Genomic DNA, 71,688 nt, shown 5'->3' on the forward strand with positions numbered 1-71,688 from the left:
TAAATGGGTCTAGCAGTTCTCAAAAGGAGAAAAGCAAACTGTCAACAACCATACAGAAAAATGTTCCCAATCATTAATAATAAAAAAATGCAAATTAAGGCAACTCTGAGATTCTGCCTCACACCCCTCAGATTGGCAAAAAAAAAAAAAGAGAGAAAAAAGGAAAAGGACAATTGTTGGAAGGGAAGAAGGAGGATGGGCACATTAATGCCCTGTTGTTAGAGCTGTAAATTGATCCAGTCTTTCTGGAAAGTAATTTGGAACTCCACCCAAAAAGTCAGTAGACTGTGCCTACACTAAAGTCTAACCAGGTGCAACCAACATTAAGCATATACCCTAAAGAGATCGAAGAAAGAGGAAAAGGCCCCATATGCAGCAAAGTATTTCTAGCAATACTTTTTTATGAATATAATGGAGTATTCCTGAGCTGTAAGAAATGCTATAAGGGTCTTATTCAGAGAAATCTGGGAAGACTTGTCAGAAAGAAGAATAAAGCAAGGAGAACCAGGAGGATTTCTATGACTACAAAATTAGGAAGGAAAACAACTGTGACTTAAGAACTTTGATCATTTCCATGCTCCATCATGACTCCATTTAGATTAATGTGGAAGCATTTCCTAACCTTTGGCGGAGACGTATGAACCAGAAGGGTAGAAAGAGACGCAACTTCACACAGGACCGATGAATACACTCTTGCTTGACTTGTATGGATTTGTAAAAAGGGAGAACTTTTATATATTGTTTTAGGGTTGGGGGAGCACTGAGAGAGAAAGAAAGAAAGAAAAAGAAAGAAAGAAAGAAAGAAAGAGAAAGAAAAAGAGGAAGGAAGAAAAGAGAGAGAAAAGAACATAACTGAAATATTTTTAAAATACATAAAAAGAATGTTCCAAAAGGACGCAGGGAAGAGGGCAATGTGGGCACTACCAATTTGTCTATATATACTTTTAAAAAACCCAATCTGTACTTAAGAGATTCCTATATAGTCTTATTTTCCTGTTCTTTGTATATGGAAATGGTCATGTTTGTTGATGCATAAATGGATAACCAAAAAGAATTTTTTTTTTCAAAAGTAAGTTTGGTCCAAAAGTAGGATTTGCCTACTTTCTGAGGTTACTGAGAGGTTTCTGGAGAGGGGACAGCTGGGCTCCAATGAGTGCCTAAGGGCCCCTCTTATGGGCATGTATGCCTCCCTCCTCTCCCAGTGACACCTGCATCCCGCCTTCTGCTGCAGTGGAGGAGGACGGAGCTGGGAGGGGGGGGTGCATCTTCCTTATATGTCCTGAATACTGAATCCCATACCCATTAAAAGACCCTGACCTCACCCAGCCTAGGACTGATGGCACAAGCTGGAGTGGGGGTGGGGTGGGGCCGTGGGGGGCAGCTGGGATCAGGGCCAGAGCCCCAGGAAACAGCCAGCAGGCAGAAAGGCAATGATAATAATGACTGAGCTGTCCAGAGATTCATTTCACCTTTTTTAGCTGAGTGAGAGCTGTGAGAAAGAACACTAAATGTGCTTGGCATGGCTCAAAATGCCTCCCGCCTTGTTTTCCTTGGGGGTAGCCCAGAGTGAAAGCCAGCAGTGGAGGGGAGCTTAGGGCCTCATGGGGGAGTCCCAGCAGGGCCTCACACCCACATGGAGGAGGCTTACTTTTTGATTCATCATCATAAGCTTCTAGATCTAGAGCTAGAACAGACCTTGGAGGCCAGCCAACCCCACCCTCTCATTTTACCGTGGGGGGAAACAGAGTCCCAGGGTGGTGAAGCCACCCGCTCAAGGTCACACACACAAGATCACACAGTCAGAGCTGAAAGGGGCCTCAGAGGCCGTCCAAACCAACCCCCTATTTTCCCAATGATTATGGTTTATGGCTTAATAAATACACACACAAAACAATCACTCACCTGTTTCGAGAATTCCAATACAATGTAAGCTCTTTGAGGGCAGGGCTTGTCTTTTGGTTTTCTCTCTGTATCCCTAGTGCCTGGTGCACAGCAGGCCGCAGGGTGTACCCTGACTTCTCTAGGTGTCCTGGGAATTGGATGGGGCTTATCTAGCCCCTGGCAGGAGAGCCTCCAGCCAATGGTATGGACCTTTCCCATGCCATCTCATTGCGCATGTGGCGCTCTCCTGCCAATTGTATGGAATTTACACTTGCTATCCCCCCCCACCCCCACCCCCTGTGCATGGGAGACTCCCTATTCTCCTATATGGCAAAGAATAATACCGTGCTGTGGTCAAAAACATAGTAGAGAATCATGGAAGTTGGCATTTCAGGAGTGCTTTTCGGAATGGATTGGATCATGTCCTGGCTCTGCTATTTACCTGGGTGTGAGCAAGTCACTATCCTTGTCTGGACCTCAGTTTCCTCCTCTGTAAAATGAGGGGGTTGGATGAGATGATCTCCAACGTCCCTGCCAGCTCTAAATCCTATGATACCATGACTGTTAGGTTTTCCTACAGTGAATGTCAGAGCTGAAAGGAACCTTAGAGACCATATAGTACAAAGGAAGAGATTGTCTCTTTCTCCGTTCTTCCTGCCAATTTGGGCGGATCAGTTGGTTCAGGGCTCCCAGCATTCCAGGGAACATCTCACCAGCCCATCCAATTGTCGGCAGTCCTCCCCCCCTTTTTTTTCCCCCTTAGCAGGCCCTCAGAGGTAACTTAGCGGGTACAGTCCATATACGGAAATCGCAGAGAGGAATGGGTCAGTTGGTCCTGCCCGAGTTAAAAAAAATCATCCAGCTGTCAGGATACTTTGGCAGAGATCTGTTAATGATGCAAATGGGCAGTCACCTGCTGGTAGAGGCCAGTGATAAGCACGATTAAACAAACAATGATAATGATTGCTTGGAAGAAATTCAGGCTGAAAGAACTGATTTGGATAATTTAGAAATGTGGAGAAAAATAATAGAAGCAGATCCCTCTTGGCCAAGAGTATTTGGAGCAACTGGTTTTGGTCCCCCCATGACTTCTTTCTAGCCGTGTGATTATTGGCAAGTGACTTCACCTCTCTTAGCCTCAGTTTCCCCTTCTATAGAAGGAAGATAACAACGGCTTGTTGTGAAGCTCAAATGGGAGAATACATTTTATTAAAAGCACTATGTAACTGTGAGTTACAATGTTACCAACCATAAATAACCCCAGGGACATCAAAGACAGAGGGAGAGGAGGTCTCAAATATACAAAAATATTTCAGGTGGCAAAACCTGGAGACAAAGGGGGTCCCCATCAACTAGTTGAATAAATCATGAGATATGAAGGTAATCGAATATAATTGAACCAGCTAAAATTAAAATTCCAAGAAACTTCGGAACTGATATATAATGAGGTAAGCAGAGCCCAGAGGTCAACTTACACAGTGACCACAAAAATGTAAAGGAAATCTGATCAGTGCAGTGACCGATCTGGATTGCAAAAGACATACAGACAAATATGCACGCATGCATGCACACACGCACGCGCACACACACACATACATACACACACATGGAAACATTTTGTAAACCTTACATAGCTATGGAAACTGAGCTGCTGAAACAGGCCACTTGTTCAGGGCCATCAAGCCATACGCTAACAAATTGCTACTCAGATTTCGATAGCATCTTAAAGTTTATAAGGCCCTTTCTCCATAGTAGCCCTGAAAGGCAGGTATTGCATGTATTATTATTATTATTCTCATTTTGTAGCTGAGGAAGCTAAAACTCAGAGAGATAGGCACAGGAGCTCTGGCAATGAATGGCAGCAGCTCCCAGAACACTGGTGTTGCTTCCAGCCTGGCCCTCCCAGCCATCAGCCAGAGAATGAGCACCTCCATTTCCCATCTCCACCTACTGACAACCAACCACCACCCACAGGGCAGGCAAGCCAGCCTTTCTGAAGCATCAAGGTCCCCTTAGTTGGAGACAGGAGGTAGCATGTGCTGGGCAAGTCAAACGATTGCCATCATCAGTCACCATTCTGACCACCATTTCCCTCCCCTCAGACCCCAGTGGAGACAGCACAGGTCCCTGAACCCAAGAGCCTTGGGATAGCCATGCTTCCAGCCCAGTGTCCTCAGCCAGTATCCTGGGAAGCGGCCGCGGTAGACGTGCGGCCTGGCTACGGGTCCTTTGGGTGTGGCAGTTGAAACGACCGTGTGAGAAAAGAGAGTTCTTACTCCCAAAGGCCTTGATATTGTCAAATAGTTCAACAACAGAAACTGACATGAAGACGGTACCATTGGCTTTGCCACACACCCTAAGGGCCATGAGACTTTTCTATCTGGCTTGCAGCTGAAGCCTTCCATAGGTGCTGTCTCCCCTATTAGAATACGTGTTCCCAGGGGCACAGTGGATAGAGCACCAGCCCTGAAGTCAGGAGGACCTGAGTTCAAATATGACCTCAGATCAAACACTTGACACTTACTAGCTGTGTGACCCTGGGCAAGTCATTTAACCCCAATTGCCTAAGGAAAAAAAAAAGAATATGTATTCCTGGAGTGCAGGGACTGTGCTTTTCTATTCATATCCCCTTTGCATATAGTAAAGGGGAAATGCTTTGCATATAGTAAGCACTTAATCAATGCCTTTTAATTCATTCATTCATTGAGAGGTAAAGACTGTTGGCCATGGTCATACAGCTAGTAAGTGCAATGCTTGCGATTTGAATCCTGGACTCCTGACCCCAAGTAGAATATTGGTCGCAGCACTAGCCTGCCCTTGTAGGCTACCTAACTGTAAACATGGGCCAGAAAAATAGCTCTGGGAAACAGGAGCTTGAAGGAGTGGCTTCCCAGGGCCAAGAGTCTCATTTCCAACCTTGGCTCCAATTCCATCTTTCTGGACTTTCTGGCCTGTAGGGCAACTTGAATTTGTATCAGGCAACCAGAAGCCTGGTATGGTTCTGGTGGTGTGATGGAAAGAGCCCCAGGGCTCTGGAATACAGAAAGACCTGGGTTCAAATCCTGGCTATGTGACCTTGGGCAAGTCACTTTCTTGTTCTGGGCCTCTCATTACCTGGCAATGCCCAAGCTCTTTTTGTGACCCCTGAAGATCTTGTTCAGCTTTGGAGTGCCCGAGCTCTTGGACAGAGAACCTGCTCCGAGTCACACCCACCAGCCCTTATAACCTGTTTGCATTTCTTCTCTTTCCACTTTGTTCTGTGTCAATGCCCTTCATAAAGTGTAAATAATTAGCTAAGCTTAATACCAGGCTCTGGAATGAATGACTCCCATATTACCTGTGCATGGGTTACCTAGGGGCCTCAGAACACGTGCTGTCTGGGAGTATTCTTGAACTTCTTACTTTAATGTACTCTCCCCCTACCACGCCATAAATTCCCTGAGGCCAGGGACCAGTGGGGCCTCAGTACCTGGCATAGGACCCCTGCTCATCCAAGAACTTAATGGACATTCGCTGCTAATGGGGATGATTAATGGGGGGTGGAATAGAAGGAGCCTTGGCATGGAATCCTGGCTCTAGAAGGTCTTTCCAAGTTTTGTGACCTGAGGCAAGACACATCTGTAAAACAAGGATCATAAGATCATGGATCAGAGATTAGAGCTGGAAGGGGCCTCTTTTTACAGAAAAGGAAGTAGAGTCTAGAGAGATTAAGTAACTTGGCCAAGGGCACCCAGGTAATAGGTGGCAGAAGAGACAACAATACCTATGTCAGAGACCTCACAGGACTCTCGTTTTCTTTACAACAGCCCTTAGCAGATGCTTAAATGTGATACAAATGTATTCTTTATCATTCTATAAAATTATTTGTCTATTTACAAATCTATTGTAAATAATTTCATAATTTCATTTGATAATTAATAACATTTAATTATATATAACATTGTAATTAATGACATTTTTTCAGAAGTAATTTTGAAAGAGACCCATCTTTGAAACATAAATGTTCTCCCGCTGATTCCATGTACTTATGATTCTTTGATCATCACAGTCCCCAAAGAATCCAAGTTGCACGTCATAGACTCAGAGAACTATAGATGAGGGGAGGGGAATGAGAGATATTGCAAAGGTAGAAACAACTGGCCTTGGCAGAGGATTAGATGGAAGGTCAAGGATCACTCCTAGGTTGTGAGCCTCAAAGACTGAGAATGAAAAAGTTTTGGGGTGCTGGGCCCAGAACGCCAAGGCTGGGTTACCTAGAATGAATTTATACACTCAAGCCTTCTCTTAGTCAAGTGGCCAAAAGTTTATTGTAATGCTCCAGCAAAAGTGGGCATGGGTTCTTAAGGGAACCTGGGAGAGACTGAATATGGTGCTAGGGTTTATATGGAAAAGGGGAAAGGGAAAGGAATGCCAGGGATACTAATTAGGTAATCTAAGGGGTTCAGGTGTCTTTGGGATTTATGGATGGGAAAATATAGGGAGCATACCAGACATTAAGGGAGTTGTCAGAGGCAGGAACCTTGGGGATCTGGCACCAAGAGGGAGATAGAGTCCTTGGGCCAGGCACTCCTGTGTCTGCTCTGATAAGACAGTGTAGTCTGCAACAATAGCATATTTTCTCACAGGAAGTGGGCCTACCGAGAAATTGGGAGGCATTCAGAGACATGAACTTAGGGCTGGGGCCCGAGTACCTCCTCAAGAGGATGGTGGCATCTTTGACAGTAAGAAGGGATCATGGGAAAAGGAGGTGGGCTAAGCATGGTGGGGACATTGAGGGATGATGACAGATGGTGTGCACAGGTACCCACAAAATGCCAAGAGACCCAAAGGAAGGCCTTTCATTTGTTGGAGAAATCTTCTGCAGTATCTATGGGAGAACAGAGGCAAGAAGTGCATTGGATGAGATGTGGGTGTGTTAACACTTAGCACCAAAGGGAGTGGTCACATGGATGAAATCGTGGCCCCATAAAGCATTAAAGTAGTAATGTAAGAATTGCTAGCTTATTATTACCAATAATGATAGTAATAATATTATGTCTCTGTTCTGGAAGTCAAGGACTGGAAGGAAATGACAAGCCAAGCTGAAATGATGGAAGCGTTCACCATGTTTGAGACCCACTGGGCTAGAGGAATAAGAGCTCTTCACTTGGGCATTCCTGGTTATTGTTGTTGTTGTTTTGGGGGGTGGGGAGGGAGTCACTCTTCTTCCAGGATGTTTGAGCGTTTTCTAACCCGTTCCTACTTTGGAACATCCCTGTATACAGCATGGAACCCAGAATTATCGAATCACTCAGTGTCAGAATGGGAAGAGATCACAGGGTCACAGGGTCCTAGCTGTAGACCTGGAAGGCATCTTGAAAGCCAACTAGTCAAACTTCCTCATTTTACAGGGAAGGAAAGTGAGGCCCAGAGAGGGGAAGCCACTTGCCTAAGTGGTCCACAGCAAGCAGCAGGACTTCAAAGGAGTTTGGAGCTAGCCCTAGCCATCACCCAGGGTCTGAAATGTGAGGCCAACCTGGATCCCTGCTGGGGTCTTGTGACTGAGCCAGCTAGCTTCTCCAGCAATGACCTCAGAGTCTCTGTTCCCACCTCCCCTACCTCTCCTCATCACTGCCCTTCTCCCTACTGCCCACTGTATTTGTCCCAAGGCCTTTATTCTCAGTCATGCTTCCAACAACCCAGGTACCAGAAGGGGCTGGTTCTAAGGAACTTTTCCCTATAGAGTGTTCGCTCTTCCTGGGCCCCTCCCACTCAGAAAAAGGATTGAGCTCAGGCTCAAGACTTTATGTGGGGCAAGGAAGGATAATTTCCCTATTAGGGGATATTAACATGGTGGGATAGACAGCTTCTAATTGCTCAGTGCCTACTTCTACTTCATATCAAGCTAATCTATGAATAACTAACTCTCTTTATGCCCCCCTCCATGATAGTTTTAAACGTAATAGTTCAATTCACCAACCACTTAAATGTCAGGTGCCTATGCCATCTTAGAATTCTAGTTTGTGAAAGGGACTTTGGAAGCAACCTTAGAGGTCATTCATCTACTCCAGTGGTGTCAAACAAGGGTCACTAAACCATACGTGAGGATCTCTGCATGCACAGAAAATCACATATTAATATTATCTATGTTTAATCTAGTTCAGTCTCCACTTGGGAGTGTTGTGGGCTGGGATGTGGCCAACAGTCTGCATGTTTGATGCTCCTGACCTAGTCCAACCCCGTCATCTTACAGATGAGGAAACTGAGGCCCAGAGAGGTTAAATGAGTTAAATGGAAGAGACAGGATTCGAACCCAAAACTTTTGACTCCAAATTCAGCACTCTTTCCACTGTACCATGATATGACATGAACGTAACAAGTATCTTTGTGTTTGCCAGACTTGTGATTTTACCAGTGCAGAGAATTTCCTGGTGAGGAAACTCCCTCCACCAATTCAAGTCAGCACCTTCTCTGCAACTTAGAGTCTTAGAGCATTAAATGGTTAAATGACTTTTCCAAGGTCACACAGCCAGGGTGTGTCAGAGATGGATCTTGAACCCAGGTCTTCCCAATTTTGAAACTCATTCTCTAGCCATTACCCCTAGATGGGAAGAAGTGGGGTGGGGGCGGGGGTGGGGATGGGGAGAGAGGTACAACAAATAATTATAGTACAAGGAAAATTGAGAAGGAAGAAAGCACCAAGAGGGCTGGAGATTAAGGAAAGATTGATGGGGGGGCAACCTTTGCTGACCCCCATCTAAACTTCTTATTTTATAAAGGAAATAACAAAAGATCAGAATTAACATCAGAACAGGAACTGGAGCCCAGATCTCTTGCCTGCTCCCGTCCAACTCTTAAATTTGATGGTTTGATGACACCCAGTCCAGCATTCTTTCACACAAGTTATTGAAATACGGCCTTCTGTGATATGGTCAAGGCTCATTGTGAGGCTGCTGGCCTCTGTGAGCACCAGCCCAGCTCTTATGGCACACTTTGTGCAGCTGAATAGGAATGGAGCCTTTTGGTCTTTCCCAGACATACCGGCCCCAAGATCACTCCTATCAGGTGGGAGGCCCCAGAGACTTCTTTAGGAAGAGCAGAAGCCTGGGACTAGTCAAATATGAGGCAGGATAGAATAGAGTGGGGCTGTAGGCTTCAGACACAGGCACTACCCCCGCCTTTCTTCTCTGTCCTGTGGGTTGCTCAGGAAACTGCCATGGTTGGTTGTAAGGAAACAGACTTCATGGGTTTGCATTCGGAGTGGGGAATGAGCTGGTGTGGAGCAGTGGAAGGAGCTCTATATTTGTAATCTGAGGACCTGTGTTCAAATGCTGACTCTGCCACTTAATAGTCTATGACCTCGTGCAAGTCTCTGAGCCTCACTTTCCTCATGGATAAAAGGAGGGAGGTAGTCTTGGATGAGCTCTATGGTCTAACAAAATGCTCTAAGTCTTGGATACTATGATCCCTCGCACTTCCTAGGCTAAGCCCAAGCACAGAGCATGTCAGGTAAGGCCTTTGCCTTACCTTCCCCTCACTAACACCACCCCATGAGATGGAACCAGCTTTTACCATCTTGCCACCAGACTGCCCCACAGCAGCTCCAGCTGACCACTGGGCTACACCCTCATTTTCTTCTTTAGAGCATGAAAAACCCTCTGAATTTCCCACCTTGGGACATATATTCAGTCACCTGGCTCTAGTTATGGCTCTGTCTGCAAGTCAAGGCTCAAGCTGGAACCCAGAGCATCAACGCACATGGGCAAACTGATCTGGGTTGAATGTGTCACGTGTTAATGCTGCTTTTTTCCTAACCTTGGCCTTGATGAAGTACAAGTTTTCCTGCCCTCAACCAGGCTTGAAACCCTGAACACCAAGGCAGCCTGGATTCAGAGTCAAAGGACCTGGGTTCAAGTCCTGCCTTTGGTGATTACTGACTTGGAAGAAGTTATTTCACCTCCCTTGGCCTCAGTGCCCTCCTCTGTGAAGGAGGACAATAGTACTTGCACTGTCTCCTTCACAGGGTTGTGTTGGGCACTAGAGTTCTGTGGTTATTATTAAGAGAGAAATTAGGGCAGGTGTGTACTAATTCTGAGATGGGCTGGAGGAGCAGAAAGAGGGAGGAGCCTCCTAGAGAGAGAAGCCAAGGGTTTTTCTAGCTCCCACCTGAAACTCACCATTAATTTGTGGGAGTGGTTTGGTGAGGGACCCCCTTCACTGGCCAAATGGGGACTTGAGAATGGACTTGGGAATGTCCCTCACAGGAATCCCCCTGGGGAAGCCCATCCTTTCTCTTTCTCTAAATCATGGCAACCCTGGGGACCTTCCCCGTCTGCTTCTTCAGAACACACTTTGGCTTATGTGGGCACAGAACCTTCCTCGTCCAGGTTTGAAACTAATCCAGTGCCAACTGTTGCAAACCAAGGCCAATGAGCCAGTGGCCAGAAGAGGGGGAAGGTTTCTGAGCCTGTCCAAGCCTAGAAACCAGGGACTGGGAGGCTAACAGTTGCCCTCTTGGGCCCTGCTGGGGCCAAAATGCAAACTGAGATTCCAGTGTCCCAGAAACCACCAGAGCCATTGGTCCATTCAGTACAAAAACCAGGTCGCTCCCCACCCCCCTACCACCGGATTGACCACCAGCCTGGGCATCAACTCGCCAATCATCTGGCTGCTCATGATGAGTGGAGGCCAAGAGCAGAATGGGGCTTAGCAGGAGATGGGCTGGGATGCAAGGAGTGCTGAGAAGGGACTTAGCGGCCTGGGTAGCGGCAATACTTTAGTGCAAATGACATTATCCTAGCCAGAGAGCCCCTGGCCAGGGTCCCTATGAGAGGAAGAGAAGGGGGGGGGGTTAGAAATCGGGAAAGGACACAGGAAGAGGAGGCAGGGGCCAAAAAACACACATTTCCCCAACTTCCCAATTTGGCCCAGGGCCGGGCATCAGAGCCTCCCAAGCCAGGAAGCCAGGCTGTCTTTCCAGCCTCTTTTTGAGACAGGTTCCTCTCCAGCCATTCTCCCAGTGTCCCAGGAAGGGCACGTCGCCCACCTCCGTCCTACCACCAGGCAGGGGGGATTCAGCCGCTGCAGGAGATGGAAAGAATGAAGCGGATACCAACTAGAAAACAGAATATCATTCCATGTAATTAAATGGCTTTCTGGAAATGGGTCTTTTTTTCTTCCTGTCTGGCAGTTTTGCAGAGAGAGTCTCGACTCTCCCTAACAAGGCTGACTCGCTTTTCTGCCTCTGGGCTGTCTGTATACAAGAGCGGGCTGCCAAGTAGAGACCTCAGGAAGCCTCTGGAGCCAGGGGGTGGAGTGAACCGGCCTGCTCTCTGCTACAGAGCAGAGCAGGGCCAGGGCCTGGCCTCTGCCTCAGCACCCCTCAATTACCAGAGAAACTACTGGACTCTGCAAACACTTTGCAAGTCTTCGGGGAGGGCCTGGACCTGTGATTTTTGGTATAAAGGACTCTTGGGGGAGGAAATTCCCTTTACCAAGGCAGGTTGGCACATTCTCAGCAATTTGGAGGCTTAGGGTCTAGATATGAGTTCAGATAGGAGCTACCAGCTGGAGCCTTCCCCCTGGTGGCTCATCCCACCTGGCCCCACCACGTTCCCTCTCTCAGACAGTAGTCTCCCTCTCTTGCCATTCTGGGGTCTTCACTAGTGGGCTCTCAGGGCCCAGGGGCTGTGTGGTATCCTGAGCTCCTTTTCTGCATGAGGCCATATATCTTGAGGACCAAGCTCTCTTCTCTCCCTAAAAAATGAATTTGTTTAAAAAAAAAAACTGAAATGAGGGCACTGGTAGTCCCTGTGACTCAGAATTGCTAGGTATAGCTCTGCAGAGGAGGCAAATCAGAACAAACTCAGGCCATTTGGCCCAAGGACGAATGTGATCCAGAGCATGGTGGTGACCATTCTGGGAGGGGGCAGGGGAACAGAGGGGCCTTCTCTGTCAGGAAACAGGGTCTGTCTATTGGAAAAAGGGGAAGCCCAACCCTAGGGGGAAGGGTTTCTCAGTTTATGAAAGCATGAATCTGTGGACTCAAGACTTCTGGATGCCAAAACCGTATCAATGACTACTCTCATGGCACAAACCTAGAGCTGGAAGGAACCGAAGAGGCCCCTGAGTCCAAGCTCCTCATTTAATAGTTGAGGAAACTGAGGCCCAGAGAGGGGAAGTGATTTTCCCAGCGTCGCACCGGTAATAAGTAGCATAGCGAGTATCTTTGAGACAAAAATCCACTTTATAAATTATAGCAGTAAATTATGCTAAAATACATTTTCACAGTATTTTATGAAAAAAAACCAACAGGATTTAGAGCTATCTGGGATCTTAGAGGTCATCTCTTTTATTATACAGGGGAGGAAACTGAAGGTCATACAGGCAGCGAAATCTATTACTTTTGCCAGAAGGCCATGCCAGCTTCTAAGAACCAAAACTTTGACCTGCAAATTCACTTGGCCCCCCTCCTCCCAGGTTCCCTGAAATCCCACTCGGGCCAAGATTCCTTGGTTCTTGGGACAGGAGGTTCCATGTTAGAAACCCAGTGGTACTGAGCAGAATGAGTTGTCCCATTGACCCCCAAATGTGAAAAGTAAAATCTGTTGACATGTCTCATTTTGAAATTCTCTCACATTTGGGGGTCACAAACCAAAAATCAAGCAGCTTTCCCCTGTGACAAAAAGGTCTTTCTTCCTAAGCTAGAGATCATTACTATACATAAAGAGTTCTACTTATACCCCTTCCCCCTCAAGAAGCTCCCAGTGGGCCAAGAAAGAGAACTCCAAATAAATTGGAGATGAGATTAGAACTAATGATAGCTGGCAGGAAGAAAGCACTTCAGTGGTTAGAGACTATCTCCAATACATTACCTCACTTGATCCTCACAACACCCTGTGAGGTAGCTGCTATCATTCTTCTTCTTCTTCTTCCTATTTTGCAGATGAGGAAACTGAGGTTAATACTACTACTACTACTACTACTACTACTACTACTACTACTACTAATACTTAGCAGCGATGCGTTGCTATTTGTCCTTCGTTCTCAAAGAGGACCATGATGTCAGGGAGGTGATGCCCTGACATGTAAGTCAATTGGATTTAAGTGAGGGAGGGCTGTGCAAAGTCACCAGCCTCACTCTCTCCTCCAGAGCATAGGAGCATCAGTAGAATGCTGCCAGGCTTGCAAAGCGCTTTATAACCATTATCTCCTTTATTGTTGCTGCTGCTGTTATTCAGAGGGGAACTTGCCTATAGTTACATAGTTAGTGAGTATCAGAGGCACAAGTCCAAGGCTCTCCCAACTCCAGGCCAGTCCATTTCTTTAAGAGGAAATTGGGCCAGGTGGTAGAAGGCCTCAAGAGCCATGCTAAGTAAGGAGCAACAGAAGATTGCTATGCAGGGGAATAGTCTAAGTCGTGGGGACAATACATGAGAGTCAAGAGCCCTGGGTGCCTGCTAGCTCTGCCACCTGCTGAGTACACGATTATTTGCCATCTCTAGGGCCTCAGTTTCCTCATCTGTAAAAGCTCTAAACATTCTGTGGTTTCAGAATCCCATGGGGAAGGAGGTTCAAAGAGAAGGGGATAGCTATAGCAATACCTTCCTTTTTGTTGGGATCCCTCAGCTTAAAGTGCAACTCAGTGGCCAGCTCCTCCAAATAGCCTTTCCTTCTAGTGCTCCCCCAGCCCCTTCACTTGCTAACTACCCTCCCCCTCAGGCCCTCACACAGTACTTAGCACCTTTCCCATTTAATTATTATGCAATTGTGTGTATTAGCGTTATCTGCATTTGTGACTTATCTCCCCAAAAGACTACTTCAGAGCCAAATGAGTGAGGGCAGTGATTGTGTCTTAGCTAAACTTTGGCTCTTCCCCAGTGGTGAACATAGTGCTCTCAGCACCACAAATCATGGTACACAGTTACTGTTCCATAAGAAATAACAAAGATGAGGAATTCAGAGAAGCATCAAAAGACTTATATGAACTGATGCAGAGCAAAGTAAGCGGCCTTAAGCAAACAGTATACACAATGACTACAATCATGTAAATGGAGAGAATACAATAAAACTGAATGTTATATAAATGAAATGACAAAATTTGGTGCCAGAAAAGAGATGAGAAGATGTACCTCCCTCCTTTCATTCAGAAGTAGAGACTACATGTGTAGAATACTGTAGAAGCTATCAGACATCATCAATATGTTTGTTGGTTTTGCTAAACTGGGCTTGCTTGATAGGGGTGGTGATGAATGTGATATAAAAACAAAAGGTAGGCATAAAACTTTTTTTTAAAGAGAAGGTCTCATAAATACTTGGATTCCTTTCTATTTCACTTGATTTTTCAATTGATACTTAATAAGTTTAGATTCCTATGTCTCAAATAGTCCCCTGTGCTGCCAATAAAACCTAGCCCTCAGGTGCTTTACACAGTCTTTCTGGATGATGAGCATATTTACCATTACACACACACACACACACACACACACACACACACACACACACACACATGTCTTAATCCAGACTTGTGATTTCATTAGTATAAGGAAATCTTGGTATGGAATCGCCCTTCGTTGATGTAGATGGGGAACTCAGCTACAGTTACCTAGGGCCACTGAGAGGTTAAATCACTTGCCCAGAGTCACATAGCCAGGATGGGTCTGAGACAGATTTTGAACCCAGGTCTTCCTTACTCCAAGGAAGTAATTTTCTCCTATGTCATAAATATGCATTTCTTTTTTAAAAGGTGTGAAAAGTAGCATATCAGCTAGTAATAGCTAACACTCAGATAGAATTTAATGTTGCAAAGGATGCATCCTACATGCATCATCTCATTTGAGTCTCATATGGCAACCCTATGAGGCCAGTCCTATAAGTGTATTATCCCCCATTTAACAGATGAGGAAACTGAAGCTCAGAGAGGGACTGGCCTCAGAGAAGGACTCAGAGACATGTCCAGGGTCATACCTGGAGAAGTGTTAAGAGTGGGAATCAAACCTGAGTGTGGCCCTGCTCCTTACCCACATGCCTCTTGTGTTCTCAGATTGTACTTGCTTTTCACATGCCTACTACCTCACAGGGTTGTTACAATGATTTGTAAACTCTCAAGCTATAGAAATGGGAGCCATCATCTCATCATCACCATCATCATCATCATCATCATCTTCTTCTTCTTCTTCTTCTTCTTCTTCATTAAGATCTTGTAAGAGGCCCCAGGCTTCCCAGACAGATCTTCTGCACTCTTCTTCTTAGGGCCTGCTTTGTCTTTTCCAGGAGCTAGGGGTAAAGATGGAGAACACAGTTCCCCAAGGGGCACAGCTGGGGCAGGCTGTTCCAATGGGATCAATGATTTTTCCTGTGCTATGATGCCGAAACAGTGGCCAGGGTTCATGTTCCTAAAGTAGCAGAATGGAGCTTCTGACTTCATAGGTTAGGGGCAAATGCTTAGGGGCAAAACAAAGATCTCCAAGCATATGAGTTAATTATAGAATAAAAGGTTATAATTCATTTCCAGAATATAGCACAAATATCATGTGTATTGTTGAGAATCTGTGATTTCAATCAAAGATTAAGATCTGTCTATAACTTAGTAGGTTATTCTCAGAGAATAGCCCAGGGGTCCGAGAAGGCAAGTGACTTGCCCAGTGTCACAAAGTATCAGAGTTGGGATTTGAACCCAGGTCTTCCTATCTCCAAGGCCAGCACTTGGTCAACTTTGGTAAAGGCTGCCTTTCCCACCAATATAATACTATACTTAACCCGTGTTTGGTAGAGTAACTGAACAATTGTACTACATTTGAATACAAGCAGCCTCATGGCCTAATGTGGCAGAATTAAGCTTTTGAAACAATTCTGATGTAAAAGAAAACCATTCTGCTAATGGTACAACCACCCTCTGCTGACTCTTGAATGTTGACATGAATGTCAAGCCATTGAACAATGGCTATTGTCGGCACCAAGGTTACAGAGAGTTGACGGGCAATGTAATGAGTTGCCAAGCCAACTTTGATGATGGAAAGAGTACTGTGCCCTGAATGGAAGCCAACACTTGGCTCTACATACACCCATGTGGATGGGTTAGGACATAACCAGGAAGACCCCAGCACATGTGTGGATGCTGTAGGGGGTGCTGAAAAGTTGTCTTAATCTTTGAGCTTTCAGTCAGTGCAAGCATTCAGATTTCAACATAGGCCCGACCCCAGTGTTGAGGCATGGCTGCCTGCATAATTTTTGTTATGCAGTTGGATACTGTCTTGCAAATCTTGTCTGGACAGCCGCCTCCGAAACTCATTGGTGGTGAAGTAGTAGATGACCGGATCCAGGCAGGAATTCAGGCTCGCCAGGCACAAGGCCACCGAGTGGAATATCAGAATCACCTTCTGGGCCCTGCAGCTTTGGATTTTGTTGGCTTTGACCAGGAAATCTAAAGGAAAGCTGAAATGGTAGGGTGCAAAGCAAATCAAGAAAACCGCTGCACAGGTTAAGATCATCTTTAAAGCCTTCTTCTTCTCCCCGAGGTCCTGGGACACTGGATACTTCTCCTTCAGCGATAACACCGTCTTCCAGGAACAGTAGAGAACAATGATGAGAGGGGTGACGAAGCCCACCAGCTCCCCCACTGTCACCATGACGATGGACTGCGCCAAGTTCACGTTCCTGGTGGGCAGATCCACAAAGCACTTGGTCCGGTTGCTAGCCTTCTCATGGTTGGTCCGGAGAAAGGGGAAAAGGAGGCAGGCAAGGCAGATGCTGAGCCAGCCAGCTACGCTGATGTACAGATCACATTTCCTCTTGCAGTCAGTGAAGCGGAAGGGGTACATGAGGAACCAGAACCGCCGCACGCTAATGCACACCAAGAAGTAGATGCTGGCATACATGTTCACATACTTCAGGTAGAAGCAAAACATGCAGAGGCCTTCCCCAAAAGGCCAGTTGTGATTCAGGTAGTAAAAGATCCTCAAGGGTAGGGAGAGAACTTGCAATAAGTCTGCGATGGCCAGATTGATCATGAAGATCACAGCCCGCTTGGTCTCTTTCATGTAGCCATAGAAAACCCATAGAGCTAATATGTTTCCTATGAGACCAGGCACCAGGATGACTGTGTAAGTGACCGCATAAATAAAATAACGAAAATCTGTGTTGGCTATATCTGCTAGGGTACATGAATTGTTACTACTCATGTTTCTCTCCAGAGGCTCCCTCTGGTCAACGCCTAAGTCCACTGCCAACTGCAGAGCACGTTCAGTGACAGATAATGGATGGGTTGGGAAACCTAAAGGCATAGAATAATGTTCTCCTTTCATTGCTTCTGCTTGAGCCCCCGTACATGATTTGGGCGCTTTTCATAGAATTATGTGGACATTTGCCTTGGATTAGCATTCAGTATTCATGGATATGAAAGTGTAGTCTGTATGAGCCGCTGACAAACATCTATGGGCTTCCCTTTTTGCTGCTATGGTGGCAAGGCCTTCTGGGACATTATAACTTTTGGTTCCCTCTTTGTAGGATTCTGAATGTATCACTTAAGGACTCCTCCAAGCCCCACATGGTAACAGATATCTCTTGGCAGGTATTATCATGTGGTACGGTAGTGGAATGCTCTCTTAGGACTCTCTGGGAGACCCCCAAGTTTCTTAAAAGAACTGAGTTGTTTGGGATCATACTGGAGAAAAATACCATATTGGATACAGGTTTGGAGAAGTGGGAGAAGGGTCTGTCTATCACGCGTCAGAGCAAATTAACTTGTCCAGCTCATTTCTCTGGGGCTATCTCCATGGAACCTTTAAGGCTTGAAACCAGGATTGATGAACAACACTGCAAGGAAAAGAGAAAACAAAGTGAAACATGGAATCATTGTGAGGAAAAGGTTTAGAAGAGGAAAAGGTTTCTCCAAGGGAACACAGGTGAATTGTGGAATACTACAACTGGATACTACAACAATCCACTGATTCTATAAATGAGGGACCTGAAGTTTATAGAGGGCAAATGATTTTCCCAAGGTCACACAGTTAGCAAGCCACAGAGGTAGGACTAGAACCCAGCTCCCATAACTTCTAATCCAGTGTTCTTTCCATGTCTTCAATCTTCTTTGGTTCTTTGTTCAAAATGTCACCTTCTCGGACCTGTCCTCCCTGGTGGCCCAGGTCCTCCTCACTGCGTTGCCGAATTACTCTAATAGCCTTTAAGTCTTTCCCCTCCCAAAGGGCTTGGCCTCCTCAAAAGCCACTTCCATCTTGATATTCTCACCAAAAGTAGTTCCCTCTTATTTAATCCATCAAGCCCTCTTCCTGGCTGTCAAGGCTCCTCCTCATATGCCCTGACCCTGCCAATTCAACCTTACCTCCTGCTATTCCACACATTCCCACTTTGCTTGCATTAAGCCAAGCTCCTGCTGGTTCTGAAACAGGCTCTACCATTCACTAAACACATTTATTAAGCACCTACTAAGTGAAAAGTAGTGTGCTGGGCACTAGAGACATAGACATCCGCCGTGCTCACTCTTGCCTCTTTCTCTTTGCTCTCACTTTGCCCTCCCCCCAGTTTCCTTCCACATCCGTTCTCCTTTGTGATACTCTCAGCTACAGTCCCTCAGTTGGCAACCCTTTCTGTGATTAGATGCCTATCCTTCCTGGTTTCATTCACCTTTCCCAGTCCCATCCCCTCTACCCTACTCCTCACAACCCCACCAGAAGCTCCCATCCCCTGCACCCTTTTCTTGTACTAGTTTATGTATGTGGTCTATCTCCCTCACTTTTCCCTATTTAAATAGTTTTGGGAAAATAAAAGTATCAACTTTAAGGGATGTGCATAGCGATGGGTAAGGCTGGCAAGAAGAAAAGACTGAAGAAGAGAGAAAATAGTTGCAAGATGGGGAAAAACAAAGGACGTTGGCTGTTTTGCCTTTATCTTGAACTGGTGAGATGGTGTCAAAAGATTGGAGTACTTTCAAAACATGCCCTGACCTGGCCACAGAGACGTGAGCTGTGAAGTTTGAATTGAAGAAGCTGGAGAGAGAGAGAGAGAGAGAGAGAGAGAGAGAGAGAGAGAGAGAGAGAGAGAGAGAGAGAGAGAGAAAGTATGCCACCATCTCTCCTCCTCCAACCCCAAGCCAAAAGGGAACAGGACTTTTGGGGGAGGAAGGGCTCTTTACCCAGGTATTTCACCAAGATTTGGGGGACTCATCATTCCTCTTTCACAGGTTTCTGACTTTGAATGAAACATTCCCATTTCCCCCAGACATTGTGAAGTGTGTGCTTGCAAGCAGAAGGTAGGTCCTCGTATCCTGAGGATACCATGCATATACTGGGTGGGGGCTGTGAGCTAACAGTGAGAGAATTCTCCAAAGTGTACATGGGCCCTTCTTTTCAGAGAGAAGTTGTGCTGCAAGGGCTACACACCAGGAGAGCTGGTTGCTTCTCCTTAGGAGATCTACTACCTCAAATGCTGCCTGCCCACCCTCCTGGCAAACCTACTGCCAAGAAAACGGGACTTAATAGTGAGCAACTATGCCTCTAAGCACTTTTGAATAAAGAAAACTCTCCTCACCATCTGAGCTACAATGAACGTAAACAGTCCCTTATCTGTCTTTTAGGCAGACAAAAGACTATGGAGCTGGTTTTCTAGGGCGGGCCGCTATTCTTTGAGACTTTCCTTCCTCAGGAAAGCATCCACATTGTGAGGGACTCAGCCTGAATGAGATAATGATTTGAAGGAAGCGTCCCCATTCAAATAGGGAAGCATATTTTTTTCCCCTTGCTCTCCAGAGTTTTCCCTCATAAATCCAAAGCTGCTTCTGCAACTAAAACAAAAAATTGACCAAAACACAGCCTGCCAAGCTGGCCAAAAATCCCCCAAGGACCGAAGCTGGTTCAGACTGAGCTGTGGTCAGCAGTTATGACTGTTAATTATTAATATTTATTGATCTCTTCACCCAAGCCTTCTAAAGTATAACTTAAATTGACTTAAGCTCTGGTTCAATGGGATTATTAACCCAAGGGCTATAGCTGGGCCCCTGGCTGCAACTGGGACCCTTAAGTGACTTCCTCATTTGAAAGAGCCAAGGAACCCCTGGTTCCAAGGTACCGTCTGTCACCCTGGACACTTAATTTCACCGATGATCTAGGACAGAATGAGTTTTCTGAACTTGGCTCGTGTATGATTCCATTGTCTTTGGATAACTAGTTAATAAGAGTGAGGGTACTAATGACTGTGGGAATCCAAATTGGTGTCCAAAAGGAGGTATTATTTGAGCTGAGCTTTGGAGGAAGCTTTGGAAATCTTTGAGGTAAGACCCTGGGGTCACAGGGCCATGCACCTCACAGATAGGGACACTGAAGGACAGAGAAGTCAACTGACCTGTTCAAGGTCAGGACTAGTAATGGTGGTTCCTAAGATCCCTAGCACACTGCCCTAATCCAGGAGACAAGTTCCTCCCTATATGGCCTGAATGTGTGCATGAAAGGCTTGGATCATTTTTAGCACCAGCTGGTAGAGTTACCTCCTTCTCCGAGTCACCCTAGCTATCTGAAATAGCCAGTGTCCTCTCTCCTCTGACCCTAATTGGACATACCCTACAGATGGCTCTGATTGGAAAGGTTGAGCAGTAATAATAGCTGACATTTACATAGGGCTTTAGGCATTGCAAGACACTTTATATGCATTAGCTCATTTGATCTTCATAGCAACTGGGAGACAGGCTGGCACAGGTGTTACGCTTGCCCTTTTCTAGGGTCCTCATTTATGAAGAAACTGAGGCTTGAGGGGATTAACTGACTTGTCTGTTGTCACACAGTAACTGTCAGTTGGGGGCTGAACCCATGCTATTTCTGAAGCCAGGTCCAGCGCTATTTCCACTATGCTCTGCTTGCTGCCTCTCCCCCAGGTCTACGGCAGCCTCTCTCTACCGTGTTAGGAAGGCACAGAACGGGCTTTCCTGGAACAGGGCACCCTTCATCAAAGCTGCAAAACTGGCAAAGTTTATCCTTGTCTTCTACCTTCCCTTTTCTCTTTACCCTACATCCTTAGATATCAATTGTGCCTTTCCATTCATTGGGTCAGAGATTTAGAGCCACAAGGAACCCAGTAGCTCATCTTGGTTTAACCCCTTTATTTTCTAGAGGCCCTGAAATGTTGAGTGCCAAAGGGCTTTGAACATCAAGTTTCTGATCTGCAGTTAGGAATGTTTTCCACTATGCCACCTTGGGGTCCTTCAGGGCCTGGTTCTTACCTGGTTAAAGTGTTTTTCTCCCAAGGAAAAATTTGCATTTTGATAGGGTCTGAAAAACTCTTACTACAGGAATAAATATCTTGAATGGTGGGTTTTCAGGCACCATAACAAGCTAGGTGTGGGGAGCAGAAATATTTTGGGGGAAGGAGACAGGAGTCAGGTCATTCTCCAACTTATGCCCAACAGGGGCTTGGCCTAGCCTCATCCCCAAATACCAAGTAGTTCTTTATTTACCGAGTGCCTTAAAATGAATGGTTTTGTTTAACCTTCAACGAGACCCCGGCAAAACAGTCAGAAAGTAGGCATTAATATTGGAGTTTTATAGATGCAGGGACTCAGGCACAGGTGATGTCTACATGCCAACATAAGATGTGTTGGCTTAAACATTAATGTACCTTTTGGTTATTTGTGAGGCCAGCATAACTGTTAGCAATTGAGGTGACCCCCACGACCCTCACGAAATGAACCAAGATATTTATTTAGAATAAATGTAAGGGCTTGAGCCTTGAGACCATGCCATAGAGGAACGTTTGAAGAAACTGGGGCTGTTTTGCCTAGAGAAGACTTGAAAGGTAGATGGATGGATGGATGGGGGCTAAACTGGAGGATTTGAAAGGCTAGGCCGATAAAGAGTAGTAGAGAAGCTTCTGGTTCAGATACGAGTTAGACTCAATGACCTTTGGAGGTTCCATCCAGCTCTGAGATTCTGTGACAACTCCCTGGTTCATTGGGACACTCTCCCATCCTTCTACTGGATATGAAAGAGTGAAGGGCTTGTTTGCCCCAATCCAACAGGTTAGCTGCCTGTGCCAAGGCCATCTCTGTCAGGACTTCCACGTTCCCTTCTTCACTTTGCCTGTGTAGTGACAGTTTTTCCAGTCAGTAGCAGAATTGGGTCAACTCTTGCATTCCCTTGGACAAACTAGCACAGAAAAATGCTGGATCCTGTATCTGGGGACTCAATTTAATTTCTCAGGGGCACCGGGCCTGGGTGCAAAACTTGGCACTCACTAGCTGTGTAACTTTGGGAAGGTCACTCGCTCTCTCTTCTCAATCTCACCATCTGGACTTGATGTCTCTTCCAACTCTAAATGCATGAAACTGAATGTGCTGAATGTGAAAGAGAAAAACCACCCAATACCTGCATTTTTATTCTCAAACAGATGGTTCGCTGAAAAGTGAGCAACACTCCATTCATTTGCTAAACCAAGGAGCTTATTTGAGGGGGTTTCTAAACCTTTAAAAAAAAGTATTTGGGGAGTGGGGGTAGTGCTAATGATACTAAAAACAAAGAAGAAAAGAAAAAAAAGAGCATTGATGGAACATTATCAAAATATACAGAAGAGAAGTCCATAAAGGTATACAAGGAGGGCAGTGTTGTAATTACCATGTTAAATGTGGTGGAAGCTTAAAATGGAGACAAACTGCACATGGTATATTCAATTTCCTTGGTGGTCCTTTTTCAGTCTTTTGTAAATGGAAATGTTCATGTTTGTTGATGACTGTCAAGTCCTCATAATTTAAAAATTTTTATTTTAAGCAAAGAAAGAAAAAAACAAAGCTATTTTTCATTTTCAATCAATCCCATTAGGTTCCAGGTCCTGAGCTAGGTGCTGAGGATACAGGGACAAAAATGGGACCAGTTCTTTCCATCAAGGAGGTTGTTCAGGATCATCTTGAGGGAGCAGAAAGAGGGTGTCAGTAAAGTCTCTGAGAAGAATGGGGGACCAGCATCCTGGATGTGAGAATCATGGCAAAGCTTGGAGTGGTGGAAAGAGATCTGGGGCATCAGCAACTGTCTCGGGGATTGCTCCAGGAAGGCTTTGGGATTGGCCAGCATGTGCCGATCTATAATCTACCGTTTGGCCGACTCTGCCCTCTTGTTTTGCTTTCTTTCCTTAAAAATCTTGGCATGATGTCCCCAAATCACAAAGAAGAATGCCACACAGGATTGAGGCTACGTTCCGTTTGTGTGTGTATTGAGAAGGTAAGAGTGGCGAAATAAACATTTTCTTTAGGGACATTTCCTTTATAGAAAAAGGAGTTTTCCATCTTGCTTCAGAATTAGTAAGGAGACAGCTGTGATATAGGAGGGATAGCATTGACTTTGGGGCTCCCGAATTCCAGCAACTCAGTGGCCACTGAGTCCAACCCAAGCCTGACAAAGAATGCTTTCTACTACATACCACACTGTCAATGGCCCCTGGGTTTGAATCCTGGCTTTGCTACTTCCTGTTTGACCTTGGGCAAGTCTTTACCTTCTCTAAGCCTCAGTTTTCCTTCTATGGCAAAGGAAGGCTTAAGGGATCCTTAGGATTTCTTCCAGCTTTAACAGACTATGAATAATTTGAAGAGGAGAAATAAAGGGGTAGGGGTGGGGGTGAGAATTTTCCATGGGAAGGCCTCTGTTTATAATAAAGTTAACCATTTACCTGTTCACCCTGTGACTCGAAACCCAATGAAATGGGTAACTAATGCTGTCTCTTGCCAATGAAGATATGTGCTAATAAAATAATTTTGCAGCATATACCAAATGGATGCTTTGCTGAATCAAGTTGAAATACCACTTGGATATGAAGGATTGATGCTTCGTTGAGCCAAGAATTAATGTAACAGAGGGACCTTTCTGGCTACGGGGCTCAGGAATAACTATTTAATCCACCCCATAAGCGTTGCTGAGCAAAGTCACTCTTCCACTTGTGAGTAAGCTACCTATCACATGCCCCAGCAAAGCCGGAGGATTGTTGGTTGATTAACATTCAACATCCTTCATTCATCCCCAGAGCAACACAATCAGAGAGCTAGAATAGACCTTCTGAGAGTATTCAGTCCTGACCCTTGACCTCAGATAGAGCTGCCCCTTAACCTTGGTCACTTCTACAGATTGGAGGGCATCGCTTTTTTTTCCCTTTTCAAGATCCCTTGGAGGGATAGCTCACACAATCTTTTCTTGGAAACCCGTTCCAGCAGTTAAAACAGCCCCAAGGCAGTGTGTACAGGATGGCGCCTAAATAGCCTGGGAAGCAATTAACCAGACCGTGCCTCCTTGGGAGTTAACCAGCTCTGCCCCGCTCACGGGGTCATCGCAGTGTTTGTTCAAACAGGTCTGTGCTGCCTTTCTCGACCCAAGCCTCCCAACTGGGGGCCAATGGTCAAACCCAAGCAGGTTCCCAGCCAGTATTATTTTTAACACCTCCTCTAGGGCCCCATAGAGCAATGGAAAGAGGACGAAAAAGGTGGAGGTCAAACAATACAGTATTGTCAAGGCAGCCCTTGTCAGACCGGAAGGTCTTCCATGTGGCTAATCTACATTCCACTGGCTACAGGAGAAAGCCATTTCCTCTCGTTCCCTCCTCCTTGGGGAGAGAAAGAGTACATCTGGGCACTCCAGTTGGTGTCATGAGCCTTATTGCACTTGAAGCCCATGACGAGGTCATCCCTGGGCCTGGCATTGTTAGACAAAGTGGTGCTGGGCTGCCTTACCCTTGCAGGATCTATTTTCCAACCATGGCAGAGCAAGTGGTATTGGGGAGGCTGCCATGGCTGGGCACCAGAAGTTGTTGGGACTTGGAAATTGGCCCTGGCATGAATCTGACCATAAGCTGCTCCTTTTCCTGGAAAGTCACCCCCAAGAAGTTGACAGGCCACTTAAAAAAAAAAAGCAAGGGGTGGGGTTGGAAGGAGAATAGTGAGGCTTCCTCTTACACAGACCCTGACCCTCCCTGCCCTCATGCCCCATCACTGAGTCACAAGATAGGGCTCTGCTTAGACTATTTTCTCGGACTGCCTCTAAACTCAACTCTGGTTCCTGAAAATCCACTGTACTAGAGTGGAAAGCACACTGACTCTGGGGTCAGAAGACCTTGGGTCAAGCCCCACCTTTGATGTGACCTTGGGTTAGTCCCTTAACCTTCCTGAGGCTTAGTTTCCCTATTTGTAAAGCAAGGTGAGCTAGGTGGTTCCTGAAGCCCCTTGTAGCTCAATCCTATGATCCTAAGACCTTGATGGTAAGGCTCTCCTCTTTGGGGATGGAGCAGTCTAGTAGAGCTGAGCAGCCTTGGGAGGTTACCTTCTCTTTTGGGCCTGGGGCACCTCTGTCTGTAAGCTTCAAAGGCAGCTCAGGATTGAAGGCTTATGTTCCACTGATGAGGCGCCATGGCTTAGAGCTGGGGGGGGGCGGATTTCAGAGACCATCCAGTTCACCCCCCTTTATTTGACAAAGGGGGAAATTGAGACCCAAAGAGACCTGTAGGACTTGCCCAGAGTCTCACAGCTACTAAGTAGGAGCAGAGCCTCTCTGGACTGTGTCCTTTCCCCTCTATCACACTGCCATGACTAAATTTTTTTTCTCCTCTTTTTATGCATCACTGGCATGCCAGGGAAAGTATTGAGGTCGGCCTATAAGACATTGAGGTAGATAGATTAAAACTAAAGGTAGCCAAATATTTGCTTGTCGAGGCACACCATATTTTCAAACCCCAGCGACTTGCTCCATTGCACTTGTGTGTGTGTGTGTATGTTGTATACACACCAAATTTTGTAATGAATACTCTCTTCTTCGAGGACAGCTCACCTTGTCTGCCCCTTTTAAGTTTCAAGATTCCAGCCTTTTCAGTTTGGAGAAGCTGATGTAAAGATCACAAGGTCTGTTTACAGTGGGGAAAGTGTACATATTTCCTGTCCTCAGCCCTCTTGAATGCTGGCTTTATGTTTGGGGCCAGACAGGAACGTTTGGACAAGAAGGGGAATCTGGGGGTGGGGGGTGGGGAAGTTATGAGCTTTCACACTTATAGAAAATAGACTTGGTTCCAAGATAATCGAGCCCTATTGGTAGGCTTTACCTTTCTGCAGGCCTTCTGGGGCCTGCAGTTATAGGACCTATCTCCTACTCAGTAGGAACAGCATTTACCTGGGTGACCTCACTCAGGTAAGTGGAGGATTTGGGGCTGGAAGGGGCCTTGGAAATAATAGCCATGTTAACTGACATCTCTTTAGTACTTTACATGTTATGGCCCAGTTTTTCCCCATCCGGCTTGTGGGGTTGGTAGGCCAAGAACAGATACATTCCATTTCACGGAGGAACAAAATGAGGAATGACTTGTCCAAGGTCACAACCTGGGGCTTGAAGCCAGGTCTTCTGGCCTTTGTCCAAAGGGGTTTTCACTCTATGCTGTGGCCAGTCACAATGAACACAGTAGCAAACTCATGCCCACAGAAGACCACTGTCTTTTTCAGGGTCTTGGTCAAGTTTACAGTTATTCACCACATCCCATGCCACCTCCCAGGTCTTCGGCCCTGGTGTTAATTACCCGAATTTGATGGATGAGGACACTGAGGCTTTGCGAGGTAAAATCATTTGCTGGTAATCACATGGCTAATAAGTAAGAAGTGAGATTAGAAGCCAGGGCTCCTGAGGACAGGTCCAGTGCTCTGGGCCCTACATTCTGGCTGCATGTCTCAGGGTTGGAAGAAATAAGCTAGAGTGCTGGGGCTGGGAGCTAAAAGGGCAGAGGAGATGAGGCAAAAACACCAACAATGGAAGTAGTCTTTGGTGTTCTTCTCCAAGAGCCAGCTTGAGAATGAGGCAGATCAGGCAGCTGTCTCCTGGTGGGATTTCAGGGGCCCCAAAGCCCCTCTTGTCCCCTCTCTCATGCCTCCCTCCACCTGTTCACTGAGGCTTGAATTTTTTTTTTTACCTGGGGACAAAGCCATTCATTCCATGAGACAGCCTTGAAATGCAAATACCCCGAGAGAGGAAACACAGGGCCTTATATTCACCCAGAGGAACAGATGCCAGCCCTGGGCTGGCTCCTTGAGTCAACAGTGTGAGGGTGGCAGCCAGAAATGCTAATGCCCCCTTGGGCTGCATTCAGAGAGGCTCAGTGTCCAGGCTGATGGTCCGGCTGTCTTCTGCTGCTCTGGGCAGACCACAGCTGGAGGGCTGGCTTCAACTCTGGGCGCCACAGCCTAGGAGGGACGTTGATACTCTGGACAGCATCCAGGGAGGGCAACCAGGAAGACCTTGAGCCTAGGCCATGTAAGACTTGGTGGAAAGCACTGGGGGTGTTTAGCCCCAAGAAGAGAAGACTTGGGGGGGATGAGGGAAGGTGAGAACTGTCTTCATATATATGGAAGAGGGACTAGGTTTGTTCATTTGGTCCCAGAAGGCTTAGAAATAGGATCAATGAGTGGAATCTGAAGAGAAGCAGATCTAGGTTTGCTGTGAGAGAAGAGCTGTGCCAACAGGAAACAGGATGCCTAAAGATTTTGGGGGGGAGGGGTTGAGGGGGGGCTTCCTTGCAGGTCTTTAGGCCAAGGCTGGATGACTATTTGTTGGTACGATGTGAGGGGATTCTTGTTCAGGCATGGGCGGGCCCCATTATGAGACAGGACTTCGAGCCTCAAAGCACCCTGGTTCTAAAGGGTCAGCTCATTTACTGCCATGGAAACTGAATATTAAAGCTGGAAGGGACAGTAGAGGTTTTCTAATCTGATGCTTTCATTTTTACAAATGGGGAACTGGGGACCCAAGGAGGGGAAGCAGATTTCCCAAGGTCACACAGAGAATAAGTAGCAGAGATGGGAGGGGACTCCAACTCTGGGTTCCTAATTCCAAATCGAATGTCCTTTCTACTATACCACAGCTGCCTCAATTTAGGGAAATTGAGGCTTAAGGAGAGAAAGGTGGGAGAACAGCTTACCAGCTCTAACCAGCTTGTCAGCACTAGAACCCAGGTCTTCTGATTCTGAACCAGAGATCTTACTGCTAAACCCTGGTTGACTCTAGGAACCAAGTGCCTGCTAATGGCATCTTTTGGCTCTTGGAGAAATCTTCCCCATCATTGAGACCTCTGAGTAACCAGAGCTGAAGCTAGCTGAGCCCTAGGACTAACCACCCATTATTGGCAGGCAGCCCCGTTGGTCACTCATGTACTACTCGATGGCAGTGCCAAGAGTGGAGAGTCCCAAGAAGACATGCGCCCTTTCTTGTTAGGAAGCCGCTGGCCGGGCACTTCTAGGACCAGTGGTCCAGAGGCTCATAAGTCTAAGTCTAGAAGGGACCTCAGAAGACACCTAGTCTACCACACACACACACACACACACACACACACACACGCACACACACACACACACACCCCTCATTTTACAGATGACAAAACAGAGGCCCAGAGAGGTGGAAGTGACTTGCCTGAAGTTCCAGAGGGAGTGTTAGAAGTAGGGTTTGAACCCAGATTTTCCAGCTCTCTCCACTGGCACCAAAGCTGCTCTGGGCACGTATTCTAGTACTATTTAGCTTATACACCCTCTTCAGCTTCTCCTGGAAGATGTAACTCAGGCACCACCATCTTCTACATGAAGCCTTTTCCTGATCCCTCCCACCTGCTACTGCCCTCTCTCCCAAACCACCTTGTACTTAACTTCTTTGTTACATTTGTATTTATTCTGTATGTACTTATATGTGCACTCATCTTCCACATTAGAATGGGGCAAGAACTATTTCATTTATTGGATTTGTATCCCTAGCAGATGTCTGCCAAATAGTGTCTCGGGCAAGTAGGGAATGACTGGACCAATGGAGTCCGTCTCTTCTTCTCAGCACCTTCTAGGGTCTGGGGCTAGAAGATCCAGCCATCTGCAGCCCTCAGGAAGTCTTGCTCTGGGGAAGGGGAGGTGGTCCAGATTGGAAATTGGGCACTGGGTACCACCCACTAGGTACGTGTTTTCCCTGTTTTCCAAAGACAACAGCATGCTACTCTGTATACACCACAGAATCATAGTGCTAGATCTGGAGGGACCTCAATTCAACTCACTCATTTTACAGATGAGGAAGCTGAGGCAGAGTGATTTGTCCAAGGACATACAAGCAGCACATGGCTGAGCTGGGATTTGAACTTAGGTTCTCTGAGTCCCAAACTGACCCTTTTTCTACTACACCACTGGAACCCTTGCTTCAAGCCATCAAGGAGCCATTATTTTCTTCATGTGGGGACTCTCTTCCAGTTGCTCCTTATAACTTCTCCATGCTTTAACAGACCACCTTCCCAGATACGGGGTAGGCATCCACCATTAGCCTTTCTCCTTGAACGCCTATGGACAGGCTTCAAGACAAACAGTGGAAAAAGTCCTGTCCCCACTGTAGCCAACTTGGTGCTGAGGCGTTGTGTACTTTGCCAGTCTAGGCCTTGGACAAAAGATGTCCAGTCTGTCACTGGCCTGTACTCGAAGCCTTTCCAACTTAGTAGGACCTGCCTGAGCTTGCCCTCCCTTGGCATAGCCTTCAAGAGCCCAGGTTGCTCTTCATGCCATAAAGAGGCACCAGAGGGGGACAGCTAATGACAACTGTTGTCACTGGATATTATTTAGACTCAAGGTCAGGAGAAAGGCTAACCTATCGGGTACAAGGCATTGGCTTCTGTCCAGTTGGCTCCAAAAGTAGAAATGTATCTCCCCCTTTTGTCCATGTCTGTCATTCCTCCTGTCCATTCTGAGGTGGAGGAGTTAGCTGAGAAGAGCAAAAATCTAAGCCACCCTTGTCTTTTCTGTGGGGCCCCTGAGCCATCATGCCCAGCTGTTCCCAAAAAAGAGACCTTAGGAATTGGCAGGGACACAGCGACATCTTCCACCCAACCAGGGACTGAACAGAGAGACTAGAAGAAGCTTGACTATGAGGGCTAATGAGTGTCGATATTTGAAACAAATCAAGATATCGAGATGGCATAGTGGATAGAGCGCTGAACTTGGACTCAGAAAGACCTGAGTGGAAATCTTGCCTCAGACACTTAGTTGTGCAACCCTGAGCTAGTCACCTAAATTCTCCCAGCCTCAGTTTCCTCATCTATAAAACTGGGATAATAATAGCACCTGCCTCTTAGGGTTGTCATGAGGTAATGAGAAAAGCTATATAAAGTGCTTTGTAAACAATAAAGCACTCTATAACTACTAGCTATTATTGTTGTTATTATTAGAATTTTATCATCATCATCATTATTATTATTGCTACTGAGGATGACTCCAGCAATAATTCCAGCTTCTCTGTGTCTTTCTGGACCAAAGTCACTTATGTCCAGTAATCTTTTCAAAAGAGGAACCAGAATCCACTGGGGGACTCTCTTATCTAACTGAAGACCAACACAGTGCCCTGGGTATAATAGCACTGCCTCAACTTCCTTTTTTTTTTAATGTTTAATGAGCAGAACTTCTCCTTGGAGTTGCCAGACCTCTGTGTAGTTGTCTTTGTTCTCCATCAGACAATAGCCAAGCCCCCGACTTGTAGCTCAGTGTATTCTTAGACCCCAGAGGTATTCAATGTGAAAGGCACCTCTGTCGCCAGCTTGAAGGTCATTCCTCTTGTAAAACCCCATGATCGCACTTTATTTAGCAACTTCCCAGCTGTTGTTTTAATCACTGGTTGTCTGCCTTTGGGAGGCTTTGGGCCATGATAGAGGCCACCTTTTTTGAGCCTTTTTCTCCTCTTTTCCGGCCAGTGAGCAGGTTACATTCTGATTTCCCTGACTAGGCTTGTCGTTGTAACTGGGAAATGTGCTTTTCCTCAATGGTTATCTGCCAAGGGATAAAAATAAACACAGACCTGGCCCCCATGCCACTGGACTAATTAGGGCCCCTCCTAGGAGCTTCTAGGTGGACCTCCCAGTGGGTCCACTTCTAGGATCAGAGAATTTTGAGCTCAAGGAGAACTCAGTCACCCAGTCCAACCCCACCACTTCACACAGAAAGAAACTGAGGCCAGACAGGTTTAGGTAGCTCACCCAAGGCCACAAAGTAGCAGAGATGGGATTTGAACCCAGATAGGCCTTGGTATGAGTGATTGGGAATGAAAATACAAAAATTTTAAAATAGATATAGGGAATATCTCCCTTTCAAAGTGGTTTCCTACCTGCTCCAAGCAGATCTTTGTATTTTTGAATCTAACTAGAAATTGAACAGGCATATAGGTAGTGCAGTAGATAGAGTACTGGGCCTGGTGTCAGGAAGACTCATCTTCCTGAGTTCGAACCTGGCCTCAGACGCTTCCTAACTGTGTGTGACCCTGGGAAAGTCACTTCACCCTGTTTGCCTCAGTTTATTCATCTGTAAAATGAGCTGGAGAAAGAAATGGCAAACCACTCCAGTACCTTTGCCAATAAAACCCCAAATGGGGTCATGAAGAGTTGGACACAACTGAAACTAAATGACTGAACAACAACAAAGAAATTGAACAACTTCATTGCACTTTTAGCTTAACTACCCCTATTTTGCAAAATCAGAAGGGTAATCCCCTTCCACTAATGTGAGGGGAGGGGAGAGTAGTAAACTTAAAATCATTCTTGACTCTTCAGAATGTGTATATATATGTGTGTGTGTGTACATACGTATATATATGTATATATATATATATATATACACACACACACATATGTGTATGTGTATATACATATATACATACATATATAGTCACAATGTATTTGAATTGATATTTCCTTCATGGACCTCCAAGGCAGAGCAGAGAAAATAAAAATAAAAGCAGATAGAGTTTTTAAAAAGAACTAACAGAAACCACCTCGAAGCCAGAGTAGGGCTTTCATCAGGGTGGGCTGCTCTCCATAAAAGGAAGTGACTCCTTGCCTAGCCAGAAGATGAGCCAAGAGGACAGTATGATGACCCAAAGATAACTTAACCAATCCAAAGGGAGGAGAGAGTTGAGGCTGGGGCCTGATGGAGGCAACATTGGCCCGGGCAGTTGAATCTCCCCATTGTTTAGCTTCATTGCTCAGTACCTTCTCTCTTCCCCCAGACAGAAACTTGGTCTGGTTGCCCAGCCAAAGAACAAGAACATAGGACCACAGATGGAGCACTAGAAGGCACCTTAGAGGTCACTGAATAAACCCCCTTCATTTTACAGGTGAGAAACTGAGGCCAGGATAGATTAAGAGACTTGCCCCGGGTCAGACAGCTAGTAGTAAGTGTCTGATGGGGGCCTTGAATCAGTTAGTCAATAAGCATTTATTAACTGCCTTTTATGTTCCAGGCACTATGCTAAATGCTGGGAATACAAAGAGAGGCAAAAGACAGTCCTTGCCCTCAAGGGGCCCAAACTCTAATGTGGGAGACAATAGGCAAACAACTTGGATGGGTTGTCCCAGATTATTGCCCCTCCCACCAAACTTCCTTCCACTAAGTGTATTCTGGGGAAAATGGAAGTCAGAATGTGTTTCTCATGCCAAAATGGTGCCAGTACATAAAGTGAGTTTTATTGGCTTGTGGATCCCTACATTTTCCAGCCAAAGGAACACAAATAATGCCTATGGTGGTAGAGAAGGCTCTTGGGAGCTAGCTGGGCTGCTGAAACTGAATTTCTAGGATGCCACTAGTTTGCCAAAGTTAGGGTCAAATTGACTGTCTTAGTGTTTCTGATAAGGTGGTCACCAAACAATTACACATGACAAAACATCAGAGCTGAAAGGACTCTTGAAGGTCACTGGGTTCAACTTTCATTTTACAAAAGAGGAAACTGAAGTTTGGAGAGGAGAGGAAAGATCTTGCTTAAAGTCACATCTAGTAAATGGCTGAGCTGGGACTAATTCTGGTCTTCTGCCCACAAATCCAGTGCTTTTTCCACTGTGCTAGGCTGCCCTCCTAGTAATTATGAAGATTTCAATCAGCTCCACCATCTCCCATCTGAGTATCTTCTTGGCTTGGAGACCATCAAACCAATCTAGTCCATTGATTAGGCCAAGATGGACATTGGAGTTCCAAGAATATTTATCCAAGTCACTTTCAAAGAAGTGAAAATGGATAACCAGAAAGCTAAAACAAAGTTTATTTCAAACTAACCTGAGATAGATTTCCCCACCCTGCTCTATCATTAGTGCTAGCACTACCTTCCCAGTCCCCCAGGCTGGAAACTATGAAATCATCTTTGACTCCCCCTCCCCACAGCCTCCCCCACATGCAGACCATCCTGAATTACAGTCCTGCTGCTTCCTCCCTGGCACAGTTTCTCAGCTCTGCTTTTTTTTTTCTATGCAGCCCAGAGTCTTTTACCTTGCTTGAACCCCCTTACTCTTAGATTGTGGCCACAGCCTTGCCGCCTACTCCATCCATATAGCCCACATGGGGCAGCAAATACCCACCCAAGGAAAACCCCTTCAGCAGAGAGGGTAAGGGGATTTCCCCAAGAGGCAAGCTCATCATCTGAGAGAGGTCATAACACCCTCCCTTTGGCTTTTCCCCCTCCCCCACAAAATCTCTCTGGTCTTTACCCTGTATGAGGGGAGCCTACAAAATATGAAGATTTTTTTTTCAAATAGATATACAAAAATGGAAAGGTAGCCACATGCATGTATCCTCTTAAGTACTGAGCAGGGATTAAGGGCCAGGGGTGGGGAGAGGGAGGAATGCATCACTGTTATTCTAGTCATGCTTCCATTTCCCCAAACATGCAGTCTGGTGTCAGGGAGAGAGCGCTTGGTTCAAATCTCAGTTCAATTATTCGCTAGTTGTGTGACCAAAAATCAGTTGCTTCTAACTGAGGAAGTTGGGCTAAATTGCATCTCAGGCCTCTGTTATAAATTTAAATCCTATATGTTGGAGTGGACCTGGACCTGAGTTCAAATCCTGCCTCAGACACATTAGTTGTATGACCCTGGGCACGTCACTTTTCCAACCTCAGTTTCCTCAGTTATAAATGAGGGGGTTGGATTCAATGGGCCTTCAATGACCCTTCTAGCTGTAACTCTGAGATTCTTCTTGGGAACTATTTTCAAGGCCTCGATAATGGCAAATGTTCATTCTTGGATTTTGGAAATGACCAAAACAGAGCTAAAACTGGAAATTTTCACATCTGGGGCCCCAGTACAAGCTGTGTCCAGGGCAGGCGGCACCAAGCATAGCCTTGACTGAATAGCGTAAGGTGGAGGAGGAAGGAAGGACACCCCAACCCACAGTCTGCTAGCCTCCTATCCCAACTGATTATTCTTGCTAACTTTTGGATGAACTCAACCATGATGGTGAAGGGTCTTGAACAGAAGATAAGTTGAAGAAACTGGGAATGTTTAGCCTGATAATGAGAAATTCAGGGGGGCTTGAGAGCCATCTTCATTTAGATTAGACTTGTTCTGTTTATACGATTCAGAATCAGGATTGATGGGAAGAAGTTACAGTAGAAAATTTAGGCTTAATGTCAGGAAACACTTCCTAACAATGTGAGCTCTTCCCAAGTAGAATGGATCACCTTAAGAGATGGTGGGCTCCCCCTCGATCAAGAAGAATAGATGACCTCTTGTCAAGTATCTCATAGTAGGTATTCCTTTCATGCGTAGGTTGGACCAGATGGCCACCGGAGTCCCTTCTAATCCTCAGATTCTGTGATTCTCTGGTTCTGTGACTACACCTGCTTATCAGTACTCTCGAAATTCAGCAGCCTGGGACAGAGTCCTGGTTGCCCTGGCCTCCTCATTTCTTCTATAAAATCAGAGAATTGACTAAATATTCTCATCTGTAACATTCTGATCCAACTTCCAGAAGTCATAAGGTATTGTAATATTGCTCAGTTGAATTAGATGGCCAAAATAAACTCTTTCTCTGTTTCTCTCTCTCTCCTCTCTCTCTCTCTCTCTGTCTCTCTCTCTCTCTCTCTCTCTCTCTCTCTCTCTCTCTCTCTCTCTCTCTCTCTCTCTCTTTCCCAGAGGACTGATTGCACTCATGGACAGTGTTTGTTATCCTCAGATCATATTTATAAAAACACTTTCTCACAAAAATGGGTTGACGATGCCTCCTCCAAATGCTGGCCCCTGCTTGGTTCCTCCGACTCTGGGGCATCAGTGAGCCACTGATGACCTAAGACTTGAGCTAACCCAGTTTCTGCTGCTCAGTCCAGGGCCCCATACATACCAGTTCTGTTGGTTGCATCATCAGGCCTTCAGTAAAAGGCTTGAATTTTCCTCCTCAGAATGCAATGCATTTCCCTCTGCATGTTCCCTCTTTCAAATACGTTAATGTGGGGAATAGGAAAGGAAACCTGGAGCTGACGGCTAACAGTGAGACCATCGATGTCATCTGCTCAAAGATGCTCACTTTCACAAGAGGAACAAGGGGCGGGTCTCCACATTTTCTGGAATCCCTTTTGAAGCCTAGGAAAGAGAAGATAACATCCACTGAGCCAGGGGCTTCATCTGGGCAGATCTACACCCTGCCTGTTATAGCTGCATCATCTGGAAATGCCCCTGGGAGAAGGAGATGCAGACCCAGTGGGTGTGTAGCAGGAGGTCCCTTAGCCTGGCATTTTACAAGCCTTCCCACTCTGGCTCTAGCCCTGCTGTACTTTGGGCACTCTACATTCCAACCCAACTGGCCTTCGTGCCATTCCCCAGCCTGGGTATGTAATCTCTTGCCTCCATGTGTTTGCGTAGGCTGAACCAGGACGGCACTCACTCCTTAGCTCTGATTTATAGAATCTCTAGATTCCTTCAAGGGCAGCTAGATGGCGCTGCAGTGGATAGAATGCCGGGCCTGGAATCAGAAATACTCATTTTCCTGAGTTCAAATCTGGTCTCAGATACTAACTGGCTGGGTGACCCCGGGCAAGTCCGATACCCTGTTTGCCTCAGTTTCCTCATCTGTGAAATGGTCTGGAGAAGGAAATGGAGAACCATTCCAGTATCTTTGACAAGAACACCCTAAATAGGGTCACCACTGAAAAACCACTCAACAACAGTAACTTCCTGATTCCAGATGGAGTGCTCTAATCACTCCACCACCTAGCTGCCACCTACCTCATTTCTTTACAACCACCCTGGGAGGAAAGTCGTGTATTAGTATCCCCATTCTACAGATGAGAAAACTGAGGCTCAGAAAGGGGAGCCAATGTCATTGGGAGAGCACTAGACTTGGATTGAAGACACACCTGAATTCCAATTCAAGCTCTGCACCTTGGCTAAGTTATGTCATCTCTCTGGGCCTCATTTTCTTCAGCTAAAAACCCAGATGATCTCTGAGGTCCTTCCTAGCTCCACCTCTCAAGTTTCAATGTTGGGAATCAAAGGATCATAGAACAAAGCTCTCCAGCTTCCTCCCCAGCATAGAGTTCTCATGGAAGGGGGCTAGGGGAGGTAGTCTGGGACAGGTTGGGTAACATGGAGGACACAATTCCTCTTGCCTCTAGGAGTCCACCTGGGGTTAGAGAGTGCCTAGGGAATGGGGAGACAACAGGTAAAGCCCTCAAACATGAGGCAGCTGGAGGGTCCCTTGTGACTCACAAGGCCCTCAGCTACTCGGATCTACTGTAAAAGAATCCCACAGCCCCCCCCCCCCCAAACTCTCATTGTGACTGGAGGGCAACAAATGTGTTTTCTCAGTCAGGAATCTTCTTAGGAGGAAGTTCACGACCACAGCTGTTTCACTGCCTGTTGATTGAGTGGATTAATGCCTAGCAGCCTGTCAGTACAGCTGTGTTACAATATACATTTTTGTACCCCAAATATTCCCAGCCTGAAGTGCAAACAGAATAGGCAGTAGTCTGTATGGCTTGATTGGAGGGTCACCAAAAGGTCCTCATGCCCACAAATATCTTCCCTACTGGTCTAGAAATCCTACCATTAAAGAGTCATTTATTTGAGTTAAGGCTTTGTGTCACCAGGAGGCCCCTATGAATTTCACCTTAGAAAGCAGAGATCAGGACCCTGAGACCATGGGATCCAAGGCCGGGGAGAGAAAAGGGCAAGGAAGAGTAGTGAGAGACAGCCTAGTGGATCTGGGAGAGTGTTGGACTTGGCTTCAGACCTGGCTTTCAATCTTGCCTCAGATACTTGCTAGCTATGTGATCCCGGGCAAGTCAATGTAATTCTCTAAGCCTCAGTTTCCCAATGTTGAATAGGGACAATAACTGTAGCCCTTGCCTCCTAGGGTTGTTATGAGGTTAAGTCAAGTCAGCAAGCATTTATTATTAAGATTGTCTAGATGTCAGTTATCATATCACCATTGTGATACTAGTGTGATAGGCCCACTTGGGGAAGCTCAATAAGAGATTTTACCACCCCTGGGAAGATGACACTGGGGGAGTGGGTCTGGGAGGAGGAAAAAGGCATGAGAGAAAGGGTGGGCAACACTCAACTGGGCCAAGTCTATCTGGCAAAACACAAGCTCCTCTCTGTCTTGAATTCCCCAGCACATGGCCCAGGAATGGGTACATAGCAGGTGCTTGCTAAGTGGATGTGCAGAAAACCCTTGGGGGGGGCAAGCTAGACAAAAGCTCTTTTCTAACGTCTGCTGCCCCTAAGAGAAGTGTCCAGCAAAGGGGGTAAAAGAGGCCCCCCAAGCCACTGAGCAAATATGAAGCCAGGTCTGGAGAAGCCGGATGTCTTTGACTGTTTACCCAGGAGGGGCCATCCTGGTCTGGCCACATCTGGCCAAATGTGGTCAGTTTTAGGCCACACATTTTAGGAAAGCCATTGACAAACTTGAGGCCACCCAGGGAAGGGTGACCAGGATAGTGAGAGGCCTGGAGACTATCCCACATGAGGAGCTAGAAAGCATCTCAAAGGCCATCTATCTCAACACCCTCCTTTTACAGATGAGGAAACTGAGATCCAGGGTGGTGGTCACTTGCCCGAGGTTGCACATAAAATGATAGATCAAGAGCTGGAAGGCACCCTCAGAGACCATATATCTCAACCCCTTTCTTTTACAGATTAGGAAACTGAGCCTCAGAAATGTTAAGTGACTTGTGGAAGGTTATACATCAAGTGAAAGAACCAGGAATGCTAAGACCAGAGAAAAGAAGACTTGGGGTGGACATGATAGCTGCCTTCTAGTACTTGAAGTGCTACAGAAGAGGAATTAGCCAAGGCCTACTTGGCAGGACTAGGGTCAGAACTAGGGACAATGGGGAGAAATTGACAAGAGGCAAATTAAGCCTTGTGGTAAGAAAAAGGCTTCCCAACGGAGCTGTCCAAAAGTTGAATGGGCAGCCTCAGGAGGTAGTGAGCTCTCCATGCAGCCACTGACCACTTGCTCAGAACAGTATGGGGCAAGTCCTGTTTGAGGACTGCCTGGATCAGAGAGAGGGACTTTGAAGTCCTTTTCCAGCTTGGAAATTTTGGGATTTGAATTCTGGTTAGAAGTGGAAGGCTAGGTGGGGAAGGTGGAAACTGACCTAGTGCTTATTTCTTCTTTCCTTGTGTGAGGCTAGAGCCAGGACTGGCCAGATGCCACCCAAGCAGAGCAGATCAGTGGGCACAATCCGGAACAGACTTCACAGGGCCGGAGTTCAGTGCCTGAATGGGGTCAAGGATTAATTCATCTTTGCTGTTGGATAAACACCAAAGAAACCCAGCTAGCTGGCTTAGATGGTTCTATTAAAATGGCTTACCTCTTGTTTGGATGCTGGAGATGGCAGCCTGGCAGCACAGCGAATTCTAGGCTCTGGTTTTGGGCACCCAATCCATTTTTTAACAGAGTAAGTGAATCTCTACCTCCACTAAACTCCTCCCCTGATGCCTCATGGTAATGGAGAGGAGATCTGCCTCCTCCTTCAAGATACATTCTTGAAGGACGTGGCCGGGAAGCATAAATTCTGGTAGCTTCAACCAAACTGGAAAGGTTTCTAGAAGGTTCTAGCAACATGCCAGGAGCCAGCCTTGTTATACTCAAAGAGGCTCAACACCAGGAGGTCATTCCTTCCCCCCCCACCCCAGCAATTTATGAAAATAATCTACTAAGGCATCAGGAGGGTATGATATGTGCCAAGGGAGGCAGTACCCACACTGAACCCACACTGATGAAATGCCAGGCCCTCAGAGAAGTACGTTACTCTTCAATCTTCTGACTCACCTTGTCCCTAGTTCTGGGCAGAGTCTAAGGCATAAAGGAAAGCGTGGCCTGGGGGTGAGGAGACCTGGGTTCAAGGCCTGTCTCTGACATCTACTGGGTGTGTGACCCTGAGAAAGTCACATCATGTACCACTGTCCCAGGCAATTCTCTAAGACCAGTGGTTTCCAGTTCAAATATAAACGGGGGCCATTAACCTGAGAAGGATCCCCATGGGGCACAAGATGAACTTAGTCTTAAAATGTGATGTTATGGGGGCAGCTAGATGGCGCGGTGGATAGAGCACTGGCCCTGGATTCAGGACGACCTGAGTTCAAATCTGGCCTCAGACACATAACACTTACTAGCTGTGTGACCCCGGGCAAGTCACTTAACCCCATTGCCTAGTCAAAACACACACACACACACAAATTTTTTTTAAAATGTGATGTTATATTTGTTTTATTGAATTTGCATTTATTTTGTTCACTATTTCCCAATTACATTTTAATCTGGTCCATACTGAACTTGTGAGTGATGTAGGTTCTTATGTGGTCTGTGGTCATGCATTTGACACCTCTGCCTAAGACTGCAAGTTACTGCATCAGCGAAGGGAATTTCCATACTAGGTTCCATGTTCATTGAAGAAAACCCAAGTCTAGGCCAAATATGTTTATGTCTATAGGGATAGGGAGTGGACCTGGGATTGGCATCAGGAATTCACACTTATATGCTTTGTGACTCTGGGCAAGTCACTTAGCCTCTAATTGTCTCAGTTTCCTCACTGTCAAATGGGGATAATAATAGCATCTGCCTCCAAAGGTTATAAGAATCAAATGAGATATTTGTACATTTCTTAGCACGTAGTAGGTACTATATAAATTCTTGTTCCTCTTCCCTTCCCTTCCCCAATGGCCAATGTCTGGACATACCAATAGAGGAACTGAGCTATAACAGTATTGACCCACAGAGTGGTAAAAGACTCAGAGGCAGTCCTCCAGAAGGTTGGGTGAACCTCCTACATAGGACTTATATGAGGATATGGACAAAAGTCACCCAAGATGCAAAGGGTTGGGTTGATTGTGATCTGTATCCTTAGAAGCACATACTCATATCAATCACTGAGCTTGTAGATGCAACCCAATCCAATCCAACAAGCCCTTATTAAGTACCTGCTATGTGCCAGGCACCAGGCTGGGCACTGGGGACACAGAGGCAGAAATGAAACAGCCCTTGTCTTTGAGGAGCTTGGAGTATTGAAGAAGCATTTGATCATGCTAGATTGTGGGGAAAACACTCAAACTGGAAAATGCCAAGTGTTCCTTGTATAGGAACTATTCAGCTCTGTAGAAGGGCTTGGGCTACCAGGGTGAGGGCAAAAGTCCAGCTCTAATCCGGAACAACACGGGGCCCCTCAATGTGCTATTTGGAAAATTCAAGACCATAAAGACCATAAACAGCACTTGGCTCTCAATTCTCCTGCATATGGATTAACCATGCTCCCATGATCCTCCTTGCTCCTCCAGCTGCAAACCTTTTAACCATTTGGTCCCTCCCTGGCATCCCCCACCATAAGCCTTGCCAAGTGTGCTGTCCCTGTGTGCTGAAAGAAACCTTTCAGCTAAAAGAAAAAAAAAAAGAGGGAGAGAGAGAGAGAGAGAGAGAGAGAGAGAGAGAGAGAGAGAGAGAGAGAGAGCAGAGAGAGAGAGAGCAAGAGCAGCAGTTGCTTCCCATGAGTTTTACACTATAATTTGGTTTAGAATAACAGGTAAAAGACAGATGAATTTAGTTCAACAGATGCAACGGAACTCTCTGGGGTGCTTTTAAATGGATAAAGCCCAGCGTGCAAAAGATTGGGAATTTGCACAGAGGCACACCCGCTGTGTTCTCCCACCCCCTCTAACTCCTCAAGGCAGAACAGAGGAAAGAGTGTTAGATTTGAAGTCAGGAGACCTGGCCCTGAGCCCCAGCTGGGATGTTCACTGACTCTGTGACCCTGGTCAAGTCAGCTCACCTTTCTGAGCCGTAAGGATGGATAATCCCCAGCTCTAAAACGTGGATAATGTAATAATTCTTACACCACCTGCCTAGCACTTAGGCTGTCGGGAAGAAGGCACTTTGGAAAACTTACAGTTCTAAAGGAATGACCCTATTACTGGGAAGTAGATTTTGATTTGGCCTAAGGAAAAATTCCCTAATGACCAGGGGTGTCCCATTGGGAATGGGCTGCTTTGGTTTAGAGAAATCTTCACCTGTGGTTTGCGAAGTTCAATTGTGGTAATGTTGGTAAAGTGCTGTGCAGACTTTAAAATGCTATGTAAATATCTATTATTTTTGTGGTGATGTCATTGTTTACTGGACCTGTGTTTTCATCAATGTAGGGAGCTCCAGGAATCAAATGAGTTGATATTCATAAAGTGGTTAGCACAGTACCTAGCACAAAGTAGGTGCTTAATAAATGCATATTCCCTTCTTCTCCCTTCCTAGCTGAGGAAATTCCCTCTACCAATTCAGATCAGCCCCTGCTGTGCAACTCAAGGTCTGAAAGAGCTTCCTAGAGCAGTGGTGTCAAACAAATAGAAACAGGGCTCATTAATCTGTACGTAAGGATCCCTGCAGGCTGCATATTGACTTAGAAAACCGTATGCTAACATTGTCTATGTTCCACTGTATTTTTATTAATTTTGTTAGGTACTGCCCAATTTAATTTTAATCTGATTCTGCCATACTTCTGGGAGGGTTATCTTCTTCTTCTTCTCTTCTTCTTCTTCTTCTTCTTCTTCTTCTTCTTCTTCTTCTTCTTCTTCTTCTTCCTCCTCCACCTTCTCCCTGTTCCTCTTCCTCCTGGTTGCTCTTCTTCCTCTCCTCCTCCTCTTTCTTCTTCTCCTTCCCCTCTTTCTTCCTTCTCTTCCTTTCCTCCTCTCTGTTCCTCTTCTTGTTGTTCTTGTTCTTCTTCCTTCTCTTCCTCCTCCTCCTCCCTGTTCCTCTTCCTTCCTATTTCTTTTCTTTCGCTTCTTCTTCTTATTTTCTCCTCCTCCTCCTCCTGTTCCTTTTTCTCCTTCTTACTTTCCTTCTTCCCCCTCCTTTTCTTCTTCTCCTCCTCCCTGTTCCTTTTCCTCTCTCTCTTCTTCTTCTTCATCTCCTCCTCCTCATCCTTGTTCCTTTTCCTCCCTCTTCCTCTTCTTCATCCTCCTCCTTCTCTATTTTTGTATATGAAGGAAAGCACATTTTTCCTATAGGTCTAACTCCCAACCCCCAGGTTAAGAATCTCAAGGTGGGACAGTGCAAGGATGTATATCAGAAAACTTGCCTAAAAGAATGACTCTAAATCCTTAGCCCAATCCTCTTTCGATGAGTTGTATTTGTGCAATTATACAAATTTATTTTTGTCTCTATACCCTTTTTCTCATCCTTTCTTCCTGCTGTTTCTTCTGGAAATGAAAGATTTCCTTTGATCTTGTCCGGCTTCTTCTCTAAAGTGAAACCTTCTCATTTGCCATAGTTAATGACAAAATCCTAGGGCTGGATCTGGGAACATCCAGACTCCAACTTTCAAAAATTAGCTACTTGATTAGCAAAAAAGGAGCCAACTTTTTCCGGTTGTACCAGCTGTGTGACCTTTTGCAAGTTACTTCTCCTCTCTGGGCTTCAGTTTCTTCCTTCATAAAGTGAGAGGACTGGCCTACATGATCTCTAAAGTCCGTCCTAGATGTCACTTTAAAATCCTATGACCTCTACAAGGCAAGAAGGCTTTGTTATGTAATCTTTTCTCTTCCCAAGCAATTAATCTTTCTCCAGCACTTTTTAACTTACAAAGCACTTTGCAATACACATCGGAGGTTGGTAGTGCAAGTATGACCATTTCCATTTTACAGATGAGGAAACTGAAACTCAGAGAGGTTGAAGGGTTTAGCCAAGTCACACAGCAGGTAAGTGGCAGACTTGGGATTCAAACCTAGGTCTCTTGCCTCCAAGTATAGCACTTTCTCCATTGCGCTGGACTCTCCAAGACCAGTGGCCATCTTTGTCTTACACTACTTCTGTCTTTCTTGGGAACATAATAAATGCTTAATAAAGTCTGTTGGAGGGAAATAGGCTCAATCTATACTTGATATTTCAAGTCTATTTTTAGTCACCAATTTCTTTGAAAAATTTAAATAAACTTAATCACCACCAACAAAAACAAACATGGAAAACAAAGGCCAAGCTCTTGTCCAAGTCCTTTGGCCTTTGGCAAGGCAGAACCAAAGGAATGAACAATAAATAAGCAAATGGGTTGATCTGGGTCTGCATCTCCTTCCATGCTACTAGAAATTGTATCACTTTGGGCCCATTTTCTTTTCTTGTTTTCCTTCTTTCCTTTTCTCTTTCTCTATTTCTTCTGTTCTTCCTATTTTCTATACTGAGCTAATAATTTTCCCTATGGGAAGTACAAAATATGTAGCTTCGTGAGAGACTTGAGTTCATATGTTGCTGCTGTTCAGTCATTTTCAGTCGTGTTTGACTGTTTGTGAGCCCATTTGGGGTTTTCTTGGCCAAGATACTGGAGTGGTTTGACGTTTCCTTCTCCAGCTCATTTTACAAATGAGGAAACTGAGGCAAACAGGGTGACTTGCCCAGGGTCACACAGCTAGTAAGTGTATGAGGCTGAATTTGAACTCAGGTCTTCCTGACTCTAGGCCCCTTGCTTTATCTACTGCAGCGCCACCTAGCTGCCCTATGTGTCATATGAGGATCAGTCAAAGGACTTGGGGATATTTGGGCTGGAGGAAAAATAATATTCAAGGGGAACCTGCTAGCTGTCCTCAAGTGTTCAGGAGGGCTGTCATATGGAAGAAAGATTAGACTTGTTCTGTTTGGTCTCCTTTCTGGTTCCTCCTCCTTAATTTCATGGGTCATCAGTGTGTATGAAGATCTATTTCTGTTGATTTCAAGCAAGATATCTTCACCTAAGTCTTTCCATATTTCCTTGTGTAGTTTAAGCTGCCAGTTTCATAATTCAGTCAATAAGCTTTTATTAAGTGTTTCCTATGTTCAGGCACTGTGCTAAGTGCTGAGGACACAAAGAAGAAGCAAAACCAGCCCTTGTCCTCAAGTAGCTTACATTCTAACGGGGGAGATGATAGGCGAACAACTATGTATCTACAAGACAGATTCAGAGCAGGTGGAGGAAGGTAATGCAGCTGAGAATATGGGGGCAGGGCTTCACCCATCCCTGTGGACTGATCCTGTTTAATGGTGCTCTCTCTCCCCACTTTGATTGCCTTGTGTTTACTTCTCTGTACACTGGTAGAACCTCCTCTGAGAACGTAAGCTCCCTGAGTACAAGGATGGTTCCATTCTTGTCTCTGAATAGCTAGCAGCTGAGGGACTGATTTCTGCTCAATGTAAGAAGAATACCTCCCAACAATCGGCCTGGTCCCAAAGTGGAATGGGCTGCCATCTTGCTGGAGGTCTCCAAGTAGAGACTGCAAGACCACTTGCTGGAAGTGTTCAAGTGGGGGCTCCTGCTCAAGGAGAGGTTGAGATGGATGTCTTCTGAGTTCCCTTCCAACCCAGCATGATTGTCTGATTCCCCTGGCCCAGCACAGCCCCCAGGGGTCCAGCAGTCTGCCTGTTGTTCCAGGCACTGGGGGGAAAACCATATTATATGTTATGTGTTAGAGTAGTCTAAAACAGTAAGTTTATTTCCCAAAGTGAGATGAAATGTATACAACACAAAACAAGTATCTGGAGTATGGCACAGTGGAAAAGAAGCCAATTTGGAGTCAGAGGGCATGGGTTCGAATCGAAGGTCTGTTACTAACTAGCTGTGGGATTTTGGACAAGTCTCTTTTTGTCCCTGAGTCTCTGTTTCTTCATCTGTAAAATGAGGGCATTGGCCTTGGTGGCCTCTAACTTGTTGATCCTATGAAGCATTCTGTCCCCCAGCTGATTGATCTATACAATGTTATATAATTGAATGGACTGAACTTTGGGCCAAAGCGACCAACAATAGAGACAATTAGAGAGCTTAATGGAAGGGACGTCGGAAGCATGCCAATAGCCTGGGCTTCCTTGCCCCTCCCTAGTAGCCATCTCTCTGAAGGTCCATGCCACCCATTTCATTTGGAGCAGCTAGGTGGCACAGTGGGTAGAGTGCTAGGCCTTGAATCAGGAAGATCCCAGTTAAAATCTAGCCTCAGACTCTTACTAGCTGTGTGACCCTGAGCAAGTCACTTAACCTCTGTTTGCCTCAGTTTCTCAACTGGGCTATATAAACGCTCATTCTCTTTCCTTCCGTATTTCTACCACCTCTCTGTATCTTTTCTGTGGTAATCTACTGCCCTCTAGCCCTCTCCTCCACGTCCCCTGGTAGCAGCCAGTGGCTCATACCTCCAGCCGTTGCCAGCTGCTTCACCCAGCTTCCAGACTGGCACCTGAGTCAGTAGACAAGGTCACCAGCAGTGCCAGAGAGACCGGGTGGGCAAAGAAAAGCCCCTTCCCATCCCAAGCCCTGAGAAATCTTTTCAAATGAGCAAAGAGAAACTTTGCCAAAAATCAAACCTGGCTTCCCAAATCAAGCTCTGAGTTTAGGAATTAAGTCCTGTTGGCTGTTAAATTACAAGGACCCTGATGTTTTACAGATGGAGAATAAACTTTTCTCAACCTCCTCCCAGGGCTACTCAGAATGAGATAGGGCAGCACATCTGCACACCTATGGGGCTATGTTTGGCTTGAGGTCCCTAGACCCCCTGAAAAAGGCCATTTTTCTTGGGTTTAAGGGTATATTCCATGTCAATTTCAGTTACCTTAGGGGTTCCTGCTAGACTGGCCCCTTCTCCCTGCATCTGATCCTGGTTAATACGTCAAGGTCTCAGATACACTGTAAAAAGAAAAAGTGAAAAAGGGATGTGTGTGTGCATGGGTATGTGTGTGTGTCTGTGTGTGTGCGTGTGTGTGTTTTGGGGGGTGAGCAGAAGGGAAAACTGAACTCTGATTGTGCCCCTAAGCAGGGAATTCAGACAACCTGTAGAACTGCATGAATTGGGAGTGGGGGGGAGGCCTGCTCATAGCCTTCAGATATTGGCTGCCTGCCCTTTCAGCTACATTTTTTTGAGCAAATGACAGCCAGGAAATAACTTAGAAACGTGGGTAATTAACCCTGCTTTTGCTCCACGAGGCAGCTTAGTGTATTAGACTTAGGAAGACCTACGTTTAAGTCCTTGTGCTACATACTAGCTGTTTAACTTCCTGTGTCAGTGCTCCCAGGGAATTCTGGGAAATTGGAAGATGCCAAATTACAGACCTGTATTTGGTGGAGGCTAGTTCCCTACTGAGAGTTTCATACCTACTTTCTCAGCTTTATTGAGTCTCACTCCCCTTCACAGAACACTCTCTGGTCCAACCAAACTGGCATTCTTACTGTTCCTTCCACAGCATACTCCATCTCCCGACTCCACGCCTTTATACTGGCTGGCTTTCATGCCTGGAATATACTCCTTCCTAATCTCTGCCTCTTCAAATCCCCAGGTCTCTTCAAAACTCAGCTCGTGTGCTGCCTCCCACCATCCCGAAGGCTTTCTTGAGCCTCCCAGCTGCTAGTGCCCTCCTCTTCCAAATGACCAGGCACTCGATTTTTGTAGTTAGTGATACATGTCGATATCGTCTTCCTCCAATAGAGCGGAAACTTGGTGATGTCAGGAATTGCTTCACTTTTGTCTTTGAGAATGGCACAGGGCCTGACCCTTAATAAATGTTTGTTGATTGATTGATTGAATCCCCCGCCCCAGTGAAATCACTGGGCCAGATAAAAAATGGGGGTCATGTCACAGAGATTTTCCGTTTTAATGTTCCCAGAACTATTTTTCTGTTCCTTTTGGAAAGACATAAGTGGACACAAATATTTCTCCACATGAGATGCAATTATTTCTCCTGTACAGATACTTATTACCTTAAAAGCCTATGTACAGTATGACCTGGGTCATACTTTATTTATTCTGAGAAACAGCACTGTTCTCTGCAGATCACAAAATGTTCTCCAAGTTGTACCCTGAAGTTCCTGAGCCTAGAATTGGAAAAAGTTTGCTGTGTCCCCCATACCAACCAGTCCTCCTGTCTTTTGAAGTCTGAACGACTGCTCCAAGCAGCCCCTCCCCACTCCTGGACCTTGTCCTTGTCCTAATCCTGATGGCAAACATTTCCATAGAGTTTTACATACATGATCACCTTTGAACACCTCTCCCCACTGCCCTGCCCCCAACCCTGCAAACTAGGAGAGAGATCAGGGCTGGGGTTATGGTCTCACTGGTAGACAGAATTCCCAGGTGAGGCGATTCCTTCTACCAATGTCGGTACCTTCTCTGCAATTGCCTAGAACACTGAGAGGTGGTGACTTGCTCAGGGTCACAACAGCCACATGTGTCAAAGACAGGACTGCCTACAGGACATCTTTCCCTGGAAGTCATTCTGCCTCTACACATTCAACATGTTCCAAACCTGACTCTTTATCATTTCTCTTAAACTGGCTCTTTGTTAAGATATCAGTGTTTCTCCCGGTGGCACACCATTCTACCACTCTCCAGTGTCCAAAATCCAGTGTGATCATTGACCCTTTCTTCTCATATTCAATCATTTACCAGCTCCTACCACTCCCACCTCTAAAGTCTCTCCAGTCTACCCCTTGTGATTCCCTCTATCACCCTAGAAGAGGATTTTGTTATCATTTGCCTGGAAGATTGCAATACCTTCCCACCAAATCTCAATACCTGACTCTTCTCTCTCCCCAATCCAATCCAGGTTTTATATTGCTGCCAGAATCAATTCCCTTATACATACATCTTCTGATGTCAGTTCTCTTCTCAAAAGTTTTTTTAAAAATCTTTTTAGTAGCTTCTTACTGTCTACTGAGTAAAATTCAAACTACTTTGCATGACATTCAAGGCCCACCAGAACCTTGAGCTTTGGGCCCCATACCCAGAACATACTCCCTCCTCATGTCTGTCTCTTAGAATCCCTGGTTTCCTTCAAGGCTCAGCTCATGTACAGGAAGTCTTCCCTGATCACCTTAGTTATTTAGGGCTTTCCTGGCTCTTCAGAGGACAGTGTCTACACTTGTCTGTTTACATGCTATACCCCCTCCCCCAATAAAATCTGATTCAATTCAGGAAGCATATATTAAGTATCTGCTGTGTGCAAGTCACTGAGCTTAGCACTGGGAATTACACACACACACACACACACACACACACACACACATATATATATATATACACATATATACATACACACACATATATCTATATACACATACATACACATATATGTATGTATATATACATATATATGTATATATGTATATGTATATGTATATATATATGTATATATATACATGCACACACACATATATCTATATCTATCTTTAGCAGCTAAGTGGTACACTGGATAGAGTGCTGTACCTGTAGTTAGAAGACTCATCTTCCTAGTTCAAATTTAGCCCCAGACACTTACTAGCTGTGTGACCCTGGGCAAGTCACTTTACCCTGCTTACCTCAGTTTTCTCATCTGTAAAATGAGCTGGAAAAGGAAATGGCAAACCACTCCAGGATCTTTGCCAAGAAAACCCCAAAAAGGGTCGCGAAGAGTCAGATGCGACTGAAAATGACTGAACACACACATATCTATATATCTGTATCTATATTTGAAAAAGGTGTCACATCACGTAGGAGGAAGCCCTGGGAGCTGTATGTTGAAGGTAGAGTGGGATTGTAGAAGGGGAAAATGAAGAGGGTATACTGTATAATCTAGACAAAGGAAGTGACTTGTGCAAAGCTACAGAGGTGGTGATGGCCAGTTTGAATGGAATGAGAGTGCATGAAGAAAAATCCTATGAAATTACAGGTGGGAGCCAGATTGTGGAGGGGTTTAAATGCCAGACTCAGGAATTTCTAATGGAATATAAGCTTCTCAAGGTCAAGGGCTATTTTCACATTTTGTCTTTGAGGCCCCAGGACCTAGGTGAATGCTTTGCATGCAGCACGTATTTAAGAAATGCTCACGAGATTGAATCATTGTCATCATAGGCCCATGAAGAGGAGAGGGAAGAGTGAAGGGCAAAGAACAGGTCATCAGCATAGCAAGGGTTTCTGTTCTTACAGTGTCAAATGGGTGACATCTTTGGTATCAAAGAAACAAAAAATATCTTGACTAAAAGTATTTGTTTGAAGCTTTGTAACCTGGTATTTTTGAGCATCCTCTGATATTTTGTAGAGAATGACAATATCTTTTTCCACCTCCTGGTGAGGACAAAGGTGTGTTTAATGGTGCTGGGTTGCTCAATTCCTCTTTCTCCGATGACCAAATGAACTGGATAATCCCTTAACCCTTGGAGCAGCTTGGCAAATGTCAACCCAAACTCATTTCCGGAAGCTCGCTCTACATGGCTGATGGTTTTTATTTTGATAGTAAATTTTTAAGCAGTTTTCTTGCCCTATTGTGTTAAAGATAATTCCGGTGCCCTTTACTGGGAGGGGGAGGGGTTGTTTACAAATCTGCCCAGGGCAGCTCCTTGATGCTTAAACTTAATCCACTAGGCCTGTCCCGTTGCCAAATGTGCATTAGGCTCAATAGCTTTTGCCTTCCTGGAAGAAGAGAGAGGAATCTTATTTTTTTTTAATTAAAAAAAAAGATGTTTCAACATTTTGGAGGAATTTTCTTACCAGCTCTCATTTACGCAATCAGTTTGGCTTTCCATTATCTGCTGATGTGAAAATCTAAGAAGCCAAGAAATAGATTGCAAAGTACTAGGGTTAGAGAGGGACATAGGGCAGAGAATGTCAGAGCTGAAAGGGATGCTGGAGCATGGATTTGGAGTTGGGAGGGACCTCAGAACAGGGAACAGAAGAAGTAGAAGAGGTCTTAGAATACACAACGTTACTGCTGGAAGGGACCTTGGAGAAATCTAGTCCAGTCTTCTTATTTTTCTGAGGAGGAAACAGTCTTAGATGAAGGGAAATGACTTGCCCAAGGTCACACAGCTAGTAAGTGATAGAGTTGGAAGACCTAGACCAGGGGTGGGGAACCTTCGGTCTCGAGGCCATATGTGGCCCTCTAGGTCCTCAAGTGCGGCCCTTTGACTGAATCCAAACTTCACAAAACAAATCCCTTAATAAAAGGATTTGGTCTGTAAAACTTGGACTTGGTCAAAAGGCCACACCCGAGGACCTAGAAGGCCACACGGTGGCAGGTTCCCCACCCCCGACCTAGACTTTAGTCCTGGTGCTACCACTAACTAGCTGTGTGGCCTTGGGCAAGTCACTTTCCTTCCTCAAAGACTCAATTTCCTTCTCAGAATAAAGGGGATAATATTTGCCATCCTGCTTCCACATCATTATATGGCTCAAATGAGATGATGGGTACAAAAGAACTTTCTAAACTATAGAACCCTGGGTTCACATCCTGACCCTGCCACTTATTATCTGAATGACCCTGGGTAAGTCAATTCATCTCTTCATCTATAAAATGCCAAGGTTGGACTGGATGAACTCTTAGGTCCTTTTGTAGTCTATGACCATACGCCAGCCAGAGGCCCTGAGTGGCACCCAAATCAGGCTCTATTTCCCAAAGCCAAACCCATGGGGGCTCCTAGAGACTGGGGACCCATCACAGGATGCATAAAGCTCTCCATTTATCAGATGAATAAACCAAGGTTGAAGTCATCAAAGATAAGTGGGTGAGTCAGGCAGCTCAGAACCAACCAGACTTGGGAAGAGGATGTCTGCCCTGGTCAGGAGATAGAGCTGCCCCCTCAGTTGAAATAAATATAGAATCAAGCAGAGGAAACAATCCTCCTTCCTCCTAATCTTTGCTCACTTGATTATGAGCTACTTGCCACCTCCTCCCCCTCAGCATGTGTGGTTCCATCTGTGTGGGCGCTCCCTCCTCTGACACAGATAGCGGCCCCTCCACATTGCCAGACCTGGTTTTATGAGCAATCATGGATGAAAATTCATCCCCTAGTGGCCAGGCCTCTGGTGTTTGGTGGGACCTGCCAGGGCAAGTCCTTTGCTGGTAGGACCTTTGAAAGGCCACTTCTGCCATGGCAGTAGACATTGGAAGGAAGAGATAGCCACTTTGGACATCAGAAGATGTCTTTGAAGGAACAGCAGATGAGGAAACTGAGGCCCACGGAGGTCAAATAACCTGCCCAAGCTCACACAGATAGTAAGTGGCAGGGCCAGAATTTCAGCCTCGATTACCTAGATTGCCCCCTGTATTCCTTCCTGCCCCTGAGCACATTTCTTCAAGGTCCAGCTCGTGGACGGGTCTCCTCTCACTTCAGGACTTTCCTCGTTCCTTTGTGCCCTCCTTCCCCGAATGACTCTGTTTTTACTCTGTCCATATTTGGTATTATCTATATATCCATTCCTACTTTCTACCCAAAGGAACGTAAACCCATTGCAGGCAAGCACCATTTTCTTTTTCACTCTGCATCCCCAATACCTGCACAGTGTCTGGCCTACCACAATACCTAATATATGCTTGCTGAATGAACAGATGAAAGAATAAATGCACAGATGGATGAATGAGTGAATGAATGAATGAATGAACAGGACTGAGGGATGGCCACATTGGCTGGACTATGGGGAGAACTCCCTGTTTGAAGAGGCCACTGAGGGGTTTTTGCAATGAACTCCTTTCACTTTTCTCGATGAATATCATCTGAAAATCAAAGATGGAGAACTGAAAGAAAGCATAGAGATTGTCTAGTCTAATACCCTAATAGTCTACATGATGAAACTGAGGGCAGAGAAATCACTTGCCCAAGGTCACATGGGTAGCAAGCATTTGGAGCCAGACTGTCTTGCCCCTATACCATTTTTCCTGCTTGCCTTGGTGGGCAGCATTGGCGTAGTGGTAAGTACCCTGGATGAAGGGGTTTTAGCCCTGGCTCTCCCCAGTAACTCACTTGAGCCATGTCACCCAATTTCCTTGGGCCTCAGCTTTTCTAGATGTCAAATCTAAAGGGCCATAGTGAGGAAGAAATGAAATAATGGCTATAAAAGTATTCTGTCATTCAAGCAGAAGTGGTTACTGTAACCCAAACGATAGGAAATTGCTCCTGGCCTTTGGGCCTTTATCTCCAGCCTGATGCTCAGAAAGCCCTGGGAGTCATTTCCTGACTTATCAGACACCAGGACACCTATTGTGACCCTTAGGTCAACCATTGGCATGAGGAGAATTCTCTTCCTAGAGCTGAGCACACTTTCCAGACACCCAAACAACATGACCCTGTGGACAGGCAGCGTGGTATAGTGTGTTTAAAATCTAGCCTCAGACACTTAATGGCTGTGTGACCCTAGGCGGGTCACTTAACCTCTCTCTGCTTCACTTTCTTTTCCTGTAAATGAGAGGTGAGTCTAATTTGTTCATTACTTTTAGTTTTTCAGCAGGAATTTCATTTGTTCCATATTATGGAACAGGTTGGATGACCCATTGCCTGGCTATGCCCTTTGGCAGTATATAACACCAGAGGCCAGTGGTCCCAACAGAAGGAAGTCGCTGATTCTTCCATTTCCAAGGTTTTCATAGGATTGAGAGCTGGAGGGACCTCATTAAGTCATCTATCTCAATACCTTCCTTTGACAGTTGAGGAAACTGAGTCCTAGGCTGGGGAAAGAACTTACTCCAGGTCAGAGAGCTGGAAGTTATAGAGCTGGGATTAGAGCCCGGGTCCCTTGGAGTGGAGGCTTTTCAAAGCCAATTGGCAGAACAATTCAGCATCCCTTGGCCACTTGTATCCTTTTGTCTCGGAGGGTTGATTTTTATAATTAGGATGTTGGTTGATTGGTACTATACACCCTGGGGCTGGGGAGCCCCTGGCTGAATGCCGATCTACCTGCCACATGTCTTTTACCCATGCACCAGGGAATTCTTGTGGCTACCTTTTGGCTCACTAACTACTCAGCCCTGCTAATTGAATAGAATAACACCAGCAGCAACAACTCACATTTATGAAGGTTTGCTATTTTCTCCTTCTCAGGCCCAGTTGACAGTGGAGCTGGGAAGCATGGGAGCGCTCTTGGGGGGGGGGGAGGTGCAGCACTGTCTCCTCCAAGTGAGGAGAAATCTCCCCTCCACTTTCTCCTATTTTGTGTGGTTCTCAGCCCCCCATCCCTTCCAGCTTGACTCATTTGGTTTCAAATTAAAGGGAATTTTCACAGATAATTCTCTCAAGAAAACTAGTAAACTAACACTTCTGTTTGGTCCAAACAAATTAAGGCTGTTTAAAGTGTTTGCAAGCTGCAAACTGAAGCCCAATTCCTTGGAATCACTGTTGATTTTGTTTTTTGGCCACTGCCGAATATTTCTTCCAATAGATAAAGCTTATCTACAAAGAACAGAATAGCAGGAATCTGTCTTATTTCCCCTCTCTCGCATTATAAAAAATGGTTTGTTTGAGTCTTTACACCACCCCCCCTTTTAGAAACAGAATTTCTCCAGATAGCCTTGGCGAAAGCAATGAATTTTACTAGTCCAAGTGTCCAGTGTATATAGGGTAGTATGTGAGGGAGCAGTAGCCATGTGGATCGGGGTCCCTAGACAATATAATTTGCCCAATAGAGTTTTTTACTATAGATAAAAAGCTGGGGGAAAAAGAGGATAGATGGGAAAGTAGATTATGCACTGTATTTACCCTGTAGATGACAAAGAGAAGAAATCTGTAGTTATATCCAGCACTGTGGACCAAGAATTGTCTTAGATAGGCATCAGCTCTCTGTGTGTGATACTCAGTTAGACCACACATAGCTGCTTTGCTGGGGAAAATCCATTAGGGCTGTTTCATGAGCATCAATTGCTTGAGACCCATTGGGAGAGAGGTCAGAGAAGAGCCCCCCTCTCCCAAGAGTCTATAAAATTCTCATCTCTCCAATGGCCCACCTACCCCTCAGCAGTCACCCAGACACCAGACTCACCCCATTAAGATAAATCCAGAGGAAATAATCCCCATGGCCAGTCCAGGCTCAAGGTATTCCTCAAATGCCCCAGGGAGCCGATGGAGCAAGCTGGGGACAGGGCCCTATGGATGAGGCATCTTGAGTGAAACGTATGGTATGGCAGAAAAGAAATCAGGTGCCTACCTTGTGACTTTTCTCAGCTTTCTTCTCTAGTAAGTCTTCCTCCCACTCCCCAAAGGGCTCATCTGACAGCCAGTCCAACCCGACAGTCTGATCTGTGCATCGATTCCGGCTCCCTAGGCTGAGAGGGACTGTGGGTCTTCCTTCTTTCACCAAAAAAAAAAAAAAAGCTCACAGCTCTCAACCTCCTACCATGTTATAAAACATGGCAGGGAAATGTCAGAGTGAGATCTACAAGAGACTGAGTGCACATTGAGCATTTCCGTTTCCCAGGGGGCAGCTCCCTCTCTCTGATTAATGAGGCTGGGCTGCACCCTGGGACCTATGGGATGAGGCCGTACAGCTTAACACTTTGGGGGGGGGGGGAAACGGACAACTATCTTTTCTATTTATAAGGCCAAAGTGTATTGTCTTTTAAACTTGTGGTCACATTTAGTGTGGGGTTTGTGGTATCGCCCAGCCTCCTTGTTTCTCGAGATGGGCACTGTGGTTGGGTAAATTTTGGTATGTTCCACTGAGACAGCAGAGGGGTATGCCAAGCTCCCAGCAGCCCTTGGGTGCTTTGGGTTTCACTTCTCTCAGGATGGAAAGCAGCAGAATTTGTTCCCTAAGACGGGACCTAGAATTTTGGAGGTGGAAGAGACCTCATCTAGCCCAGCCCCCCCCTCCCCCCACCATTTGACAGAAGGGGACAGTGAAGCCTAGAAAGAAAGTAGCAGAGATGGTATTCAAATACATGTCCTCTGCTCCAAACTTAGTTCTCCTTCCTCTATGCTACCCTGAAGGGGGTCTCAACTGGGGAGGGTAGCAATATATTTTCTCTTTTCCCCAAGACTGATTTAGAATTTAGTTAGCCCTAAAGGCAGCTTAGAGGGACCTAGACTGCTCTTACTCTACTGCTTCTTCCATTCCTAGGGCTCTTGGATCAGAGACTCAGAGTGGACCCCTAGCTTTCCTGCTCTCAGGTTCTCGGGCTCCAATATGATTTGGGACTTAGGGACACCCTAGAGCTTGGGGCACAGTGCAGGCCGGAGGGCTGCAGCTCTAAACTCACAAGCCCCACAGGGCCCTGCCACTGTGACTCTCCTAAGCCAAAGTACAAGGCATGGGCCATATGGGCTTCAGACTTGCTCCTCGGTTTCTGCCACTAAGTTTGGAGAAGAAGACAGGCTTCACAGCACTGGTTGAGAAAGCATCAAGGCAGAGATGAGCCTTGTACTTATAGATTCCATCCACTAAAGTGTCCTGCCATCCTTCCATCTCACTCATCCCCTCGCCCTCCGGACTTTCATTGCGTTGTAGAGTTGATCCCAGGCTCCCGAAGACTCTGTTAATGGAGAACAAGCCCCAAAGTACCGATGAAGGCCTAAGCCATGGACTGTGTACCTTTCATCTGAGCATGGCCCTAACTCAATGCGGAGAGGCTCAGCCCCAGGGGGAAGATTGCTGTGGGCCCAGAAACTCACCCAGCTGTCTGACAAAGCACAGCAGGGACTGGCATCTCTGGGGTGGAAGGGAACTCAGAGGTCACCCAGTCCAATACCCTCATTTTACACATGAAGAAACCGAGGCACACAAAAGTGGTGAAATGACTTGCCCAAGGTCACACAGGTAGTGTCAGAGGTGGGATTTCAACCCAGGTCCTCATGCTTCACAGCCAATGTTCATTCTACTGTACCACACTGCTTTGTATCCTTGACATATTGAAGTCTAATAATAATAACAGCTAATATTTCCATGACACTTCAAGGTTTTCAAAGTGCTTCACATATCATGTCATTTGATTCTTATTATGACCCTGTGAGGTAAGTGCCATTATCTCCATTTTACACATGGAGAAACTGAGGCATGGAGAGGTTACATCGACTCGCCCAGAGTCACACCGCTAGCAAGTGTTTTAGGCAGTATTTAAATTTAGAGCTTCCCTTCCCAACTCCAAGCCCAGCCCTCTATCCAGTGCACCACCTAGCTATCTCAGACATGTGAACAAATATCTCTCATGTGATGTCTAGTCTCTTATTTGAGCTTTGTAGCAACTGTGGATAAGGGAGGGTAAGTACTGTTGTCGTTTTACAGACGAGAAAAACCAAAGGTCAGAGGAATAAAATAACTTGATCAAGCCCAAGGTTTCCAATTCCAAGGCCCTTGTTCTTTCCACTGCATTATACATAAGGGGAATAGTCCATCATTTATATAGTACCATCTAAGTTAGGTCAGAGGCAGATTGTGGTGGACTTTCTAAGCTAGGCTGAGGAATTTTCGTTCTATTCTAAAGGCAGTAGGGAGCCCCTGATGGCTTTTGAGCAGGGGAGTGACAGAGATGTGTTGAGGAAGGTGATTTTTAAAAGCTGTGTGGCAGATGGATGGAAGAAAAGAGGGACAAGAAGCAGGCAATCTATCAAGGGTCTGATGCTACTGGAAATCATGCTTTGGTGGAAAGTTTTCCTGAGCTGTTGTGGTCAAATAGTCCATCATCCCCATGGCCACCTCTGGCTAGTGAGCCTCATCTTTAGCTGGATGGCTCTCCATAGATGACAGACATAATCCATCATCAGGCCGATGCAAGAAGCTTTCCCAGCCTGGTATAACTTACCAGAGCTGGCCTTCAATTGGCTGAGCCTTTGAAAACCCAGAGTCCCCTGTGCACCATGATGAAGATTCAATGTTAGTGTCTCCAAATACAATCCCTTCTCATTTCTGGCACGAGCCTGAGCCTCTGGTGAGAAGAACTTGGTTCTGTGGGACAGCTAGAGCTTGCAGGAACTGGACATAGTATCTACATTATTGTTGGTGTTTGTCCTTCATTTTCAAAGAGATGCCATTAGTTGATGGCATCATGAGTGATGTCTTGGCTTGTGTATGAATTGGATTGAAGTGAGGCTGAGTTGCACAAAATCTTTAGCCTCACTCTCTCTTCCTGAATCATTAAAGTCCAGTGGCAAGACAAAAGTCAAGATGACTGGTGCAGTGGGTGACTTTGGTGTTTTCAATGCCTGACCAAGCTCCAAGCGCTCCACGGCACCAACTTCAGCAGCTTTCATGGCCATTGGAGCAAATTGTTCTCATTCGCCCATTCCACCAGCAGAAGTCTTCACATGCTTGGGGTAGACATCCCTGTAACTCACCAATGGCTTTGAGGCCTGTCAGTTGCCCTCAACCTAATTTAGCCCATCTGTAGAGCCAGTTTAATGGGGCATGGTGGCTGCACATGCTATAGCTTCTTGGAGCCACAGGCAAGAGTAGGGGGACAGGTGGCCACCAAAGGTGGATGAGCAGCCCTGAAAAGGTCTTGGCAACCCCAGAGGTTCTCATACTCCCTGAATACCCCATATTTACATTATAATGAGATGCCAAATGGCAAGACTTTTGAATTGGACTGCACCAATTGATCTACCCCAAAACAAAGGAATCTAGCTTGGTTAGGTTTGGAATAAAGCGCCATCCACCTACAGGTCTTTGGCTTAGGCCTGCTCTGAGCTGGCAATATTATAGGATCAGAGCTGGAGGAGATGTTATGGACTGTTGTCCAACATCCTTGTTTTTTACAGTCGAGGAGACTAAAGCCCAGAGAGCAGAAGGAATGCTTAGTGGCCCGAGAATCTCATTGGATGTGAAGTCAAGAGATCCTGTCTCTAAAACGTGTGAACAAGGACAAATCACTTAAAGTAAACAAATTAGCAAGTAATTATTAAGTGTTTACCATGTGCCAAGCACTGGGCTGAGTGCTGGGAATATGCATAAAAACAGAAGGGAAGACATTCTAATGTGGGAAGACAACGCATAAATGGGAGCTGAAAAGTAGGGAGAGGAAAGACTGAGAGGAAGGAGAAAGTCTCCAAACCAGAACACAGCGGAAATGTCAGGAGCATGGCTGGCCTGGGCACTTCTACAAAATGGTTGTTCTGAGAAGATCTCACCAATGGGACACTAAGGGGAAGATGTGTCTTGCAGGGTGAGAAAGCTTCGAGGTCATGGTGGAGAAGCCCAGAATCTCAGGGTCCAGTGGAGCTGGGAGAGGGATGATGAGGCTCACTTCTCTGAACCTCAGTTTCCTCACCAGGTCTTTTTGGAAGCATTGAGTAGTGGCTAGAGAAGTGACCTTGGAGTCAGAAAGGTATGAGTTCAAGGCCACCTATGACAAATTCTCATAGTGGAACCCTGGGCAAATCCTTTAACCTCTAAGAGCCTCAACCAACTCTCTAAGACCACACATGGCAAAGCAGTTATCGATCTGAATTGGTAGAGAGAATTTACCAGGAGCTCCCAACAAAGGCCGGTCAAGTGTCTTCTTTTCTCAATTATTCTTCAAAGTAATTACATTTCATCCCAATGCCTTGCCCTAAGTAAATGGCTCCAAACTTAGTGAGTTTCATTTGCCACTTTTCTGCCTTGTTTTGTTGGTACCACAAAGTATCGTACATTTTCTTGATACCTGTCAGGACCTCTGATGTCACCCTCCAAGGCAGCCAGGTGGCCCAGTGGATAGAGTTCAGGGCCTGGAATAAGGAAGACCTAAGTTCAAATTGGACCTCAAATTAGCTCTGTGACTCTGGACAAGTCACTTGACCTCTGTTTGCTTCCATTTCCTCATCTATAAAATAGGAATGATAACAGCACCTACCTTGCAGGGTTGTTCTGAGGATCAAGTGAGATAATATTTGTAAAGTGCTTAGCACAGGGCCTGGCTAGGCAGAAGGGCTAAATCAGGTTAAGGGTAACTGGCAAGCCTCAAACCCATCAGTGAGCTGGGGGGTGTCTACCCCAAGCTTGTGAAGACTTCCCCCTGTGGAATGGGAAGATGAAAACAATTTGTTCCAAGGGCCATGAAGGTGGCTGAAGCAGGTCCTGTGGAGCGCTTAGAGCTTGGTCAGACATCAAAGACGCCAAAGTTGTCTACTTCATCCCAGGCCATTGTCAGTCATCCTGACTTTTGCCTTACCACTGGACTTCGATGACTCAGGAAGAAAGAGTGAGACCAACAACTTTGTGTGACTCTGCTTCACTTAAATCCAATTCACTCTAGAATGAAGACATCACCCATGATGTCATCGGTCCACTTTGAAAATGAAGGACAGGTTGTGCAGTGGATAGAGCACTGACCCTGGAGTCAGGAGGATCTGAGTTCAAATCCGGCCTCAGACATTTGATATTTCCTACCTGTGTGACCCTGGGCAAGTCACTTAACCCCAATTGCCTCACCAAAAAAAAAAAAGGACAAACAACAAGGCACTTAATAAATACTTGTTTCCTGTTTTCAACTATATCAATATCTTCAATTTATAGATGAGAAAACTGAGGCCCAGAACTGGGAAAGGGACTTGAAAAATAGCAGGTAGAAACATAAGGACATAAACCTGGATTCCCTGAATCTAAACCCTCTTCCCATTGCCTCAAACAGTGATGTGGCAAGAAAAGGAATTCTCAAATATATACACAGAATAGGAATATGCCAATGCAGAGACTCTTCCTAGAGTCCTTCTTTGGAGTTAAAAATTGGGACTTCCCCATTGTTACCCCAAGGTGCAAGAGCATACAATTTAACCCCGTCCTTGTTATGAGGAAGACTCCCAGATCTGCCTTTGCTCAGTTCAAAGAGATCACCTAAGCTAACGTTCCTCTGGATGCTTAGTCACTGCAAAGCTTCTGTTGCCATGGAGTGAATGCAGGCAGGGCCCCTTCTGGAAGGAAGCTCCCTCTTAGGAATTTCAAACTTGGAAAATTCATTAGAGTAAGACCAAGGTCAGAAGAGATTGCCTACAGTGATCAGGTGGAGAAGGCAACTGGGAGCTAGATGACAGGGGCAGCTGGAGGTTGTAGAGGATAATAACGAAGGAGGAGAGGGGAAGGAAAAAGATCCCGGACAGAAGGAAAAATTGTTGACAAGGTACTCATGACAAAGATGGTGGACTCAAAATGCAGAATGAATAATATGTATGTTCTTTTTTTTTTTGTTTCAGCCAAAGACAAGGTTTATTAAAGATCTGCTAGACTCTTAAGGAATCTGAGCATCTGTGAGCTATTGGCTAGACTGTAAAAATCTGAGCAGCAGCTAGATTATAAGAATCCCAGCACCTTAATGGAGATAAGATGGACCTTATATACAGAAAGACTATGGGAGGGATCTAGGAGTGGCCAAGTAGTCTATGAGGTAATAGAAGTCCAAGGGTGTCAAGGGAGAATGGAGCCTAGATAGGATTAAGGGTAGGAAGTGGCTGGGGAACATAGGGAGGTCTAGGCTAGGTTAAGGGCAACAGATTTGGAATAGCCACAATGAAAGGCCAGTTGATGGGATTATAGCCTCAGGGGAACACCAGAGATTTGGCCATGTGGGAAAGTCCAGGGTTTTTCCTTTTTGGGGTCTAGATCCCATCCTCATCATTCCCTCCTCAAACAAATGGGACCCAAATTCTTTTGGGGTGAGGGGCAAAGGTCTTGGCTTCCGAAACTGCTTCAGGCTGCCAAGGGGCATAGAGCTGTCCTTGCCTCAAGGGGGTCCCAAAGAGGAGGTGGACTGGAACTAAGCACAGGCTGCATCCAAGGAATGATGGGGGATATTGGCTGGTACCTGCTGTTTGCTACCAACTGTAGGTGAATGGGCTGTAGTCTGCCAGTCATGGCTGGTGAAGAGCTTGGTATTAGGCAGTTTTTCCTGGTGCAGGGAACCATATGATGAGGTCTAGAACTGAGGGGTGCTGGAACCCCAAAATCACAACATGCAGGTCCTGTCCGAAAGAATTCGACCCAAGCCTTCTTTCAGCCAAAGACAAGGTTTATTAAAGATCCGCCATATTAGCTAGACTCTTAAGGAATCTGAGCATCTGTGAGCTATTGGCTAGATTGTAAAAATCTGAGCAGCGGCTAGATTATAAGAATCCCAGCCGATACATACGTTTCCAAACAAAACCAATGTGGGAATTTGTTTTGCTTGCCTAAGTATTTATTATTTATATTTATTATATAAGATAATTTATCATTTAGTTTATTTATTATTATTTATTTTATTATTTATTTATTAATTATTATTTGATTTATTATAAGAGATATGGGTTTGGTTTTTTTTTTTTTAAAACCAATGTGAGGAGGTGAGAGGGCTTAGAAGAGGTAAGGGCAGAGTGGCAAAAAAGAAAAAGAGGGTCATTGAGGCAGTGAGAGAAAAGAACAGGAGGAAGTCATGAAAGAAGAATATCAGACAGGCAGGACAACTTTGAAAGTTATAGGTTAGTCCTATTATATCTTTAAAAGGCAGATCAAACTGTACATGATAGAGATTGGCAGTCTCATGTACTTGCCTCTTTTCTGTAGTAAGGCCAGAGTGAAAATAAGAAATTCAAACAGCAACAACCTGGTGCTTAACGTGTGTTCTGCGCTGGGTGGGCCAGATGAACCTTTAGGACAGTCAGTTCTGCCGGACTCCTGACACCTGCAGGACTTTGCAAACTGCAAAGGGCTAGAATAGGTGGCTATTTTCATTAGCTCTGAGTCTTGAAAGGTTTGGAGGTTCTGATCAATCCGTGACTTGATATTCTTCTTAAAAATAGGTTAATAACTCAAAAAATTAGGAGACAATTGATAATAAATAATTCTCAGGTACCTTTGATCTAAAACAAATTAGAAAGCAGCCCCGAATGAGCCCCTCAGCTCTGCTGCCAAAGAGAGAATTCTTCTCCCAGTGTGACCAGGAAAATGGCTCCAAAGTATGTGGGAACAGTCCCAGCTTTCAAAGACAGGGACAGACTGTGTAGAACAGAAAACCTGTGTGGCCTCATTAGGGGGAGTCCTAATGGCCAAGCTGGACTGGAATATTCCCAACTAACAGATGGGCTCCAATCAATTTCATTTTCCCCCAACCACAGGGAGCAAACTTCAGTAAACTCTAGAGATCAGAGAAAGATGCAGCCAATTTAGCTCAGGCCACTGGCCCAGGGGATGGACTGCTCCCTGCAGATGGTCCTTGGTTTGGAAATGTGTGCAAGAGAGAGGGCTCATGCCTTGAAAGGCCTTCTTGCATGGCCTCGTACAATCCTACAAAGAAATAATGCGGCTTTATATTCGGCACATCCCTGGCCCTTTAAGGAGGCCATGAGCTAGGCTGTAGAGCAGGGACAGAGACCTAGTGGTCTACAGCAGCTAACCCCTCTAGAGCTAGCCTGGTTCTCTCTGGGGGTCACTTAGCCTTGTCCCAGACAGAACAAAGCTGGGGGACCTAGCTGTTTGTTCTTCACTCTTGCTAGGATAGCTAGGTGACCCACTACATGGTTTTGGACTTGGAAGGAAAGTCAAGAAGATTAGATTGAAGGGGTAGCTAGATGGCACAGTGGATAGAGCTCCAGCCTTGGAGTCAGGAGGACCTGAGTTCAAATCTGGCCTCAGACACTTCATACTTACTAGCTATGTGACCCTGGCCAAGTCACTTAACCCCAATTGCCTAACCCCCCCCCAAAAAAAAAGACTGGATTCAAATTCCACCTCAGACACTTAGCTGTGTGACCCTGACCAAGTCACTTCACCTCTTTCCATTTCAGCTTTCTCATCTGTAAAATGGGCATAATAATAGCACCTACTTCACAGGGTTGTTAGGAAGAGCAAATGAGATAATATATGTAAAGTGATACATAAATAAATGTGCAAGTATCCCAAGACTTACCTGGCTGAGCTCAGACCAGAGGGATTCTAGACTGGCATGCCCCACCCTCAGGCAGGCGGTCCCCTGTGGGGAAACTATCCCTCTCCTTCTCCCTCTTTGCCTCTTGCTTTCTTTCCCATCCCAGAAAGCCCAAATTGAGCAGCGTGCCTGAATCCCCCCAGACCTCCCACCACTGGGACCTCACACCATCACTGCTTGGTTCTTCCCCTCTCTGGTGCATTTCATCACTATGGGCAATGGGGGCAAGTCTTTCCCCTGGTGCAGCTCAGCTGTCCTTTGGAGTTTGGAGTCTTTAAGAGTTGCCTAACTGGCTGTCCAGTCTCTTCTTCCTACTGCCCTGGGGACTCTCTTCTTTTTTGCCCGTAATGCCTTTCAGCAAAAAGAAAGGCTGGTGACTCTGGAGAGCCGGGGTCAGTCTCTCTGGCCCCCAAGCAGATTACATAAGAAAAACGTACGTGGAGAGCTTTGCAAACTTTTAGGCCCTACAGGAATGTCAGTGATTATTGATATGAATGGTATTAGTATTACTGTCTGTTGAAGGAACTTGGGGTGTTTAGTCCAGAGAAGAGAAGCCATATTATATGGAAAGGGGGGGACCCTGCAGAACTGCAAAGTGGCAGATTTAAATTCAAGTTAAGGCAAAACTTTCTAACAACAATCCTACTTGTCCAAAAGTGGGATGGGCTGCCCAGGGAGCTAGTGGGTTCTCCCAACATTGAAGGCCTTTGAGAAGAGGCTGGGTGACCACTTGTCGGAGCTGCAGAATAAGGGATTCCTGTTCAGGTATGGGTTGGACATGCCGCCCTCTGTGGTCTGGACTCCGAGAGTCTGGGAGTCTATGACTTCCTGTCCACTATTTTTATTTTAATTGGTCCAGATCTGAGATTCCACTGCCCCTCCCCCCCGCTGTGCTTGGGTGGGGGGGAGGAGGGGTGTGTGGTGGTGCTCCAGTTGCACAAAGTCCCTCCTTTCCTCTTCTGACTGAGCAGGAGTCTGGCTCGAGAGGCCCTTGTCGTGGCAGTGTTCCTCTTCCTCAGAAAGGGGCTCCATGAAGGGAACATCTGGCTCATCCGGAGCCGGGAACAGAGCCGGCATGACCTAGAATCTGAAGATGGAGAGTAGGCCATGCAAGGACCTAATTGGAGGAGCTGGGGTTATTTAGTTGGAAAAGAATTGAAGTGGGGGTGGGGGTGGAGGGAAGTTTCAGGACATGATGACTCTTCTCAAGTATTTGAAGGCTTGGCAGGAGCAAAAGGGATTAGATTTGTTCTCCTTGGCCACAGAAACAAACTGAGAGCAAAATGGGTGGAAGTAGCTGGATTTCCCCAGGCCTCAGTTTGCTCAACTGTAAAATGATGATCACTTGAGTTCTTGGTAATCTGTAAGCCTGGAGAGTAGCTTGAGGGGACTGAGAGGCTGGGGGGCTTGCATCTCATCACCCAGCTAGTCTGAGCTGGATCTAAGGCTGCCAGCCTGTCTCTCCATTAGGAAAGCGCAACAATCCACCCCCCCCCCTTTGTATACTCAGAACTTGGTGCAGTGCCTTGCACATAGTAAGTGCTTCATAAATGTTTGTTGACTGACAAAGTGACTCCACAAGGCTTCAGTTGCATGATTCTAGGACTAGTAAGTAAAAAGGTGATTTTATTAGGGGAGGTCAAGGAGGGAAAAGTGGTCACACTAGTACTTGGTTCATAGGCCATCTTCTCTGTGGCCTTGAGGAGGGCCCTCCCACCTTCCATGTCTGTCCCTCCTTGAAATACTTTGTCATGTGGCAGAAAATTTTGCCTTTTAGAAATTGGCCTAAAGCACCCTCATCTTTCCTAATGCCAAGGTCGTACAGAGGGTTGTTGGAGAATGGCCTCAATCAGGGGATCTTTCCCTTCACTGTGTTATGGCCCCCTTTGGCAGTTTGGTGAAACCTAGTGGCCCCTTCTTGGAGTAATGTTTTTAAATGCATAGAACAAAATGCAAAGGGAACCAGTCATATTGAAATAAAGATATAATTTGTTTCCCATCCAAAGTCATGGACCTCTTGAAATCTACCCATGGGTCCCAGGTTAAGATCTGGTGTTGAATCTTTCCTCCTGGCACTTTGCAGCTGGTCAGGCTCCTTTTGGAGTGGCCTGGGAGCTGGCTGATGTCCAGCTGATCTAAGAGCTGCCTTTGCAACCTAGCTGTCTAGGTGGGAAGTGATTCTCATGCTGCTCCTGATTGGGAGATCCATTTTTAACAATACACTTCCTGTCCCAGGGAGGCAGTTTACAAGAAATGCAAATTTTCAAAAAAATCTAATTGGTAAAAATAAAATAAAAAAGTAACCATTGACGAAGCAAGGTCTTTGTTTCCCCTTGGGAGGCTGGGTTGCTGGTGTGGGGGGCTCTTAGCATCCTAAGGTCAGTTGAGCACATTTGCCGACTAACCTGTGGGGCCGAAGGAAGTAAGATCACTACAGAAAGAAAAAGTGAGATTGTTTTGAGTGGTTTCTGCTAGATGCACAGGGCAGTGATGCTCTCTCTGGACCCTATCCTTCAGGATGGTGGCTGGTTGGATTTGAGGGGCTCCCCTCACCTCCCCAAGAGGCGAAGAGCCTCAAGTTGGGGACAGAGAGAGCCTTGGCCTGGGAGGATGAGCACCTGGCTTGGGATCCTGACTCTGTCTCTTCTCACGTGACCTTGGACAAGTCCCTTAAGCTCTCTGGCTCTGAATGTCCTCCTTGATAAACTGAGGGGCTCATATCCAAGATCCCTTGCAGCCTCAGATCCTCAAAGCCCCAGTTTCCCATGCTCAGTTCTCAGCCTGGTCTCCGGCCACTGCCAATTTGGCCCCAAAGTCAATAAATTCCAAGGCTGATGCGCAGCCTTGCTCTCCTTCCACAGCTGTTGGCCGCTGTCTCCCCCATCCCAAGCTCTCTCCGTTCCTTTAGGGATTTGCACTCTCACAGGGCTGAAATCCACTCCCCTCCAACCACCTCCAGTTCAAATCGTGCATGCAAAGCATTTTGTTCATAAATGACTTTTGTCTATAAATGAACAGTTGTGATCAGTATAGATGCTAACTATGCTAGTTTTCAAAAGGGTCCCGTTTAAGAAAATGGAGAGTGGAAAAAATTCTCTAGAGACTTAGATTCTAGCCCCAACTCTGCCACTTATTACTTGTAAGACCCTGGCAAGTCAGTTCCTTCTGGGCCTCAGTTTCCTCATCTGTGAAATGAGAAGATTGGACAAGATGCCCTTTGAGGCCCAGTGCAGCTCTGAATCTATGCCCGGATGATCTCCAAGGGCCCTTAAGCTCCTCCAGTTACTCCCTCACTGTGAATAAAAGACCCGGAATCGGGGCCCAGAGAAAGCAGGGGAGGGGAGGACACCAGGCACCTGAGGAAGAGAGGGTTTGAGGGGCAATGAGCCCCCAGAAAGAGGAAAAGCATCTAGAAGTATGATGCTGGAAGGACCAAAGAGAGCCCACTCTCAGTGCTGGGCCAATGCCACTTAGACCAGATTTTAGGTTCACAAGGTCTATGTGTTAAGGAAGATCAGAGTAGAGTCGTGCCAAGCGCAGGGCGCATGGGACACTGCCCCAGGTGCCATCACAGAATCCTTTCCTCCCAAGGGCATTGTTTCCTTCCCTACATTTGCTTCATGGTCCTCTAAAGGCAATCAAGGTAGACTGTTGCCTTCTGTTACCATGAAGCTCTGCTCCCCAGGACACGTTTCCCACCTCTACCCCACCTTCTTGTGTGCAAAGGCCCTAGTCTCCAGCAGACAGGCTGCCCTCTTGCAGCATGACTGCACCCACCATAGTGAGACTGTCTTCTGTTCCCTGGAAACTTGCTCCCCCTCCCCAAGGGCCCCACTGAATCTGCCCCAGTCACTGTTAACAGCTAGTGATGGCTCTGGGTCAGGGAAATGGCTTCTCCCTATGCTTCCTCAAGTCTACCACCCCCAGGAGTTTGCTACTTTAGCTTGGACCCTTGAGCATCTGCAGTTGCCAGGATGATTCATGGGGGAAATGGAATTTCTACCTTGGTAACCATTGGTGTCATTTTTATAGGATTAAAAAAATCCAATTTCCAGGAATTTACATAAAGCACATAACGTCCCCTTTCCGGGGCATTTATTTGATTTCAGTTTATTACCTTGCAATAAAATCTCCCTTCTTTCAGGGGCTTAACATAGAGATTGAGGCATTGAGTTCAAAAAATTTAATTGAATTTCATCTTCTAGGCTGACTTCTTAGATCATATCTTTGGAGAGTTTCACAAGTGGACTGGAGTCGTGAATCTCTGGGTGAATGACAGCGTCTCCAACGTACTTTGTATTTATTTTGGTGTGTCCATGCTGTGTCCTGCTCCACACACCCACCCACCCCAATTAGAATTAATTCCTTCAAGGCCAGGAATTCTTTATTTTTTCTTTTTGCCTTTATATTCCGGGTACCCAGCACAATGCCTGACACATAGTAGGAGTTTCATAAATGTTTGCTGGATCAAATTGAATTGAATCCCAGAGGCCATGGCTCATCTCTCCCTGGGCTGAAGCTGGCTGCTTGGCCCCACGCTGGGCAGTCTTAATGGGGAGGGCTGTGTAAATACAGGTGGCCCTGGCTGCTATGGGGAATTTTGTTTCCACATTAAATTTATAGGTTTTAACTTTGAACGCCTCCCTGCTTTGGAGAAAAACCAAAAAGCAAATGAGTCCAAAGGATTTTATTTTTTCCTTGGCTCCTTTTTTTCAAACAAGGATTTGCCTTGTTTTCCGACAAGGAGGGACAGTGCGGCGGGCGTAGTGGAAAGAACATTGGATCCGGACTCAGGAGACCTGAGTTCCAGTATTGGCGCTCACACTTCCTTGCTCTGTAACTTTGTGGGCAAATCGTGTTGTTTCTCTGGGTCTCAGTTCCCTCATCTGTAAAATTTGTAAAAGAGGTAGACTGACACTTATGTTCCGTAAACGATGGTGTCACTGTGATTTACATGTTTTACAAAGCTAAAGCACTACAGAAATGAGAGGTGTAATTATTCAATTTGGTTCCCATTCATCTGGAGTGCAATTAATTATGGAGTGAGTATGATCATTGCATCCTGAGATCCCCAATTTCCCCGAAAGTGTGAGACCTAACCAGAAAAAACCAAGTGGATGAAGAATGTCTATGATCTCGACTATGATATGCAGTTGGGTAGATAGACTGTGGAGCTCAGGCATTGGTACCCAAATCATTGGTGGATGGACAGTGAACTAACACCCGAATTAAATAGGAGGAAGAGAGCAGGCTGGATTTGGGGGGAAATGCAGTGCTTTTAATGACTGTGGCTTATTTCCTGAATGAGAGTCCATCCTTTTGACATCATTGCTATTCCAGTGATGTCGTATGACTGTGAGTCATCACACACTATACTCTCTGAAGAACTGAAGGTGAAGATCATTGACAGGGCAATAGAGAGGTGCGTGGTTGGAATGAGCAGGCTCCAAACCAGGAATCACTCAAGAGAAGCGGTAAAAGATGTGGTTAAAAGAAATAAAGTAGAGACTAGACCTATAATTTCATTGGTATGGGGAATTCCTGGTTGAGGAAATTCCTTCCACCAATGCAGGTAGGCACCTTCTTGGTCACTTTTGGTCTTGACCTGCTTACATTGATAAGATCACAGATCCATTGGACTTTTGGACTGTTCTAGTTCCTACTCTTCTTCACAGAAAAATCGCTTTTTTATTGACTAAATAGATCCATTTCCATTGATTCTTGGAGACCCTCTTCTCCAGCCTTCATAGATGCCCCAGTTCAGCATGGAAGTGGCTGAGGTCCCTCAAAGGCTATATCAATAGCAAACTCTAGCAGGCCCCGGACCTGAGTCCTGACCCAGCAATGAGCTGTGGGGCTGTTGTCCAGGGTCCTGCCTAGTTAAGGTTAAAGAGGCTTGGCACCAGCTTGTCACAGAGTCTGGGATCAATGAGTACCTCTTGACCAATTCGGCCCCAGCCCCAGCCACTCTTCAAGACCATCTCCTAAGTCATTGGTAGGGGGCAATCTGCATCATGGAGAGAGGACCCACACTTGGGAAAGCATGGCGCCCCTTGATAGACTTCTGTATCTCAGGGGATAGAATAGAGAGTGAATATCCAACAATTTGGTTGGCCAGTCTCAACGGAAATAATGGAATTGCCTGTAAGATGAACTCACAAGCCACTTATGTGTGAGAAATAATTCTTCTTCATCTCTGGCCTCCCAGGCGGTACTCTTTCCACTCTTGACCTCAGAAGATCACGGGATTTAGAGCTGGAAGTGACCTTAGAAACCATCTAATTCAATCCCTTCATTTTACAGATGCAGAAACTGAGTCCCAGAGAAGCTAAATGACTTACCCAAAGTCACTTGGCCAGAAGGAAGATATGAACCCAGGTCTTCTGGTTCCAAATCTAACGCTTTGACCTGGACCAGGCTTCCTGTTACCCTCTCCCCTGCATCCCTGCAAAGTCCGTAGTCCTATACTGCCTTGCATTTGCTTCTGTTCTTTCATACACATTGGTGTGACCTTCCTTGTTAGGCTGTGAATCCCCTGCTGGGTACAGAACTGTGTCATTCATCTTTGGAGCCCCCACTGGTCCTGGCATCAGGCTGGGCACACCATGGGTACTACATAAGGGCTTGTTGAGTGATTGGGTGGTATGGAATGTATAATGTGGGTATGAGTTGTAGAAGTTTTAACCTTGAAATCCTCCCTGGAGTTGGAGAGAGCCCAAAAAGCTAACGAGCCTCCCTTATTAGACTATGTAAATGTCATGGTTTATTTGCAGGCAGACTCCCCTTGAGAGCAGGAGAATATTTCCCTAGTGGCCTGCTGAAGATCTTTTGTCTAGGTTTGGGCCCAATCATGTCCTTGGGCTTGACATTTAGACAGATTGACAGGTTCCTTTAGGATGGGGTTGGGGAGAATTGCTTCTTCCTGGTCAATTTACTGCTCCCCCCACCCCGTTGAAAGTGTATAAATGTGTGGGGGGGGTGAGGGTGGGCAGGAATCCCAGTTAGAACTGGACTGGATGTTCTACCAGAATCCTCCAGGAGGCACCTAGATGTTCTCTTCAAGCTGTCCTCTGTCCCCAAGGGCATTTATTAGCAGGGTAAATTCCCACCCCTGCGAGTTCACACATGTTCTCCTAAGTACTCATGAGGTTGAAATGCCCAGCCTCATATGTATATGAAGGCACTGTTTATTCTCTTAGGGGATTTTTGTTTTAATCAACCTTCTGAAGCCCAAGGAAGTGATGTCACATCCTGTTTTTGCCAGCGGTTCTGTACAGTACCCAAAAGGCACTGGGCGGCCAAGTCAGCTTGTCACCTGAAACATGAGAGAGAATCTAGGCTGTTCCGTTGCCTTGTTGAAGCTGAAACAACTCGGAAGACAAGTCCTCCTAGAACGAGTGGCTTGGACGAGGCAGAAAAGCACTTCTGACCTTCCCCCAGGAATGCTCCCAACATACAAGGGCTAGCACCTATGGCAGAAGTGGGGAGTGTCACACCCAGGAGAGAATGAAGTTTCTGATGTTTCAGCTCCTCCCTCTCATTGTACTGAGGGAGGGGGGGGGGGAGGGGGGGCGGACTGACATCCAGGGGGAAAGCCACCTGGGCGGGCTCACACAGCAAAGCCAGGGCCAGGTCCCAGGTGCGAGACAATATTTGTAAAGCACTTAGCACCATGCCTGGAACATAGTAGGCACTTAATAAATGCTTCTTCCTTTCCTTTCCTCTTCCTGAGGTCCATTCCTGTGTGCTTTCCAATTAAGCTACCAGTGCCCCCCAGTGCCACATTGCCTCTTAGGTCTACCAAAATGTCTCTGATGTAATGTTGGTGTGCCCTGCTTAGTCCCCATTGCCCTGGGTAGAGTTTACTGAGTCCTAGGTTTGGCCTCTAATCCCAACTCTGACACTTACCAGCTATGGGATCATGGGCAAGTCCCTTAATCTCTGTGAACTTTAGTTTCCTCATCTGTAAAATGGGCATGATAATTCAATTCGAAACATTTATTAAATGCCTACTATGGGCCAGGACTTACTTATCTTCCAGGGTCATTGGGAGAAAAGGGCTATTAGTTTTTCAACTGACAACTACTACCTAAGACTTGGTGTTTGAAACATCTTACATGTGTTATTTCTTTTGAGCTTCACACCCAGATGTAATAAGTCTTATCTCTGTTTTGCAGAGAAGGAAACTGAGGCTTAGAAAAGTGAAATGACTTGCTTAAAGTCACACAGCTAATAAATGTCAGAGGCAAGACTTGAAGCTATTTCTTTTTTTAAATTTTTTTTTTATTTTTAGGCAATTGGGGTCAAATGACTTGCCCAGGGTCACACAGCTAGTAAGTGTCAAGTGTTTGGTCTGAGGCTGGATTTGAACTCAGGTCCTCCTGACTTCAGGGCTGGTGCTTTATCCATTGGGGCTAGCTGCCCCAAGCCATTTCTTTCTGACCCCAAACCTGACATTTTATCCCCTGCATAATACTGTCTCTCAAGGCGCTACAGCTAGCAAGTGTGAGAGGCACGATGTAAGCCCAGTTCTTAGGCTCAAATTCCAGTGTTCTTACCATTTGAATATTATAAGGATGGTGCTTAGCACAGTGCCTAGGACACAGTAGGTCCTTAATATATTCTAGTTGACTTGATGAATAGAATGGATTGCAATCCAAGACATATTTATTATATGATACAATGAATTAAACATTTATTAAGTGCCTACTGTATATAGTAATGTGGTAGTTACTGGGAGAGATACAAAATGTTAAGAAAACTGTGTTCCTGCCCTCAAGGAGCTTACCATCTAAGAAGTGTTAAAGGTTAGAGAGGCCCCAAAACTGAACAAGACTTACCCACGAGGACTTTACAGTTTGGTAAAGATGAGAAACTAAACTTGGGAAACGATTTTTTAGCTGGAGGATTAAGGAAGGTTTCGTGGAGAATTCTATAGTGTTTTAATCTTGTTACATCTCAGAAAATGGAAGGCAAAAGAGTGAAATAATTGTTGAAAGGCTTTTTGGCTGGGTGCAGAGGTA

General features: G+C 45.8%; 1 protein-coding gene across 7 annotated transcripts; it reads right to left on the bottom strand.

Moving 5' to 3' along the window:
• Positions 1-12,087: 12,087 nt before the first annotated feature.
• Positions 12,088-54,345, bottom strand: GPR174 (G protein-coupled receptor 174). Of its 7 annotated transcripts, none has more exons than XM_078147882.1 (5): positions 54,007-54,345; positions 45,679-45,752; positions 38,235-38,355; positions 35,159-35,214; positions 12,088-17,673 (listed from the first exon to the last, which is right to left on the bottom strand). In XM_078147882.1, the coding sequence occupies exon 5, from the start codon at positions 17,160-17,162 to the stop codon at positions 16,041-16,043; it is 1,122 nt and encodes a 373-aa protein (XP_078004008.1). In that variant the 5' UTR covers positions 17,163-17,673; positions 35,159-35,214; positions 38,235-38,355; positions 45,679-45,752; positions 54,007-54,345; the 3' UTR covers positions 12,088-16,040. The 7 variants fall into 7 exon arrangements, with proteins under 7 accessions (XP_078004008.1, XP_020820241.1, XP_020820240.1 ...); XM_020964582.2 differs by having other exon boundaries at positions 34,976-35,214; XM_020964581.2 differs by lacking the exon at positions 45,679-45,752 and having other exon boundaries at positions 34,976-35,214.
• Positions 54,346-71,688: the final 17,343 nt, after the last annotated feature.

Source organism: Phascolarctos cinereus, unplaced genomic scaffold, assembly GCF_003287225.1.
Source record: "Phascolarctos cinereus isolate Bilbo 61053 unplaced genomic scaffold, phaCin_HiC Scaffold_8;HRSCAF=390, whole genome shotgun sequence".
Lineage (NCBI taxonomy): Eukaryota > Metazoa > Chordata > Mammalia > Diprotodontia > Phascolarctidae > Phascolarctos > Phascolarctos cinereus.

Coding starts and splice junctions, on each gene's coding strand:
- GPR174 (XM_020964584.2), bottom strand. CDS start 17,162: ATGAAAGGAGAACATTATTCTATGCCTTTAGGTTTCCCAACCCATCCA.